At 37.3% G+C, this 60948-nt stretch overlaps 7 protein-coding genes across 12 annotated transcripts; 3 read left to right on the top strand and 4 right to left on the bottom strand.

Moving 5' to 3' along the window:
- The first annotated feature begins 4508 nt into the window (after positions 1 to 4508).
- On the top strand, positions 4509 to 7956 carry LOC129248602 (myogenesis-regulating glycosidase). The gene is made up of 4 exons (XM_054888225.1): positions 4509 to 4837; positions 5249 to 6119; positions 6868 to 7586; positions 7674 to 7956. Exons 1-4 carry the CDS (start codon positions 4672 to 4674, stop codon positions 7862 to 7864), a joined length of 1947 nt encoding a protein of 648 aa, XP_054744200.1. The 5' UTR covers positions 4509 to 4671; the 3' UTR covers positions 7865 to 7956.
- Positions 7957 to 7977: 21 nt separating this feature from the next.
- Positions 7978 to 13881, bottom strand: LOC129248588 (uncharacterized). Of its 2 annotated transcripts, none has more exons than XM_054888213.1 (8): positions 13692 to 13881; positions 13442 to 13619; positions 13237 to 13378; positions 13043 to 13177; positions 12564 to 12984; positions 10985 to 12219; positions 8421 to 8569; positions 7978 to 8295 (listed from the first exon to the last, which is right to left on the bottom strand). In XM_054888213.1, exons 1-8 carry the CDS (start codon positions 13777 to 13779, stop codon positions 8163 to 8165), a joined length of 2481 nt encoding a protein of 826 aa, XP_054744188.1. In that variant the 5' UTR covers positions 13780 to 13881; the 3' UTR covers positions 7978 to 8162. The 2 variants fall into 2 exon arrangements, with proteins under 2 accessions (XP_054744188.1, XP_054744180.1); XM_054888205.1 differs by having other exon boundaries at positions 7979 to 8295; positions 8421 to 8575.
- A 2258-nt stretch (positions 13882 to 16139) lies between these two features.
- LOC129248575 (zinc finger protein Xfin-like) lies at positions 16140 to 28234 on the bottom strand. Of its 2 annotated transcripts, none has more exons than XM_054888185.1 (9): positions 27990 to 28234; positions 27494 to 27905; positions 27322 to 27430; positions 26988 to 27253; positions 20666 to 20759; positions 18648 to 20596; positions 17919 to 18586; positions 17283 to 17867; positions 16140 to 17223 (listed from the first exon to the last, which is right to left on the bottom strand). In XM_054888185.1, exons 1-9 carry the CDS (start codon positions 28122 to 28124, stop codon positions 16330 to 16332), a joined length of 5112 nt encoding a protein of 1703 aa, XP_054744160.1. In that variant the 5' UTR covers positions 28125 to 28234; the 3' UTR covers positions 16140 to 16329. The 2 variants fall into 2 exon arrangements, with proteins under 2 accessions (XP_054744160.1, XP_054744168.1); XM_054888193.1 differs by having other exon boundaries at positions 27322 to 27427.
- A 1948-nt stretch (positions 28235 to 30182) lies between these two features.
- LOC129248611 (uncharacterized) lies at positions 30183 to 33753 on the bottom strand. 2 transcript variants are annotated; one of them, XM_054888240.1, is made up of 15 exons: positions 33513 to 33753; positions 33132 to 33435; positions 32973 to 33030; positions 32864 to 32907; positions 32740 to 32793; positions 32581 to 32669; positions 32379 to 32522; positions 32151 to 32310; positions 31930 to 32081; positions 31793 to 31845; positions 31429 to 31586; positions 31308 to 31375; positions 31076 to 31249; positions 30857 to 31013; positions 30183 to 30365 (listed from the first exon to the last, which is right to left on the bottom strand). In XM_054888240.1, the coding sequence occupies exons 1-15, from the start codon at positions 33660 to 33662 to the stop codon at positions 30256 to 30258; spliced, it is 1875 nt and encodes a 624-aa protein (XP_054744215.1). In that variant the 5' UTR covers positions 33663 to 33753; the 3' UTR covers positions 30183 to 30255. The 2 variants fall into 2 exon arrangements, with proteins under 2 accessions (XP_054744215.1, XP_054744208.1); XM_054888233.1 differs by having other exon boundaries at positions 30183 to 30368; positions 33513 to 33752.
- A 2379-nt stretch (positions 33754 to 36132) lies between these two features.
- On the top strand, positions 36133 to 37375 carry LOC129248626 (heme oxygenase 1). The gene is made up of 2 exons (XM_054888252.1): positions 36133 to 36514; positions 36570 to 37375. Exons 1-2 carry the CDS (start codon positions 36340 to 36342, stop codon positions 37265 to 37267), a joined length of 873 nt encoding a protein of 290 aa, XP_054744227.1. The 5' UTR covers positions 36133 to 36339; the 3' UTR covers positions 37268 to 37375.
- Positions 37376 to 40062: 2687 nt separating this feature from the next.
- Positions 40063 to 41442, top strand: LOC129248637 (transcription initiation factor TFIID subunit 12). 3 transcript variants are annotated; one of them, XM_054888280.1, is made up of 3 exons: positions 40063 to 40181; positions 40678 to 40909; positions 41001 to 41442. In XM_054888280.1, the coding sequence occupies exons 2-3, from the start codon at positions 40712 to 40714 to the stop codon at positions 41319 to 41321; spliced, it is 519 nt and encodes a 172-aa protein (XP_054744255.1). In that variant the 5' UTR covers positions 40063 to 40181; positions 40678 to 40711; the 3' UTR covers positions 41322 to 41442. The 3 variants fall into 3 exon arrangements, with proteins under 3 accessions (XP_054744255.1, XP_054744238.1, XP_054744247.1); XM_054888263.1 differs by having other exon boundaries at positions 40065 to 40181; positions 40341 to 40909; XM_054888272.1 differs by having other exon boundaries at positions 40096 to 40239; positions 40341 to 40909.
- Positions 41326 to 42162, bottom strand: LOC129248656 (peptidyl-prolyl cis-trans isomerase FKBP2). The gene is made up of 2 exons (XM_054888291.1): positions 41856 to 42162; positions 41326 to 41788 (listed from the first exon to the last, which is right to left on the bottom strand). Exons 1-2 carry the CDS (start codon positions 42009 to 42011, stop codon positions 41528 to 41530), a joined length of 417 nt encoding a protein of 138 aa, XP_054744266.1. The 5' UTR covers positions 42012 to 42162; the 3' UTR covers positions 41326 to 41527.
- Between the last annotated feature and the right edge of the window lie 18786 nt (positions 42163 to 60948).

Genomic DNA, 60948 nt, shown 5'->3' with positions numbered 1-60948 from the left:
TTCTTGCTGGACGTGGTCTATTCGGTCGAGAATTATCCACCAATGAATATTCGGATTCAAATTTGTTGATGGTATGTCGAATAGTGTTTAAGGCAGGCCGATTATGTTGACCATAATGCGGTCTAAGCGCACAAAAAACATTTGTCACAGAACGCTGATTTTCATAATACAGTTGAACAATTTGTAGACGTTGTTGCGGTGTGAGTCTTTCCATGATGAAATGCCAAACGCTGTTCAACAAATCCACGATGACAGTTTGCCACAACTCGCGCGCGATCTGTTAAAAGAACGCAAATGAAAAAAAACTCCTCTTAATTGATCACCCGTTATATAAGTCTCAGCCAGATCAATGCTACTCTGGTATCGCAATGAATCGGCAACGGAGTAAATGAGTTAGATTAAAAACCGACTGCCACTTCCCCCTAACCACTGAAAGGTTACGCAATCAATTTCAATCCTAGCACTTTCTTATTTTACTACTTGATTGGCAACTGGCTTTTAATAAATAATTTAACAGAAAATTTTAACAAATAATTTCACAAAACATTTTAATAACTTTATTTTAAAAAACAAATATATTTGTTTTTTTTTTAGAAGAAATTACAATTGCTTCACAAATTGAATGCTGCCTAGGCTGTAAATTTTGATTATTTTTGACAAGAAATATGTGTGCGAAAATTTACTGTGTGTCATCAACGTAACTTAGCTCATTGTTCGACCGGTTTCGCTAGTTAAACTTCTGCCTGACAAAAAATAGACCTCGACATACCAAACATAAATATTAACTCGTACGATGTGCAATATTGAAAATCACCGCCCACTTAAGCCAACCCATTTAATGCTATATTCCCACGGCAAGTAATTTGCTTTCTAAGTAATTCGCGAATTACCCTGTTTCCACGGCGGACACGTAACTCGCTATTTCTTAAGCATATCAGCGATGGAAAAAAAAGGAATTTAAAGCTTAGATTTTACATAATTTATTTCTTCCATTTTCAGCAATAAGAAAAAGTGCCAACAAATGGCAGCAGGCCGGCGAAAACGCTCTAAAAAAAATATGTGTCGAGAAGTGGCTGTCGGAAAAGCAGTAATATAAGTATCATAGTATGAAATAAATAGTTGAGGAGTAGAAGAAATTGAAATAATATATTATAAAGCGTTTTTCAATAGGTGCGCTTCAACTTTTTTCCGATAGGGAGGGCGAACGACGCAATATTTTTTATTTTTCGCTTGTCATTTGTAAACTTCATTAGTATACATTTCATCATGAAACGCTACACACTTGAGCAACGATTGCAAATCGTGCAAATTTTTTATGAAAATTTATAAATTTTCCAAAAAATCATCTTCAGTGATGAAGATCACTTTTGGCTCAATGGCTTTGTCAGCAAGCAAAACATGCGTTACTGGGCAGAAAGCAATCCACACGTGATTCATGAGGCACCGTTGCATCCCGAAAAAATCACTGTTTGGTGCGGTTTACATGCCGGCGGCGTAATTGGCCCATATTTTTTCGTTGACGAGAACGATCGCCACGTTACTGTGAATGGAAATCGATACCGCGACATGATAAAAGATTATTTTTGGCCGCGATTGAATGGTATGGACTTAGACGACATGTGGTTTCAACAGGACGGGGCAACAAGCCACACAGCACACGCTAGAATTGATTTGTTGAAGAGTAAGTTCGATGAGCGCATTATTTCCAGAAATGGACCGGTCGAATGGCCGCCGCGCTCGTGTGATTTGACGTCTCTAGACTATTTTCTTTGGGGTTATGTGAAGTCATTGGTCTACAGTAACAAGCCGGCGACGATTTGTGAGCTCAGAGCCAATGTTGAACGCGAAATTGCTGGAATTTCGGCCGATTTATGCAAAAGAGTGGTCGAAAATTGGGTTCAACGATTGGACTTCGTAAAACGTGCACGCGGTGGTCATGCAAAAGAAATCGAATTTCATACTTAAATGTATATGTTCAAACTCGATAATAAAAAAAAATTAGTTAAAAAAGTCAAACCGTTTGTGTTTTATTCAAAAAAAAGTTGAAGCGCTCTTACTGAAAAACGCTTTATAATTTGATCTCCTCCATAATTTTTGAGGCGCTCGCAAACCTCCTCGCCATAATTTTTTCACACATGTTTTTTACATTTTTTTTTTTTGTTTTGCTTTTATTGTTAAAATTTAACTTTTTCTGGTTACTATCCAACGTTTGTTAATTTGATTTTATTTACTCTTTCGCTTTGGTTTGACAGCTAATATCGACAAATGATTGAAAAAAAAATAGGAACGACAATTTGTACGTAATTAGCAAGGTAATTGAGCTAAATTGCTTACAAATGAGGTAATTCGCACTCAAAAATTTTGTACGCCGAATTACGTAATCGGAAGGGTAATTGGGAAGTGAATTACGAATGGTAGACCGAATTACGTGCGATGAGAGCACAGCAGATCTCATCAAAACGGCGCGTTTCCGGAGCATATCGCTAGATCGCAACACCTCCTCCTAGAACAACACCAATAACCGGTGCCGATTTCCTTTTCATCATAAAGCATCGCCTAAATTAAAGTCTTCTTTAAGTGAAGCTTCATACAAATATTGCCTATGTAAAAGCAACTTAACAATCAATCGATCGTTGGTGTAAATTAAAAAATCAGCGACCAGTTGTGAAATGGCAGCATACGTTACAAAACCATAAGAGTTCGGTCCCACAAGGAATGTTCGACCTTGCGTAGTGCCGACGTTTGAATGTATAGAATTGATGCTTCAAGACTCAACTATATGACGGATTTACTGTACAAGCGCCGATCTTCTTATAAACGATCAACGATCACTTGAATTGCCCATATATCGAAAAAAAAGACGTATAGCCGCAGTCTTTAAATATATAATTGCCAGGGGCAAATGCATAAAAAGTTGATCTGACTGGAAGATTCAGGAAATGTGAGTTGTGGTAGATTGTAAATAACGTCCCTGACTGTGATCGTCATAAAATATTCAAGAGAATATTAACAGAGTCTGAAAAATCGGCAATCCACATGAAAGCTTTGGCCCACTTCCACAGTTAATATAATATTTACGAAGGTCGAGAATTTAAAGGGTTTTCCAATAAGAGGTGTTATTCCCTTAAATGATCAATGGTTTCATTGCTTGTGTGGCACGTAGCGCCGTTTTGTCGAAAATAAGCGTTGTCCAGATCAATACCATCCAATTCAGGCCATAAAAAATCGTTAATAGTCTCTCGAAAGCGCAATCCATTCACCGTAACTGTTGCTCCAGCTTCATTTTCGAAAAAGTAAGGTCCCTTGACTCCGCCGGACCATAAACCACACCAAACAGTCACACGTTGAGGATAGATTGGATTTTCTGAGCCCCAGATCCGACAATTTTGCTTGTTGACGAAGCCACCGAGGGGGGAAATGGGCCTAATCATTCAAGATGATTATTTTTCGATGAAATTCCGGATCATTTTCATGCATTTCAACGACCCAATCAGCAAAGACACGACGTTGTTGATGATCGGCCAGCTTGAGTTCTTGCGTGAACTGGACTTTATACGCCTTAAGACCCAAATCTTTATGCAAAATACGGTGTAATGACGTTTGTGGAATGCCTAATTCCAAATAACGACGAGGAATGGACAAACCTGGGTTTTCTTCAACACTTTTGGCTGTATTTCGGTTGTTCTTGAGGGACGCGCACGGGTTTTATGCGCCACATTACTAACTGGTCCCAACAGCTCGAATTTTTTCACGAATTTCTGTATTGCGGTCCGTCAAGGTGCTTCACGATGGCCCAAAAATGTTCGAGTTTTACGAACCATCTCTGCCAAATTTTGACCATTTTTATAGTGAATTTTATGGAGAGCTTTTTCGTGGCAGAAATAAACTCGGAGGTTTTCAATTGCCTGCCGAGGGGCGACCGCTATCAGAAACAACTTTTTCTTAATTCTTGGTGTTTCACCGAGATTCGAACCAACGTTCTCTCTGAGTTCCGAATGGTAGTCACGCACCAACCGATTCGGCTACGGCGGCCGCCTTACCTTATCGAAGGTATTTTTTTATTTTAGTTATGTTGACGCTATTAAAGCCAGTAACACTCGAAGAAAAGTTGGGATTTTAATGCAGGAAAAGACCGTATAGCCTCATGCAGCCGACCGAAATTTGTTTTGTAGTCAAGAACTGCGGAAGCATGCCGAGCAACACTTTTTGCTAGAGTTTTAAAGTACTTTAAGGTTCGTTCCTCTGGAGTCTACTTATTTCATATATTATTTCTAGTTTAGAATAAAACTATTATATTTTGTAATCAACTTTTGGAGTATGTAAAGCGATAAAAAATATAGGGAAAGGAGCACTCAAGAAAATACTCAAGACTGTTGTTTATATTTGCCGCAAAACAGGCTTCAGAACTTGAACGAAATCACTTAGAAAAATATCTTATCAAATATTTTATTTACAACAATAAACGACGGAGATGATTGTGGGAACTAAAACGAACATTTCGTGTATAAATAGGGTTTGATCTGTAAAAATTGAACACAGTGCACAATTAGACTTCCAACAAGTCGGTATCAACACAACAAAAGACAATTAAACTATTCTCATCATTTCTAAAAATAGGAAATAAGTGAAATAATAATTAAAATTGCTATTTATTGCAATCGAACAGCCAAAATGGGCTACAAAAGTGTTTTCTTTGCATGGGCTATTCTCGCTCTTTGCCCACAACCACTTCATGTGACATCCTGCCAAAATGTGGAGCAACGTTTTAAGTTTCCAAATAGTGATGTCTATTTACGTTTGGTCCACGCAACAAAGCTTCAGTACCAGATCATGAAAGGTACATACATTTTACTAATAAAGGGTTTTTCAATAAGGGCGGGTAGATGTTGAAATGGAATAAAATGGCGTTTGCTGTGTGGCACGTAGCGCCGTCCTGCTGGAACCACGTGTCGTCTAGGTCCATATGGTTCAATATGGGCCATAAGAAATTGGAAGGGCCACCACGTCTACCGAAAAATGGGCGCAATGCGCGCAACGTTTGCATTAATGAACACTCATTTTGATAATAAAGTTTTATCATTTCAACGTGCTGTTCTGAACTGCATAATAAACAAAAGATTTGGCAGATGTCACCAAAACAAAATGGCCGCAGGACGCCAAAATCGACCCGCGCAAATTGAAAAACCCTTTAGTTGAATGCTCGTTTCTTATTCCACTTCGAATTATGCGAAACCCTCAATTGTTTTAGGTTCAAAAATACTTCAGACAATCACCTTGGAAAACACCGCCACTAACAATAATCTGGAACAAACGGCTAGCGGTTCATTTTCACTTAATACCGGAGATACAACCATTGTATTCGACTTGATTTCCAGCAGCGACGTGGTACATGTGCGCGTCTCACGTACGGTTCCCACTGGAGCGCAGCCTATTGATTGCTTTGATTTGGATTTGGACAATACGCACTGGTACGGCGGTCCCGAATACAAAGATCACTACTGGCCAGTTGAGAAGCAAACATTGACTAATTTCTCTTATGTGACCAAAGAACTGGAAAATATGGGCGTAGCTGAACGCTATTGGGTTAATACCAAGGGCGACTTCTATTATGTCGATGATAATACGCCACTCTTTGTTGAACTGAATTCACTTGGATACGAAAACAAATTGTGCTTCAGCGCATTAAGTGCTCTACCATTCAATCCGCGCGTGGAGAAGGTAACTTTCGTGTATCATGTTGGTGTGGCACGTGATGCAAAGGCGGCGCATATGTATGCCGTAAAGAAGTTCCTAAATCATCCTACTGAATATCCGGACGAACGCATGGTTACGCATCCGATCTGGTCCACCTGGGCACTTTATAAGCGCGATATAAATGAGTCTGTTGTGCGCGAATTTGGCGATGCCATTTTGACGAATGGCTTCAACAATAGTCAACTGGAAATCGATGATGACTGGGAAGATTGCTATGGTGCGCTGACATATCGTAAAACCAAGTTCCCCGACATGAAGCAATTAACTGATGATTTGAAAGCAAAAGGCTTCCGCGTCACATTGTGGATACATCCCTTCATCAACAAGGACTGCGAGCCAATCTATAGCGAATCATTGAAAAACGGGTGAGTCGTATTGTTCAAAGTGTTTTGCAGCAAAGTATCGAACTTCTATAGGGTGATCAATCATGAGGTGCTTTTTTCAATAGTTAAAAAAAAACAAAAATGTAAATTATGTGCAAAGCCTTTATTTATCATTTGAAAGGACATTCTTTGACATTTACTTTTTGAATATGACTTCATTCAAATGTTGGCCGCAACTACGCTTAAGGTGGTCCATTCTGAAGGTCCAATTTTCAATCACTCGTTCGAGCATTTCGACTGGTATGTCGTGAATAACACGCGTAATGTTGGCTTCCAGAGCTTCAATCGTAGCTGGTTTATCAGCATAGACCTTGGACTTCACGAATCCCCAAAGAAAAAAGTCCACAGGTGTGATATCACAAGATCTTGGTGGCCAACTCACAGGTCCTAAACGTGAAATCAGCTGCTCTCCGAAATGACTTCTCAATAAAGTCATTGTTTCACGAGCTGTATGGCAAGTGGCTTGTCACAGAACGCTGATTTTCATAATACAGTTGAACAATTTGTAGACGTTGTTGCGGTGTGAGTCTTTCCATGATGAAATGCCAAACGCTGTTCAACAAATCCACGATGACAGTTTGCCACAACTCGCGCGCGATCTGTAAAAAAAAACGCAAATGAAAAAAACTCCTCTTAATTGATCACCCTATATTAGCATACAATGCATGGATATGTATAAAAAATAAGTTTCCAATATAAAAATAGTAACATGCGCTTCGTTTCCTTACAGCTACTTGATACTTGACCATAATAACAATCCAGACACCCAATGGTGGAACAGCGGCCCGAAAGAATCGGCTTACGTTGACTTCACCAAGTCGGAGGTGCGCACTTGGTTCAGCGATCGTTTGAAGAAGTTGCAGGAGGAAGGTGGCATTGACAGTTTCAAATTTGACGCAGGCGAAACAAGTTGGATGCCCGACGATCCAGTGCTCCAAGGTGACTTGAGCCTCTCACCCACACAAATGACACGCGACTATTTGCGTACCGTTGGTGCTTTTGGCCCTATGGTGGAAGTGCGTTCCGCACAAAATACACAGGATTTGCCTATTTTTGTGCGCATTGTCGATAAGGACTCAGAGTGGGGTTGGAACAATGGCTTATTGACACTCATAACGACGATGTTGCAAATGAATTTGAATGGATATCCATTCGTGCTGCCCGATATGATTGGCGGCAATGGCTATGATGACAAACCACCAAGCAAAGAATTATTTTTGCGCTGGTTGCAAGCGAATGTGTTCATGCCCAGTTTGCAATTTTCCTACGTGCCATGGAACTTCGATGATGAAACTATTGAAATTAGCAAAAAATTCGTGCAAATGCATGCCGATTTTGCACCTGAAATTATCAAGCGCTTTAAATTAGCAACGGAAACGGGTGAACCTGTGAATTTGCCACTTTGGTGGATTGATCCCAAGGATAAAACTGCGCAAAGCATTTACGATCGTAAGTTGATTTATAGTTCTTTACAACTTTCATATGCAAAATGTATAAACAAATAAAAATAAAATATGTAACTATTATTTCTTAAAGAATTCACGCTCGGTGATGACATCATTGCGGCACCCGTCGTTGAACAAGGCGCTGTTGCGCGTGACATCTATTTGCCTAAGGGAGAGTGGAAGGATGGCAATACAAACGAGGTTCACCAGGGTCCTAAATGGGTGATGGCATACAAAGCACCGCTAGATACGCTGCCTTACTTTGTACGCGTGCAGAATTAGAGGACGATATATTTAATCTATTGTATATAAATTGTGTAAATCTTTGAAAACTGTTAAATATAAAATATTGTATTATATTATATAAGCACAAATTTTGTTTTTTTATTTATAAAACTTTAATAAAAATTGGCATCATACAAAATTATATCAATAATTGTGACAATTAATATTGTCCTTTAAAAAAATACTATCTTTTACATATACATTTTACAAAATAGTACCTTCAAATATCACAGTTAAATTTTGTGCAATTGACACAACAAAGCGCAATTGATGACGTAAAATGGTTGAGTGTTGCTTATTCGACATTCACGCCGTCAAGTGACGCTGACTCTGATGAATCATAAAGTAAATTCTTGATATATTTCAATTCGTTACGGTCACTGTTCAATGCTTCTTGTTCCTCTTCGAGAATTTCCTCCAAGCAAATGCTACAAGATAAGAAAAGAAGAAGAGAGTTAAGGCCCAAATAGACTTCCATCGCAAAACGAGTACTGCTTCGGTGTTTATTTTCAAATACTCGAAAAAAAAAAATAGATAATACGTAAATACTCACTTGACATTTTCATCTTTGTTTTCTTCCAATGCCTTTTCTCGTTGTTTCAACAAATCTAGTTGCAGCTTATGCAATTCCTTCGTCGATTTCGACCACTGCTTCTTGTAAAAGTCCTTAGTTTTCTCTATATCTGCAAAACGCTCCGTTTGCTTGTGCTGGAAGAAAAGAATTTACTCTACTGAATTTTTCATTTCAATCTGTATAAAGGTTTTCCAATAACAGGATTACAGGTGAATGGATTGCGCTATAGAGAGATAATCAACAATTTTTTATGGCCAGAATTGATCTGGACAACGTTTATTTTCAACAAGATGACGCTACGTGCCACACAAGCAACGAAACCATTGATCTTTTACGGGAAAAGATTCAGGACCGGGTTATCTCTCAATTGTGATTCAACACCTTGTGACTTTTTTCTTTGGGACTACGTCAAAGAGAAGGTCTACGCCAACAGCCCAGGGTCGATTCAAGACCTCAAAGATGGAATTCGTGAGGCTATCGCGGACATAGGGCAGCCAATTTGCAATTCGGTTATGGAAAATTTCATGAAAGGGATATTGTCCTGTAAGCGTGGTCGTGATGGTCATTTGCCTGATGTTATTTTCCACTATTAACGGCATACCTTCTTCTTTATAATAAAATAAACATCCGATAATTTATATTAAAAATAGCATTTTTCTTTGGATATCAAAATAACACCTCTTATTGGAAAACCCTTTATATTTAAAATTAATACATATTTTAAATTAGAACTATCAGCGTTCGAACACTTAGGGAAATTTACCCTTCTCCCCCTTTTTGGGTGTTTGGCCGAGCTCCTCCTCCTATTTGTGGTGTGCGTCTTATTGTTGTTTCACAAATGGAGGGGCGTACAATTTTATGCCACCTCCGAACGGCAGATAGTATTTTATGAGGAGCTTTTTCATGGCAGAAATACACTCGAAGGTTGGTCATTGTCTGTTGAAGAGCGGATGATATTAGAAAAAACTTTTTTCATCATTTGGTATTTGGGCACAACCGAATGATAGTCGCGCACAAACTATTCGATTAGTGCGGCCGCCCTTATAATTGCGTTCATAAATTTCATTATTACTAATTTGTAATTGCATAGTAGTTGGAAGTCCCTAACATTTTTGATACTCTGTTATGTCGACAGCAGGCCTTTAGGTTAGGTTCGGTTTTTGTGGCAGTCGGGTTGGAATAGCCAACTCACTTAGACCACGTAGGTACTAAGGAACCTCAGTGTGCTTATTCAACATGGAACCATTTAGACGCTCTTATGAAACGTAGGATTTTATCCCAACACTCGGATAGTTCCGTAAGAGAATCAAAAGAGTGTTTTCCTAACAACCTTGCTCCACTCCTAGCTAATGCTGGACAATTACAGAGGAAGTGTTCTACTGTTTCTTCCTCTTCCTCGTCTCTACAACATCTGCAGTATTTATAAAAAAATACTCCTAAGCTAGAAGAGAGAGCCACGGCCTTCGAGATGTTCTCTCTTGAGAGGTTGAGCAATTCTCCTGACCTTTTCCTATTTATTTGCAGCCAAATTAGCCTGCTTGTAACACAAGCATTTTCTTCCCTCCACGACCTATTGGCCTCCTGGAGAATACAATTTTTTATTCTTAATTTGCAAGTTGCCATAGAAACTCCAGATTAGTACCCTTTCTGGCTACCTCATCTGCCTTACGATTTCCTTCAATATCTCTATGTCCTGCAACCCATATAAGGCTGGCCTTGAAGACGGTGCTAGTATCAATTAGAGCTGCCAGGTATTCCTGAGCAATTTTTGATCTTAGTATAGCTGACTCTTTTGGTTTGATGGCCGCCTGGTTATTCGAGCAGATATTTATCGTAGTTTTTATTATGGTGCGTGTGTTAAGGCACACAGTTACCTCCTTTACGCCTGCTACACGCTACAATAGTCCGGAAGTCGGACAGATGGGGCTAATCCTAATTTTTTTGAAAAAACTTCATTGGGTACTTTATTTTCTAGTTTGGACCCATCCGTGTAAAAATGTATTTCCCTCTTCTCAACGGTCTTTGAGTTTTCCAGTCTCTTCTTGACGGGATGTTAGTTTTGAAGAGCCTGTCGAAGCTGGATTTAGGAAAAGAGTAGTCGATTTCTACTCATAGTATGTAGTATAGAAGTGTGGCCGAAACGCCGGGTCTTCCATAGTGCCATATTATTAAGTCTACGCGCTAAAGCGGCGGTCACGTGTTTTCCCACCACATTTAGAGCGAACAAGTTGGCCAGCACCTTGAGCGCTTTATTTGGGGTAGTCCGTAGAGCGCCGGTGATGCATAAAAACGCAGTTCTTAGGACCTTGCTCAGCAGTTTCATATAACTTGCCTTTGGAGAGGATAGCCACCACGCAATTATTCCATATAGCAATAGGCCGAACTACCGAAGTGTAAAGCCAATATGTAATACGAAGTATTAATCCCCCATTTGATTCCGACCGCTTTTTTCATGCTATTTTCAATATCAGCAGCCCTTTACATCATACTTATTCGAGCCATATCTCTCAAAAACTAATAACACATAACTCAAAACTGCTTACCAAGTCCGCCAACATCCCATGAAGTTGCTCTGCTGAGAAATGCGTGTTCTCCATAGTCGCCAATTGCTTCTCCAATTGCTCAATCCGCATCTTCATTTCTAATTTTTCCTCCGACTCTAAGTCATTGGCATTCGCCGCTTGGGTATGTTGCCGTGCTTGTTCTATATCGCGTACTACACTTTCTGCTGCACGCTGTTGAATTTCATTCTTGAGACGTTGCATCTCGTCGTCCAATTTTTGAAATTTTTCCGCATAAATTCGTTCGATGTCCTGCTTCACCGTTTGCACAATGCTAATAGTCTCTTGATGTCTTAATGCATTTGCATTGAGTTCCGCGTGTGCCAGTTCCAATTTCGCATTCAATTTTTCACACTCGGAAAGCTTCGCTTCTAGTCTAGCTTGCAAAATAGAGCGTTGTTGCTCCCACTGTTTATCCAATTCGGCCAGATACTCAATCTCTTTTTGCTCCAAGCCTCTAATGAAGTGATCCATTTGTTGTGTCTTCCACTCTTCTAATTCCTGTACTATTTTCACTGTCATTTCCTCGGGATCTGTCTCTAAAGGTTCGGTATTAACGCCAACTGAACGAGTTGAAGACTTTTTGAACATGTTTTGAGCATTTAAGTTCGTTGCTGTGTCATGTTCCTCATTCGATATGCCATTTTGTGATTGAGTCAGCTGCTTATCGGAACAGCCACTCACTAACGACTTACTTTGGCAAGTTGTTAAGGAATTCTTGCTACCATCCGTGCACGTGCTTGGGCACTTTGAAAAATCTTCGGATGATTTAGCAAATAATTCACTATTTTCTCCCAAAACACGTCCAATTATAGCAGCATCAGCCTGCATTTTCATATAATTGCGTTCATAAATTTCATAATTATTAAAATTGCGACTACTTATATGGCTAGAATCGTAAGGAGCGTGCCTTTGATGCATTGCATTGGGATAATCCAAATTTCGATAGCACTCGGTTAGGTCGACCACACCTTTATCGTCGATCTTATAAGACGCATAAGCCTCAGTCAGCGGCATAAAGTCATTTTTGGACTTTCTAGAGTAGCTTGTTACCAACTGCATAGAAAAAATATAATCCACTGAGGGTTTTACAGCTCGAGGACTTAACGGCTTATTTAGACGATCAAAACAAAAAGTGCCATTTTTGCTAAAGGTATTACTCGTGATGAAAAACGAATCTTCTGGTAAGAGTTTTGAGAAATCTAGGCGATAAATTGCTGTGAAATGAAAGGAATGTATTAATAGTTATATTACAGGATTAATAGAATTATAAGAATATTTTAGATGGTAACAAGTAAATAAATCTGATACCTAAGATTTAAAAATGTTATTGAATAAATATTATCACTTAAAAGCAGAAATATGCCCTAACAAATTGGCTTACTAAAAAGCGATGAACAATTGGTATTTGAAAAAAAAAAATACTCAAAATTGTCCGAGCTTCTGCAATACAACTTTTAAAGCCTTAAAGCCAGCATATCCATTGTTACAAATTTTTTTAGTATTTTTTGTTAGCATTAGTTATCTGTGCAACCGATTATTGTTTTCGAGTCATACTCACCTACCACACCACCATTTATATATATACTTATCGGTATATAGAAAATTCGTTGAAAATAAGTACGTAAACTCTTCAGTGACGTCTTAAAAGTGAGCGATATTTTTTCATTGATGGGGTAGCAATCAGACTGGTTCACAACCATTTCCAGTTGTGAAACGCTTCCCAAGAAATCATAGTGAAATACAAACGCACCAGTTTGGCGGTTATAACTACTCTCCACTTCAAGCACTTTCGTTAGATTCTTAACTTGTTTAAATGTCAACGTAACGTTGAATATATCACAATCGATATCGGGATTGTTGCCCACTTGTATGAGGCCTACCTGTTCTAGAAGCTGTACGTATACGTTACTTTGTGACTGCAGCATCTGTGATGTCTCATACACCTTTGGGGAAAGTCCGTCATTTAGCATGCCTTTTTTCTGCAAATATATATATGCCACAAATCAATTCACTTGAATAGTTGATTTACTGTTATACCTTTCCCAAGAAAACTTCAAATTGCCCACTATCAATTAGATTCTTTTTGACGATAACCAAAAGTAAATAAATTTCAGGTTTATTTTGCCGCCATTCTGAGCTCAGCACATTAAGTTTATGCCAATGCAGCTTTAACTAAGTAAATATAAAAATATAACATTAAATTGCGGGGATGTAATAGTTATATGGCTTACTTGCACATTTTTTAAGTTTGCGATAACTGGAACACCTCTAATGGGAAGTAAGAAAGAGCCAATCGCGCGACGAGGGGAAGTATCCGTTCTCCCACTCTTGATAAATATCTCCAGCTTCACTGGCCGATTGTCAGTTTTCATACTATAATAGACAGCCAGCCAACATCTTTATTTAATAATAATAGTATTCCTTACAATTACTAACCGCTTGATATCGCTTATTTCACATTCCCAGATGCAATTGCTATTAAAGATGGTTACAGTCTCTGTGGAGTGACCTTCGACTTCGAATTTCACGCCATTTAGCGTTGCAGTTAAAATAACCTTGTCCTTGTGGCGTTCAGTGAAATCTCCAATGCCATCACGACGATGTAAACCAATTCCTTAAGCGTAAACAATGGAAAAGGTAGCACGAATATCTGCCAACTTTCACTTATTCTCTTATTTGAACTCACCTTCTACCAAATGCAAAAATATACAAAACGTATTGTCCGCGCTTTCGGAAGCATCACTCTCGGAAGCCGAATATGCGGCGTTGTTCATGGCATAAATGCTCTATATTTATATTTCTCAATTAAGACGGTATAATTAATAAAAATATAATGAAATATTTATCAATATACGAGTGATAATATGTAACGAAGTTTTCGAATTTTCTCAATGAGTAGTAGAATGAGTTAGTTCTTCTTCTTATAGAGCATGCATTCACAATAATATGTGCACAAACATAAATTCTGTGTTTCCGAACCCAAATAATTTGTAAGAACAGCCGAGAGCCTCTGCTGCTAGCGCTGCGTTTGCTTGCGTTTACTAATAATTTTATTATAATTTTAGCTCTTAAAAAACAAATAAAAATAAATAAATTTGTAAGAAAAGGAATTGTGAGCACACTAAGTAGATAATATTTGCAAACAAGTAACTTCTCTCCTTTTTCTTTGTTTAATTGAAGTAGTGGTTGTTGTCAAATTCTGAAAATCGCGAAAAATAAAGTAATGGTTTGCGGGAAGCGCCACCTTTAGTATTATGTACACCATGAATTGTTATTTTTACCCCACTGCTACTACCTGTTCAATGTTTCTCGGATGATGTGTTCTGCACATTATGCAGGTTATTTAATGGCTTGGAATAGCTCGTTTCCTAGACCTGTCGTTAGATAAACAGGCAATAAAATAAAATAATAAAAAAAAATAATGGAGACATTTCGGTTTCAATCGATTTGTAGTTCAGCAGATAGAAGCCCGCAGTAGCCAAATGAGTTGTGCACGCCTATCGTTCGGTCATGGTGGAAATATTTTTAGAGGTGTACTACCTAGCAGACCGTTACTCGGCTCTGAGCGAATTTGACGTAGAATCCAAAGTTCCCCTCCAAAAATTTTTTTTCACCATACCTAACGAGCAAACCTCGTATCTATTATCCTTGTCGTTCGGTAGTATTGGAGTTGCAAAACTCACTATGGACCCGAAACACCAAAGTGATAGAAAAGGTTTTCACTAATAGCGGTCGTACTACGGCAGGCAATAGCAAATCTCTGATAGTATTTCTGCCAACAAAAAGCTCCTTATAAAAAACCATCTGCTGTTCGTATAGAGCGCAAAAGTGTAGGCCCCTTCATTTGCGGAAAAAATCAAGATATCAGGGCGACTTTATTAAACTAAAATTGAATCGGCTGTAACACGCACTAAATTTGGAAATTTCGATGAATTTCGTATAAAGTTTGGAACTTTAAGTTAAAATTAAATTTAACAAAATTAATAATAAATAAAAAAAAATCAATAATAAATAAAAAAAATCAATAATAAATAAAAAAAATCAATAATAAATAAAAAAAAAATCAATAACAAATTAAAAAAAAAAAACAAATTAATGATGAATAAAAAAAAAAAACAAATTAATAATAAATTTAAAAAAATTAAAAAAATAATAATAAATCTAAAAAAATTAATAAGAAATTAAGAAAAAATTAATAATAATTAAAACAAAAATAAATAATAAATTAAAATCAAATTAATAAGTTTAAAAAAAATTTATAATCAATTAAAAAAAATTATAATAATAAATTTAAAAAAAAATTAATAATAAATTAAAAAGAAATTAATAATAAATTTAAAAAAAAATTAATAATAAATTAAAAAAAAAAATAATAATAACAAATTTAAGAAATTAATAACTACTTTATTAAGCTAAAATTGAATCGGCTGTAAAACGCACTAAGTTTGGAAATTTCGATGAATTTCGTATAAAGTTTGGAACTTTGAGTTAAAATTAAATTTAACAAAATTAATAATAAATAAAAAAAAAAATCAATAATAAATAAAAAAAAAATCAATAACAAATTAAAAAAAAAAAACAAATTAATGATGAATTACAAAAAAAAAAAACAAATTAATAATAAATTAAAAAAAATAATAATAAATCTAAAAAAATTAATAAGAAATTAAGAAAAAATTAATAATAATTAAAACAAAAATAAATAATAAATTAAAATCAAATTAATAATAAGTTTAAAAAAAATTTATAATCAATTAAAAAAAATTATAATAATAAATTTAAAAAAAATTAATAATAAATTTAAAAAAAATTAATAATAAATTAAAAAAAAAATATATATTAATAACAAATTTAAGAAATTAATAATAAGTTTAAGAATTAAATTTAATTTATTTAATAATAAATTTAAAAAATTAATAATAAATAAAAAAATTAATGATAAATTAAAAAAAAAAATTATAATTAAAAAAAAATTAATAAATTTAAAACATTAAATGTCAAAATTTATAACCACAAGGGTTGCGTGGTTTTTTTTTCGACGGATGTATGTATGTAAGCGTATATGCAAAATGCATCGACCCCAATTGCCAAAGGCTGCGAAGTTTAGTGCTCTTCTACTATTTATAGTATAATATTAAGATTAACCATTTATTCATACACCAATACACTAAACTTTTATTTAATTCAATAGCAGAATAAGAAAGCTTAACATTGATTACTATTGAAATTAACATTAATACGATTTATTCGTATTTTATCATATAGGTATGTAAATACATACTCGAATGTATGTAAGATACACCACCCCACTTAATTAACTTTGCTTACAACTGTATTAGACTGTTACCCTGCTCGTCCAATTGCAACATGCTACTTGCTTGTTCTCCTTCCATCGAAATGTCCTGCATTTCTTCGGTTTCGAAATGTCCCCGAATAGTACGATGATTCTTCAACGCCGTTCCTTGAATGAAGCCCTCACCGCAAACATTACACACATACGGCCGTTCGCCAGTGTGCCGGCGAACATGCAGTGCAAGATCATTAGACTGAGTAAAGCTCTTCTCACAATAGGAGCACTTGTACGGCCTTTCACCAGAATGTATGCGCATGTGTGTGTGCAACTTGTATGAGCGTGAAAAGGATTTGTCACAAACAGTGCAACGATGCGGTTTTTCGCCTGTGTGGGTACGGCGGTGACAAGCTAAATCTGAGGAACGGGGAAACGCTTTATCGCAGAATTCACATTGAAAAGGCTTTTCACCAGTGTGGCGTCGCATATGAACAATCAAGTTAGATGATGAACTCACAGCGCGACCGCAAAATGCGCAGAGAAATTTTTTCTCTTTCGGTCCGGTTTTTTTGGCATTCGCTGACATACTTGAAGCCAGATTAGCTGCATTAATGCTACAACTAGGCGCATCACTGTCTGGGCCATGCATTTTTCTAATGTGTGCGAATAGGCGGTCTTTGCGATTATATCGACGATCGCATTTATCGCAATTGAATACCTGAGGCGGCACGGGCTCTATACGGCCCGAGGAAACGGCCTCATTTAAAGCGGCTGAACTTGTCAGCGTCTCGTCTGGCAATGGTGGATGCACCAATTTCATATGCATATCCAAATTTTCAGGCCACATGAATTTATATGAGCACTGCGTGCATTGGTGCAGTTTTTCGGTGTTATTGCATTGTGTACGCATATGATGTTCCATGATGTCCTGGAAGTTGAAAACGTATTGTTAAATATGTTATACATCTTAAGGTGTCTCTTACTTACACTCGAAACCGTTCTAAACACGCACTTGTCACATTTCAGCGTTATATGTTCATGCTTGTGCACCGATAACTGATGCTGGCTCATCTCATACCGCCGCTTGCAAACCAACCCACACATTTGGCACTTGTATGCCTTCGCTGGAATTTTTTCGTTGTCATCCTCATCTGTCTCCGAATCATCAATATCCAATTCGTATCCAAACTCATTCAAAATTGAATAATTCTGCTGAGAATTGTAATTGTGATGGGTCGAAAGCATCGTGGATGTCTCTTGGCGCAAATGAGTGCGTAGAGCAGACATACTATTGAAATCTACATTGCATACTCGACACTTGATTTCCTTCTTTCCATTTGGCCCCTTGGTGGCAGTTATATGAGATGCAGCTGCACTCAACTGATGTGATGTTATGCCATGTCGCTTAATGTGCAAATACAAATTGCTTCTGCGGTAAAATTTGCGTGGACACCAGAGGCATGGAAAAACGGTGGCATCAGCGCGATGTGTCATCATATGGCGAGTTAGATCCTTCTGCATCTGGAAGCTTCTTGAGCATTCCTCACAATCAAATGAACTGGGTGCGAAAACCTATAAAAAAAAACCCATTTAAAAAAATTCACAGAACTCAAGCAATCTCACCTTTTTCACTTCCTCACTATCAGGATGCATTGTGCGCAAATGCAATTTAAGATTCTCCTTCCACATAAAGCGTTGTGGGCATTTGCGGCATACGTAACGCTTTAGCAAATTCTTGCACTGGTGGCGGTAATGCGACTGCAACAGCTTGTCGCACAAGAAGTGCGCTTGGCAATGCTGGCATACATGCGGCGCTTCATCCCAACTGTGCTCACTCGCTTGATGCGCAAAAAGTTTATACTTCCGCGTAAATGTGACGCTGCACAAATCGCAATTGTACGTTGAGCGTCTTGGGTGGCGTATAATATTGCCTGTCACATTATGCAATGCTTCGTCAGGTTCCGAATCCGAATCGGTATCATCAGTATCAGAGCCGCTAATACTTAACTCATGCCCCAATTCATTTGTGATCGAGTAAAATCGGTCTAGCTGGCCGGCATTTATATCTGCTTTCATGCGTGACATCAGCATCTCCTTGGTCATCGGCGCCTCGTCGGGATAGAAAAGTATAGATATTTCCCAATCAGTTGTGACGTGTTGTGACAAAGAGACGTCTGTACGATGCTCTAGCAGATGAGCACGCAGATCGGCTATTTTTGTATGCTTGGAGAGACAGATTTTGCATTGCACACATTTGCAGCCGTTCGGTTTGCAAAGGTGCGGATCCACAGCTAAGATACATAGTAATATTAAAATGTTTTTCAAGGCAAATATTTAACTTTTACTGCTTACCATTCACCTTACGATTTAACTCGCGTTTACTAGCCGCTGCTGTTGTAGTCGCTGCTGCCATGTTGCCGCTAGCACCGTGCACTTTCAGATGCGTATGTAAATGGTCTTTCCGATAGAATTTGCGCTCGCAGTATGGACATTCGAACTTCTCGTCATCTGGCATGTGTATGCGCTTGTGCCGCGTTAGATCCTTTGGCCAAACAAACACTTTATTGCATTGGTCACATTGCAGTTTATTGGCAAGCTGACGACTTATTTGCTGTTCCGGGTCAATGTGCTGGCGTTGCATATGCTGGTGCAGATTTTCCTCCCACACAAAACGCGCTGAACAGCGTTGGCAATCGAAACGCTTATAAATGTTACCACAATCGCGTTTGTAGTGTTGTTCCAATAAGCCCGAGCAAACATATCGTTTTTCACAACGATTACAAGCATGAGGAAATGGTTGCTTCTCTTCCGCATGTGCACTGTGTTGATGATGTAGAATGCGTTTTCTCCTGAAAAATACTTCGGCGCACAAGTCGCAAGTGTAGGAAGTAGTTGAAAGTTGTTCACTGGGCGCGTTACCACTTTCCAGCTCCAGATCCGTCTCCGAGTCATTTAAATCCAGCTCGTTGCCACTCTCATCCATAGCTGAGTAATAATTCGTCAAATTCTGTCCGGCAAAATCGATCACAATACTCTGTTCCAATTCCGCCTCTTTTCCCCGGCAACCTTGCGGCCAATGTACCTTAAAATACTTCCCCTCTGTGTACCTGATATCCGTCCAACCATCCGAATGATGGGACAAATGAGTACGCAGCTGAGCTAGGGTTTTCAGTTTTTCGCTACATAGGCAGCATTCAATACGACGTTTTATCTGGTCGTGAGCCTGCCGCAAATGTTGACGCAAATTCTCGGCCTTCAAAAAAGGTTGACTGCATATAGCGCACACATGGGAACGGCTGTTCAAGCTGTGCGTCTCTTGATGGCGCTTCAAGTCGGTTGCATAACGGAATGTTTTATCGCAAAAATTGCACTGCAGTAGATGGAGTTTGCGTTTATCTGGCCATTTGGGCACATACACATTCAAGCGATTGGAGCACTTGTGCCCTTGAAGATTATGTAACCACACGAACTTGCCCGGACATTTGAGGCATTGATATTTTCTGTCCCGATTTCTACATTGGGTGCGTGAATGTAACTCAAACATTTTTCCGCTAACGAATTCCAACTTGCAAACGTTGCACTTATGTGGCAGTTTCTCTTCTGCATGTTCTGTCTTGGAATGTTGAAATAATTGATACTTGCGCGCAAACTTTGCATGACACAACTCACATTCGTACTTAGTCTCACTCGTATTGGACTCTGAATCAGAATCGCTAAGCGCCATTTCATAACCGTACGCATTAACAATGGCATAATATTTCGCATAGCGCTGATCTTTAATGTCTTTGCATATCTGCGTCTTAATTTTGCCTATATCGCAATTAGAATTAGGAAACAGCTCTTTAACTACTTCACCTTCAACATCTAAACACAAAGTTTCGGGTTTATAATGAGTTTGCAAGTGCTGTCGTAATGCGCCTATATTCGGAATAGCTTCGGTGCAGAGTTTGCATTCGATCGAGCGGAAGTGCAGATCTGTATAAAGACGTTCCGCGAAGTTCCACTCTGCGCGCAGTGTTGAACGTGGCCGTTTAGTTCCTGCCTCACGACTTGTATGGCTCTTCAAGTGTTCTGCGAACTTGTCCTTTCGCTGGAAACGTTGATTGCACTTGATGCACTCATATGGAAAAATGCCAAAATGGCTTTTTACATGGCGTTCAATATCTTTCTTCCAAGCAAAGTCTTTATCACACCTATTACAGTGATAACGTCCGTCATCGTTGCAAAATGTGAATTCCAATTTTTTTGTAGACACTGTTCTACCACGTCGCCGTTTCGATGGGAGTACAGATGACGAAGCGCTGTTAATTTAAAAAAAAAGTTATTATTTAAATAAAGGTCGCCATTGTGTTTGTGAATTATTTTATTACGGCTCAGCACTGTCTTCCTCGCTTTGGTCGTCACTCGTTTCAATCTCTTCTATTTCCAGTTGCAAACTTGATTCTACGTTTAGCAGGCCATCTCCTGTATAAAAAGTATTGTTCTTAGGTTTGTAAAACTAGTTGAAAAAATATTGGGTTGTCTAAAAAGTGCGGTAGCAAATTACCGATAGATGGTTTTTAAGTTTAACCCCCCGTTGAACACCCGGGGCCAGACTTTGGACGTATGACCAGACTTTGGACGTGAATTTTGCATATTTCTATAATAGCTAACGACTTGAGCTTCTAGGTAGCTTTCTAAAATTTTATTTTTTATCGATTTATGGATATAAAATTTTAAAAAGGATCCTCGAACAGGACAAAAAAAGGCTACACCCGTGTGCCCAATCGAAGGTGTCCCCCGGAGGGTTAAACTTAGGATTTAAAATTTAGGAAATCTTAAAAATTTGAACACTTCATATTGAGATTATAAACTAACTTCGACGTCATGAACTCAGAACTTGGCTTTCTTGATTAGAAACGTTTCGAGTAACAAAATGCAAGTACAACAAACTGTTTGCTACAAATTTACTTCTATTAGCTGATGATTTGTGGCTCAAAATAAAGCAAGCCATCAGATTGAGTATCAAATAATATCACTTGGGGCATAACAAACAAAATACTTGCAAAATAAGAAAATCTTATATATATATAATTGCGGCGTACATCATTTTTGGGTGTTTGGCCGAGCCCCTCCTCCTATTTGTGGCGTGCTTCTTGATGTTGTTCCACAAATGGAGGGACCTACAGTTTTAAGCCGACTCCGAACGGCAGATATTTTTATGAGGAGCTTTTTCATGGCAGAAATACTCTCGGAGGTTTGCCATTGCCGGCCGGGGGCGACCGCTATTAGAAAAAAAATGTTTCTTAATTTTGGTGTTTCACCGAGATTCGAACCTACGTTCTCTCTGTGAATTCTGAATGGTAGTCACGCACCAACCCATTCGGCTACGGCGGCCGCCGTTGATACCAAATCATAAAAAAGTCTAATAATTTCGTAAAGTTCTTAAAAATATACACAAATTACTTAAAAAGGGTACTATAATATATGTTGTTGTTGTTATTATAACAGCATACACATTCTTCCCTAAGATAATAGATTACCAGGAAATTTTATAAGTTCAAAAAACGGTATTATAATGTGTTGTTGTTTTTGTTCTTGTTTTTGTTGTAATAGCATAAACATTTTCCACAAGGATGATGGATTACCATGTTTGCTATTTAGCTATGGTGAAAAACAAACTGTGAGGGGAACTTTCGCTGCCACGTCACTTGAGGATTCGGCTGCCGAAATCTACATGATCATTTCACATGTATTCACACACTCGTCCACTCAGATAACAACGAATTGTCATTGGGTAACTTTTTTCGTATAACACCAACACAATCTCAGTTTGTTTGTAAATTCACCTCAAGTGACGTCAACCAATCAGCGATAAGCAACATACCGGAATGTTGTAACAACCAGGTTTATCGCTCAGATAACCTAAACACTCTACACTGATAGAATAATATATATATATTAGGGCGGGTCGATTTAAAAATCACTCATTGCTTTGTGAAAATCGTATTCTAGGGATCAAAATAAGAAACTTTGCCGAAGGAACCATACCTCTAAAACGAATTCTGATGTCCCCCAAATATCACCATTTTTGGCCTTTACATGAAAAAATTAGCTAAATGGCTATGTTTTTTCTTTATTTTTATTTATTTATAATAATATTTATTATTTATTTATAATAATATCTATTTTTTCTCTTAAGAAATTTATTTAGTCAGAACATATGTAAATGAAAAAATTAATTTAAGTGAGTTATAGAAAAGAAACTAAAAAGTTCGACCCTAATTGGGGGACATCAGAATTCGTTTTAGAGGTATGGTTCCTTCGGCAAAGTTTCTTATTTTGATCCCTAGAATATGATTTTCACAGAGCAATGGGCGATTTTTTTGCCTCCCCACAAATCGACCAGGCCTAATGTAGGGGAGGGGGCCCAGTTATGACGCGGGTTTTGAAAAAAATTAAAATTTTTTCCTCAGTTCCGCAAATTGAAAAATGAAGAAGTTTAACATTTAACTATTAACCAAACGCAACTTTTCTCCAAAGAAAGTATGTTTATTTGAGTTACTCAAAAAATTTTGGAACAAATTTTTTCAGGATAACTTTTTTTAGGACAAAAAAAAAGTGGCCCAGTTGTGACGCACCTCAAGAAATTTACTGGAAATGAGAAAATATGAAAGGAATGTCACACCAATTGTTGTGATTTAATGATTTATTTATTTTAAAGGCTTTCAATGGCAAAAATAATGAAAAATACAAAAGAAAATGTCCTTCAATGGCCATAAATGACAACGATTTTTATTCATCATCGTCATCTAAATATTCCTAGTCGTGGTCCACGTCACTTTCGCAGTGTTTGCAAGTGAAATAACTTGCCTGCATGTTGGCGCACTTCAAATGAACTGGACGCTTGCATACGTTGCAATTGATCGAGTTGGCAGCGGTCAATTTCAGCGGCAACAGCTTTAAGCAAATGATGCAAAAATCTGTTTCTTCATCAGATGGTGGTGATGTTGGTTTGACGCGCTTGGCCGCTCGTGATGGTGTTGCTCGCTTGGTGTTGTCCGGTGTTGCTCGCTTCGTTGTTGCCTTCTTCGGTGTTGGCTTTTGCGCTGTTGGCTTCTTCGCCCCTTTGGCTGCTTTTGCTGCTGCCTTTTCCTTCAAAACAACACGATTTTCAGGAGAGGTCAGTTCAGCACTTTGCATTGGCTTTCGTCCACGATTCGAAGGCTTTTTTGGAGCAGCAGCCTGAAGAGGACCAATCTCATCCAAAATCGATGAACTGCTGGTCACCAATAACATTAGAGATCGGGATCGTGAGGTAGAGTGTTCGGATGTTAGCACCTCTTCTCCGCGTCCTATATCCATAGTATTGTCCAAAACGATGCGTCGCTGGTCATCTTCGGTGATTCCAGCATCAAAAGCAACTTGTTCCTCATTTTGTGCAACAGCTTGAACAAAATCGGCGTCTGTGAAGATGTCGGGATTGAATGGAGCAATGCCCGTTGCAGCAAAGCCCGCCTTAATTATTTTTGGCGTTAAAGCCAAATCCAATGTAGCGCACACAAGCCCAGCAATGTGTCGAATTTCCAAAACCTGTTGAAAAAAAAACACTAAAACTAGAACAACAATCATAACACAAATCATATTTTGTTTTCTTACCTTATTTGCATTGTTCTTTTGCCAAGCGGAACATTGTGACTTAAAGTAAGTCTTCACTGGGCCAAATACGGACACATCCAGTGGCTGTAGACGGTGGCTGCAGTGAGACGGGAAAGACAAGATATGGACACCGTTTGCAGCTGCAATGTCGAGAGCTTCCACCGACATGTGCGAAACGTGGTTGTCCATCAACAGCAGCACCGGATGATCCTTTGATGGTTTCACGAACATGATGAAATGACGAATGTATCGGACAAACTCTGGCTGGCACATCCAGCCAGAATCATTCGCAAATCCAGCAGTACCAGGAGAAACATTGTCCAAAAGAGTTGATTGCATGTTCTTTCTTGGAAATAAAAAGAACGGCGGGACTGAATCGCCATTCGCACCAACAGTGAGAGCCATTGTCACCATGGTTCCTCGCTCGGCAGATTCTAGTTTTCCCACACGCCGCACACCTTTCATAGCGATGACTTTTCCAATTTTTGTTGGCACAGTGGAAAACCCACTTTCATCCATATTATAGATGGAACAATTGTCAAAGTTGTGTACATCGATTAACCGAGACAAATTTGCGAAAAACTTGTCTACATTAGGTTTGCAGAAAGCTTTGACTCGGTTCATGGATGTTTGCTCCGGTGTTCTGAGCGTCAGTTCGCTATGCCGTTGCATGAAGAGTCTGTACCACTTACGATTCGCTTTACAATCGTTATCCCATTCAGGTGGGTACCTAAGAGACAGCTTCCTTGCAAACTGGTACGCCAGCTCTTTCAATTCATTGATGCTCAAACCATAGTAGTGAGTGACACACTTCAGGATGTATCCAACGAGATCTTTTTCTTGAGCTGGAGAGAAAACCATGTTTGATGGAGTTCTTGTACCAACAACACGAATGAATTCCAACAAATCCTCATCTTTCACTTTCGAAATATCTTCAAAATTATCTTTCGTTTTCTGTACGTATCGCGATAAGGTCCTGTCGTTTATACCATGCTCTCTCGCACTTTTACGGATTGCATTTTCATCGATAATGCAAGATTTGATGGCTTGCAGTACCACATTATTATCGGTTTTCTTAGCCGCGGGAGATTTCTTTGGAGGAGACATGGCTAAAAACGCAAAAAAAAGCAAAACACGAATTAAATTGCAATTAAAATGCGTTTCGACAACTGTATCATGAAGAAACGCCGGGCAAGGAGCAACGCAATCAAAAACAAAACAGTCTGGAATGAAAAACTTTTCAGGACGCGAGGGATCGAGATTTTGCTCACGACCTTAGAAGTTTCTAGAACGCGGGGAATCGAGATCTTGTTCACGATAAAAGAATTTTTTAGAACGCGGGGAATCGAGATCTTGCCCAGAAACTCACACACATAAAAACACTTACCAAAAAATGGACAGATACAATGTTCCAGCGCTTTTCGAAACACTTCGGTATACGGCACGAATCGGATATTTACTCAACCGCGGACAATTCTCAACTGAACTGAGTTCTCCCCGGCGCCTCAATTTATACCTGAGCGCGAGGTCCGAGCGCGAAGATTCCAGAAAGTTCCATTTCTCAAAAAGTTCTTCTCGATCGTTAATAATCGTGTTTTAAAAATTAGATCCATTGAAATCAAGAGTTAGGTATAATTAATAATGACATTATTGAATTTTTATTCCTAATAACATAAATATTGTTGCTTAATCAGTGTTTTTACCAAATGGAACATTCCCGAACCTTCCCGATCGAGATCTTCCAGAATATTCTCGGACAAACTGGTCTCAATATGTAAATTTCCTTTCCTCTTTTTTTTAAACAACAACAAAAATGTAGGAATTCGGCAGTTCTATATGATCGTAGTGCAAAAAAAAGGTGCGTCATAACTGGGCCACCCGCTGAGTCACAACCGGGTCACGATGCTATTTTGTGTATGACAAGCAAGTTTTTTATAGACACCACATAATCACATAAATCCATATAGAATCACAAAATATACGGCAAATACAATATTTTGATGCATTACACTCGCCTTTTCACTGTTAATTTCACAAAATTTTGGTACTTTGAAAAAAATCAAAATAACTTTTTCGCACGATTTTCAACACGATGTTTGGTGCGTGTATACACAATGCGACTACTAACGTTGGTGTCTGCACAAAAACTGCTGAACGTCAAACGAACATAATTGGCAGGGCTCAAACTGTCATTTTCATACCGCATGTCAAAAATATTTAGCTGCGTCACAACTGGGCCCCCTCCCCTACTATAATATATGTTGTTGTTGTTATTATAACAGCATACACATTCTTCCCAAAGATAATAGATTACCAGGAAATTGTATAAGTTCAAAAAACGGTATTATAATGTGTTGTTGTTGTTCTTGTTTTTGTTGTAATAGCATAAACATTTTCCACAAGGATGATGGATTACCATGTTTGCTATTTAGCTATGGTGAAAAACAAACTGTGAGGGGAACTTTCGCTGCTACGTCACTTGAGAATTCGGCTGCCGAAATCTACATGATCATTTCACATGTATTCACACACTCGTCCACTCTGATAACAACGAATTGTCATTGGGTAATTTTTTTCGTATAAGACCAACACAATCTCAGTTTTTTTGTAAATTCACCTCAAGTGACATCAACCAATCAGCGATAAGCAACATACCGGAATGTTTTAATGTTTTAATAACTTTGTATATTTTGATATATATATCTCATAGCAATCAGGAATGTGCAGTGCAACGAGACATTTCTTACATTCCCACACAGTTTCACTGCGGGTATTCAGGAATATTAACATATTGAAGAATTTCTTCTTCGGCTGTCCAGCCGAAATTTCGAAATTGAATATTTCTTAGAATTTGGAGTTGGTTTTGCTTTTTGAGTTAAACAACATGCTTTTTTACAGTTAATTCAGCAACCGTGCATTGAACGTCATTGCCGGTCTGAAGCAAATAACAAGTCGACGTGCATTGCACATCATCCCAGCGCAAGAGGTTAATAAAGTTCATTCAAATACCTATGTGTTATAAATTTACTCTTTAGACAACCATATATTCCTTACCTGTACTAATCGCGATTTCTTGTTTGGAATGCAACTTCATGTGTTTGTTAAATTTATCCTTTCGCTGAAAACGTTTATTGCATTGTGCGCATTCATATGGAAAAATTCCTAAATGTATTTTCATATGGCGTTCTGCATCTTTTTTCCAGGCAAAATTCTTCTCGCATTTATTGCAATAATATCTACCATCTCCTTCACAGAAGGTATATTCAAATGTAATCGCAGATTGTGGTCTTCCACGACGTCGTTTTAAAGGAGGAGTTTCACTAAAACGCAAACGGATTTATAAATACAAATACAAAAGTATGACTATAGATACAAATTTAGGAACTACCTCTTGCTAGTGTCTAGGTCACTCCGATTTTCAAACAGATCATTTCCTGTCTTCTCACTGTGCCAGGTAGTTTCCACGGTGGTTATAGGATCGAGTCCTATGCTTTCTTCTATTGTATTTGGAAACAAGTTCCTAAATTTTATTACTTAAAACGAAAAAAATATATATGTACCTGTGCTAACACTCTCAGCATCCGGTTCATCCGGATTCAAATCAATTTGCATTTCTTCCTTTACGAATTGAACAACTTCATTGCTACTTTTTCCTTCCCTATCACATTCGTTTGTATTTATGTCAGTTAAGTCTTCACTGCATTCAGTAACTTCCTCGCCTACGAAATCAGCTTCTTTTTTAATTTCCGTTTGCCGCATTGGTATATCAATAGGAGCCTCCAAAAGACAATCATTGTTTTTGCCTGCCAGGTCTTTACCAGCGTTAGAGGTAAGGCTTTCGACATATAAACTAGCAAATAACTTTTTATTTGCCACCTGTGCTTGTAACACAAAAGAATAGGTATTTTTAAGTTTCCTTGAGCAACCTCCGCAAATTTGCTGGGGCAGACGCCGAGCATCCTCGCTCTTATTCTGTTTACATATAAGATAAAAGGTTTGAATAAAAAAATATTCAGTATCAAATGTAAGTACAAGTATTTTTAAGTATTTAGCTACATTAATTTTTGCGATGTCCCATAGAAAGTCTCCTAGTGTTTTCTTTGGGTAGCGCTCCTCATCCAAAAGTTCTGCTAATGAGTAGAAGTTGCCAACATTTGTCTCACGACATGTACGACATTGGTATGAAACCATTATTTGTAGTATTTATATAAAATACAACTGGAAATTTATGGAATTTTCCGACACATTGAAACAATAGAATAGCAGCTTTTGCTAAATGAAAAATTTATACGTATGATAAACCCGATTATTCGAATGTCATTGCAAATAATTTCATTTAGGAAGGCTCGATGACCGGCGATGCACTAAATATCGATGTTACTAAAATATCGATATAAGACACAAGTTAATGCTATATTCCCACGATACGTAATTCTTAGTAATTTGCGAATCACCCTCCTTCCACTGCGGATTCGTCATTAACTATGTTGTTATGGTTGTTTCAGCAGTTGTTGAAGTAACAGTCCTCGGACGAATGGCTCATTTCTTGTTCTTTGCTTTTTTATTACTATTTTCTGTGCCATGACAATGGATTGGCCAAACGTTAAGGAAAAATGACGACTAAGTAGCTAAACAAGCGCAGCGCTGGAATCCATTTCAACAAACTGGTAGAGGAATTGACATGACCGCGTACCACCTGGCGGCTCTTAACAGAAGTTGAAATGAAGTCTCTCGGATTATCGTGGAACGAGCTAAGATGCCTGGCACAAAACCATGCCCGTTGGCGAAGAGGAGTGGTTGACACCCTATGCGCCAAATAGTAGTTAAAGGATTACATACATACATATATATTTGCTATGAATGTCGGTGATTGAATAAAAATAACTTAAAACTAAGACTTCCCTTTGCTTCACAATTCTCATAATGTATAAAAGTTTTCTGCTCATCCGAAAACTATTTTTAAATGAAAATTCATCAGCGCGCTGGCAGTTTGTCTCCCGGAAGGAATGAATTCGATTCTAAAATATCTCTAATAAGATATTCCACAAAAATATTCACAACTTCATATAAGCTTTTCAAAGGGCCAACTTTCTTCCAGATCAAAATTTCAAAGGTTAATTAGAGTTCTTAGAAGATGCAGCTACTTCAATACCTGCAACTGTTCTTTATGGCGGTGGAAAATTTCCTGAAAAGAAAATTTGGTCTCCTCCGCAAGTGTTGAGATGTTCAGCAACCTCCTCGACATATTAATTTTTCCACAATATCTTGGTTTGTTTCCATTATTAAAATTTAATATTGTATTTTCTGGTCATTATTAAGTGTTTCATACATATGGTATATATTTTCATATTTCAATGTTTGCTAATTTTGTTTCAGTTTACTCTTGCAGAGTTGACAGTTGATTTCGATAAATTTTCAATAAAAATTACGGAAGACAACAATTTTTTCACAAATAACTAAATGTTTCATAACAATGTCTCATCACAAATAACTTTTGTTTATCTGCAGGGATGACGTCACAGCGAACTCGTAAGGCGTAATCTTATATTCCAAATTATCACCGTCAATCATTGCTTATAGATTTAGATATTCTCGAGGGTTGCTCTACTACTGCCTGTTCAATACGTTTTACACAAGGTGGATTTATTAAGGTGACAGCATTCACCCAGCTGAATTTTTCGCCGTAGGTATGGCTTATGTCAAAATGATATGCTTTGTTTGTATGTATTGGTATGTTTACATTCGTATGTTTACATTTGATTACTGATTTTGACGTGATGCTTGGACCAAACGCAACAACAAATACATGTAGGGTTCTACTTATATGTGTTTGCTGTCACCTGTAATAAATTCGCCTTGGTTTCACATAATTCTTATTCTTTCCATCATGTGTTTTACACATTGCCAACACAAGAACAAATCGTGTGACCGATGAAGCGAACATTCGCTTTGAGATAGATGATTTCATTTTTATTCATAATTATTGCAAGTAGGCGTTTGTTTACGCCATACAATTATTCATCACTCGAACCTATGTCTTCCGAATGGTAGTCACGCACCATCATTCCACTACTGCGGCCGCCGAATTGCACTGTGCATCAACATTACAAAAATCGTCGCTTGTAAACACTCGTTTAGCCTTCTAACTCATCGCAAGCGAAACAGTTATGGCAAAGATATATTTACCTCGGGCTTTTCATCACTAAAGAGTTCAATCAAAACAAGTTTGTGGAATACAACATTCTTCGCTATCTTTTCAAAAAACTTTCGTTTTATTTTATGTTAATAAATACTTTTCCGAAATTCAATGTTAAATATACCCTTAGATCTTAGACGCCTTGGATTTTGATTTCAAACTAATCCTTCTGTGACTCATGAAAATATATTGACGTACTTTTTTTGTAAACTCCAACCTGTTAATACCTGGGAATACTTCTGAAAGCACATACATTAATTTAGAGTAATTAAAGAAAATAGAAGCTTAAAAGGTATATAGTTTATGTGTAGGGATGGACGCAACCGATATTTTTATACCCAATGATTACATTTGCTGGTTAATATTTTAGTAGTAGCCGATTTCTTTTTCTAAATACGTAAGACCCGAAGAGAATTAATTTGTTTCCAACTGAAAGCATGTGGTTTGATTTCTGAAAATCGAAGATCATGGAAAGCAAGAAACATTTAAAAAAATATCTCTTAAACAATACATGAAACAGAGTATTAGATAAATTTTATTATATTAGCAGTTCCGTACCGATTTTCTTATGATTTCGGGCGATATGTATTACTATTTGAGTACTCTCTAGCGCTTGAAAATCTTGAATTTAGAAATAATTACGCCAACAACATTATAATCTCCTCATAAGAGTTAGCATTGGGTATAAAAAGAGGCACATATTTTATAAAAGATAATGTGCACTTACTATAAAGGCAATTTGAAACAAGACGCAAATTATTCAGAGCGTGTCTTCCTTTGAGCCCATCAAAATTAAAGTTTTCAATTAATTCGTCTTTGAAAATGCAACGTAGAACCGTTCCAACCTCGCCTTTAATTTTCTTTATTATACTCAAGTGCCCACTCTGCGAATTAAATAAATAATCATTAAAAACAGCTAAATGTACTTATAAACGATAATTCTTACAACTCGCTCAGCGTAGTCAGTGTCTTTAAGATTTTCCTCAACTTCTTGCACTTTTTCGAGCGTTGCTATAGGAAACAAAGAGGATATTTCATAATGCTTTTGTAGTTTGGTTTCCACGTTGTTGGTGCCCTGTAACTCGAACTCATTTTTTGATCGGTTTGAACTTCTGGAAAACTAAAGCATATATTTATTTAAAAACAAGACAATTAAAAAGTGTTTAGTGTGACTTCACCTTGTCGACGACATGGCTCTTTACATTTTCAGGACTGTCAACAAGTGTCACGGGTATACATTTCTTTTCTAGAAAAAATAGCTATATATTCTCAATAAATGTACATAATCTAGTTTCTTACGTTTGTGTGGAGAAGCTGCTTTCGTGCTCCTCCTACTTCGTTTAGTATACTGTGCAGGCTCGATTGGGGACTTTGATACTCTTAATTGCTCATCATCATTCAATTCGGCGTCTGATGCAAATGTGTCTTCATTAATAATTTCATTGCAGAATTCCTCACTTGAATATAATTACATAGATTAGAATTTCTAAAGCATTTCTTTAATAGACATATTCAACATTTTTGCCCCGACATGAGCGGAATATTTTTTTTTACAGATTATTTTAGTTAAAAATTACGCGGAAACAAAATGCTTGCTTCGCAATAAATTGCAACTATATTCATAATTGATTTTTCGAGTTTTATAAAAAAAAAATATAACTACCTTTTAATATTGGTTTCAAATGTATGATCCAGCGTGACATCCTCGTCAAATATCTGTAAGACAATATGTAATCGTATATATATATTTTTGAAAATTGATAACTTTTGCGCTGTCCGTATTGAAATATTTAAACTTACTGTAATTTCATCGTGAGATTCACTGCCTTTTTCTTTTGATTTGTGTTTTTTCTTTAACTTTTGTTTTTTCTGCTTATTTCTATTATCGCACATTGTAACATATTTGCGTACTAATTTGAAAAATTCGCACGATGGTATATCAGGGAAAACTTCTGTAAAACAATACAAACATTTTTATAATTTTAGTTTTTCAGAAACGAGTTACTTTAAAACTATCTTACCATGAATACATTTCAAAATTGATTCGAATTTTATAAGCGACATCTTGTCCTGCCGCTCCTCTGGGTTAAGCTGTACTATTAGATCATGTTTAAAGACAAAGCGTAAAACATCGTCGACACTGTAGCCCTCTAAAGTTTTTATATTTTTCACATAAGAAATCTGCTTTCGATAAAGAATAATCCAAATTTGAACAAATATATATTATAATTGGCTCTTATAATCCTTACAACATCCTCGGCATAGCCATGACTTTTTATTTTTCGCTCAACTTCAAGGGCTTCGTCGATAGACGATATTGGGAACCACCTGCGGACAGATTCTTTGAGTTCACACAATTCGTCTTCCTGTATATTTTTTTCGTTGTTGGGTAACTATAAGATAAACTAATTATATAGATAAATTTCGATTATAATTAATATAAAGTCTCACATCAATGTCGCTATCGGGCAAACCACCTTCAACTCTTATATTAATTTGTTTCTGTAGAGTCATCAACTGTTGGAGCATGGATTTCATTTCTATTAATTAATAAAAAGTGCATATATTTATATACATAGAAAAGTGGCGACATTAAACATGTATAAATACCTTTGTGACATTCATTATCGCAAGTTCTTGGGTTGCTTCTCTTTTCTGCATTATCTATTGGGAAAAAATGTTTATTTTAATAAAACACAGCATCGCTTCATGAACTTTTAAAAGCATGTGTTACCTTTTTTTACTGATGTGGTAAATTCATCCGGATCTTCTGTATAACTTGAATGAAGTGCATATATAAATAAAAGTATATAAGTAATATTTGTAGTAAATAAAAAGCTTACCTTTCATCTTTTCTGTTTTCCCTCTTCCGTTTATTCGATTGCGAAATTAATAAAGGATCTAAAAATAAGATATATTTAATAGAATATCATTTATTTTAATATGTATATAATTCCCAACTTGCTTTCATTCCCATGTATGTACATATGTCTGCGACCTACCTTCGTGATAGTTCTCAAATGGAGTATTGCAATCAATAAAACATTCTTTAGTATGACAAAGAATATTAGAGTCAATTTCCATTTCTTTATTTTCCACAATCTCAATTTCACATTCAACTGCATTCTCTGGTGTGTCTTCATCACTATTCTCAATTATATCTGTGACGTTGTTTGGACCCAAAGCAGTCAACATGTCCTTGTTCACTTGCTGTACTTGTATTACAAATGAAAACGCTACTTTCAATTTACGCAAACAGCTGTCGCAAATCTGTTGTGGTAACTTTTTCGCAGTTTCCGAAACAGTCTGTGGATTGTTAGAATTATAGTATATATTTTATGCTTAGAAACTAGAAGTATGGAAGCTGCAAAAACAATACGCACATCTAATTTTGATATCTCCCATAGAAAATCCGCCATAGATTTTCGCAAGTTGTCCTTCACAAGTTTGCCGTTCAATGAGTGGAAGTTATTTTCAGTGGTATCTAAACAAGTACGGCATTTTAGCTGCACGTTTTCATTAATATAAAACATTTTCTAAATTATATGTATCTTTCTCTTTTTTTTTGTAAACACTACTGATTCTTCAATTCCTCCGTTGTTAGGGGTGGACAAAGCATCGATGACACTATCGATGTATCGATGTTTTTTCACTTTTGCTTTCTTTGTACATATCTACGATACCGACAAATCACTCGAACAGCCAACATCACTCGAACTTTACAGAAATCAAATATTTCTTTTCTGCAAAAAAACAAAATAATTAAATTGATAATTAAATCTGCGCGAGTGGATGTTATTGTAATATTGAGGAAGTATCTGAAAAATATAAATAAATCCTCTCTAATGCCGCTCGCGATCGACAAATGTATGCTTTTAAACAAAAATTATAAAATTTTTGAATACTTGTAATGAAAAACATTTGATTTTAATTTAAAAATTTTACGATTTTTATTAACATTAATTTAATTTTTTTTCATTATGCTCAAAAAAAAAAACAAGTATTTATTTATATATATATATATTTTATATTATGATATTTATTATAATATTTTTATATTAAATTATATAATAATATACATAAATAATTATATATTAAATTTAATATATGATTTGTGGAAGTGTTCTTGCTCCATGCTTATATAAACTACCCAACATTTTTACAGGGCGCACAACAATAATTTCGTAATAGCTGCATATATTGAGATGATATTATTTCCGAGAAAAGAGAACACTATTATAAAAACAATTTTTTCAGAATACAGTAGGTTCTGTTTTTATGCGGCTTTTTTTTATGCGGTTTTGAAATAGTGCGGTTTTTTTTAAATTACAAAATGCATGTCGACCTATCGGGAATTGTACATATAAAGAAGATTCTAAACCAGTTAAGCAAAAACTCATCACAGATTACATCAGAAATGCTAACCCTACAAGTATGGAACCGCCTGCATAACTATCTAGATCAGACGTGTACATTTCCTAAAGTGACGAAAGTGATTTTACGCCAAATCCTAAACGAACGCGCAACATGTGGGTATTGTCTGATTCTATTTCTGACTTAAATTTATTTTTCGATTCTGACGTTTCTTAAATAAAGATATAATTTTCAAAAATACAATATTTTGTTTATGCGATTTTATTTAATTATTTCAGATTTATGCGGTTTTAGCATTTGAAACGTATCTATAGTTTTACTATAGAACTAGTAGCTTTTTTTATGCTGTTTTTTTTTATGCTGTTTCTTGCGGAACGTATCTACCGCATAAAAACAGAACCTACTGTATTTGGTGTTTTGCTTAATAAAAGACATCTATATTTCTTCACCTCTAGTAAATATTCGATACGGCTCCACCGTGTTGTTACTTGGTAGTACATATTTGTTATATGACAGCGCCGGTTCAAATATCAAATTGACAATCAGCTGTCATTTCCGTTGTGAAAGGATTTTCCTCATAGAAATTATTTTGGTGGAATATTTCGGTGTTTTTGGTTTGTTTAATTTTTATTAACGATATGAATAAAAGACAAGTAGAAGGAATAGCTACTTAATTACGCAATTAGCTGCTAATAATAAACAGTTGGAGGAAATCCGTATGCGACGTTTACTGATGTTTCAAAAAATTATGGCAGCAAAAAGCATTCGAAATTCGATGGTACCTTTTATAACAAGTAATAAGAGGACAAAACGTTTATGGACATATGCTTTTTTCTGTAAAATGAATCCCTAATTAACAATATTTAACAAACATTTTATTAGAATTATGTCTGTACTCTGACGTTTTCTTTCCACACGTAAAAATAATGACACAGAAAACACAGGGTTGTATATCAAAAATTATGGTTATTATCTAGAATTATTTTATAATCCCAGATTTTGGGAGAAAAATTTTGTACAGGAAATCTCGTTTTTTAATTACGGATTGGGAGTTAAGCACAAAAAAGTAAATCATCTACTTATATAGGAAAGTATTATTACTACCTTTATACATATATGGCTGTTAGTTTTTAGTTATAAGTTCACATTCCATTGCACTAGAAATAAGTTTTAAATTTTCTAGTAGTTCTGTAGTTATCAATAAAAGACTACAGCACATACACCCACATATCTTAGATAAATAAATAAATATTCTCGCAGAAGCTATCTCAGTTACAAGTTTTCCATATAGACGAACCCTAAACCATCAATAAATATCGCGATGTTTGTAGAAATCTAGCTTATGAGGCGTGAATTACTTACTTTACCAGTATACGTCTTTTTTTTATCTATTTGAAGTCATTTAATTGAACATTACAAGTTTTTTTATTTTACAAAACACAAAAATTATATAAATACGTGCGTAATAAACCTTGAACTTTTAAGGCACATCGCGAGCGGAGAGTCATCCATCAATATCGAATTTTTCTCAGCTATCCGCTATATTTATTTAATGTGAATTTGTACGCCATAGAGACGCCTTACTGTGCCTTAAGACATGTAACATACTTTTACCCTCGTTGATTAGTGTTTACATCACTGGTAAGAGGAGCAAATCTTCTCAAAACTCAAATTTTCTTATTTCCTCATCAAGCTGTCAAAAATTTAACTTACAAAACACCAATAAGTGAACAATACTTTATCACATCGACCGCTGGTGTTAAATATTCGTTTGGCTACGTGAAAGAAGTCTACAATACAAAAGAAGTACGCATATAGAGAACAAAGAAATCAGCAATGGAAACTGCGTCGCAACCATTGCCTGTGGAGGAAAAGACATCACCAGGAAAAACAAATACTGAAGATGCAAAGGAGCCTGTTGTTGATATGACTTTTACGAGAGAACTACGCCAGGCAACCAAAGATGTACATAAACTTAGTGACGTTCTAGTTAATGCCAAGTTTGCTTTGGGTAAGAAGAATTGTGCAGGAGCAGTCTGTAGCTATTTTTGTTGTTGTTGTTTCAGCCCTATCTGACGATGCTGTTTGGTACGATGGTTTATTGGCTTTCTATGAAGTTTACAAATACCTTGAAGAAAATTTACCTGAAAACTTGCTTCCAAAAGAGCTTCATCGAAAAGAAGCTTTTGAGCAGGATTTGGCTTATTTCCTAGGTAAGGATTGGAAAGAAACTTACGAACCACGAGAGAGTGTTAAAAAGTATCTCACTCATTTGGAAGAGGTTAATTCAAGAAATAAATTGCTTTTATTCGCGTATGCTTATCAAATGTATATGGCCCTAATGTCCGGTGGTCAATTGTTGCAAAGAAAGAGAATGATTAAGAGGAAACTATGGATTGGTAGACAAGAAGAAGAAGAGGAGAAGCTAGAACCAGCCAATTCGAATGCAGCAGATGATGACTTGGAGCACCGCCCAATGCCAAGGCAAGTAACCATTTGTCCAGAAGGATGTGCTGCAACATTTTTTCCGGAGAAAATTAGTTTGTTGAAGAATAAATTGCGACAAGTGCTGAACGATAACTTCGGAGCTTTTGACGATGAACTGCGCGCGGAATTTATCGAGGAAAGCCGCAATGTTTTTATATACAATGGTGATGTTGTTCGCTCCATAAAGGGTGTGAACCGTGCGAACCTCAGAAAATTAGCAATTGTGTTAGTGTTTGTAATGGGTGTTTATTTTGCTTTAAAGCTCGCTAAGCGTTGAAGTGGAACATATTCACAGGCACACAATTAACAATAAAACATAGATACAAATGTAGCTCGATGTTGATTTATCTTACATAATAAATACATATTAAATCTTACAATTAAAGTTGTGTATGAGTACGCTCAGAGCCATAAGCGTGAATACTGGAAACACCTTCAATGTGGTAGAAAATCGAAATGGGTCCTCTATTTCTTTCCGACATGTTGTAAAGTAAAAAGTTTAACGCCTAAAGTAATTCATGAAATTTTATGGGCAAAAAAAGTGAATTTTCAATACCTGGTTACTGAACATACATATGTCTGCTTCTTCTGATGAAGCTTACCGGAAGATGAGCTATCGGTAAGCTGTTAACCATCAGGAAATCTCCAATTTGTGGTAGATGGAGTAGTTTTTTCAAGGCAGAAATACACTCGAAGGGTTTGCCTTTTTCTTCACAGTGGATTTCGGATTCAAAACGTACCGAATAGTGGTTTCGCCCAAACCATTCACCTACAGCAGCAGATGCTACAGGAAAAAATTAAAGCAGCCTTGTCGAATATACATATGTACATAAGTCGGCTTTTTAACCATTACTTGTATAAAATTTTTGTGAGATAAGTGAGTAAGATATTACATATTTACAAGTTTTACAGGCGGTTTAATGAATGTGAAAAAGTGCCTTTCCTTTTTACATGAGGCGATTTTTAGTGAAAAGGAGTTGAGTATTTAGTAAGTAATATGAAGTTAAAATGAAAGATATATTGATAAAAATTGTAAACAAAGTTATTGCTACATTTTTGCTTTCAAATTGGGTCACATATGTATAGTACAAAATCCAAACAATCCCAGAGTTGCTAAAAAAAAAAAATTAAACGGCTCATAATCCACTGCTTGGATTTAAAAATTGTTTCAATTGGAGATTTATAAAAAGTGGAATATTTTTGTTAAACTGCTTTAATTCATTTATTTAGTGAAAAAATCAGAATTTTACAAACAGATCCTAAATTCTAATGTCGTATGTAACTTTGTGTAAATACTAAATGTGAAAATAAATCATCATATCATGAGTGTATTATATTTTTAAAGCATACTAGAAGAAAATTTATAACTGAAGAATATAATAAAATACATAAGGTGGCACTTTCCGAAAACCTTTACAAAATTTTTCACGATTTTAGTGATTAAATTGTGAAGACACGAATTATAAAAATAACTCCAAAATCAGTTCTTTTTTGTGTTTTTACTCCGATGACGCAGTGGCAAGAAAGTGTTTGTGAGTGTGTGTATAATTTATTGTGTTTGGTAGTTTCTATTGTTTTGGCCTACTCTTTCTCTTCACAAACAAATAATTTCCCTTCCGTTTGCTTGTGTATTCTCTGGGCATGACGTCGCAATAAATTTGTAAGGCGCAGTCTTGTATTCTATGATTCTTGTTGCTGTAACCATAGATGACGCTTTAACGTGTTTGACTGACGTGACATGTGAAATGTGCCATTGTGCTAGAACAACAGATGTTCTTGTCATGAAAGCAAATTTTAAATTTCCTTGTGTATGAAAAGATTTTTGTTTGTGTTATTGGAATCATGGTAGATGGGATTAATTCGAGCCTCCTTTTATACTCTTTCGAAACCTTGGCGAACATACAAAGCAGAATATGAATTGGCTCAATTCATTTAAGGGAGGGGTCTAGGGTTTGACTTTCAAAAAATCGATTTTTTGGAAATAGCTTTTTCTTATAGTAAATCATCTCAAAAATATTGTCCCAAAATTTCAGCTCAATCGGAGTAAACCTTTTGGAGTTATAGACGTTTTTGTCCCCACTCCTCTGCGACAGCTGCGAGCGGAGCGTGTTTTTCAAACGCGTTTTTCTCGAAACCACTTTTTCAAAGTCCGTGACTATTAGAACTTCAACAATATTTAACCGATCCTTTTCAAATTTGGTATACAGCTTCTATATATAAAATACCTCCCCCCCACGGAGAGATTTTTCACTTTTTTGTTTTACATTAAGGGCGGTTTCCACTTATACAGCGAAAAAATCAGTGAAAATCCCACTTTTTGCTTCAAAAACGCGCTGGCAACGTAAAAATGAAAAAAAAAAAATCGGAGCCCGTGGGGGGGAGGTTTTGGTGATAATTTAACCAAATAATTCTGTTTTTTTTATTTCAGGTGATTCTACAACTAGATACGATAGTCACCGCAAATCCCCTTTTGGAAAAGGCGTTTTCGGAAAAGTTACCTCACCGGCTTATTTCCCGATATTTTCTTAAAAAAATTTAGTACAATATTGTTGAAATGATGCTTTATAATGTACAAAAAGTTTAAATACATTTTCACTATTCATATCTCTAAAGCAAAGTCTCAAAAATTTATTAAAAAAAATGCTCAAACCCTAGACCCCTCCCTTAAAAGTCCATTAACGCTTTGTGTTTCATTTTATATAGTAAAAGGCACCATCAATATTAATTTTGTTTAAACAAATTTCATTTCCGCTGGAGTCGCGATACGGCAAATGTACAAAATTGCACGCTTTTGTACAGACCCGCATGACGTATAGAACTCAAGTGGCACTTCCTACTTAAAAACACTTCCGCAATTAAGCGGTCCGTCAAATTCGTTTCCGCAGCGTATACAGCGGATCCATTGTGCCAGATTTAGTACACAATTCAACCATTGCATTCAACTAAACTAGAATCAAAAATCGCCCCATATCAACAGAGTTCGTTAGAACACATTTGAGGAAGCATTCACAATAAATGAAGTTTTTAAGTCACAATAAACAGTAATGTTTGAAATCTGGCAACGAATGGTTTATATTTTTTGACAGCAGAAAACAAAACAAATTATTGGTCGGCCGCAAATGGAAAGTAAAGTTTTGTTGTTCATTATTTCAATAATAATACGGGAATTTACTTCGTAAAATATTAGCGGGGTAAGTCACTATAAAATGTGCAGAGATTTTTCTGCTACTTAATTATTATACACAAAAAGTAAGTCCTTATCCATAGGAAACTCCTTTAACATCCCATGATAATACTTTCTTTTCATTTCATTGTTCGAATTTGATATTAATCTTAATTTCATAATTTAGCGTGCTTTCCATGACCACATTTTTTAAGACAAAACCAACAAACGAAGTTTATAATCTTTCAACTGATTTCTCCTATAAACTCGGACAAAAATTTAAAAACCTACCACAATTCTGGAACGTAGGCCTGTGTTGTTTTTACTTTTTACTATATGCACTCCCGTAAAAGAAATACTCCCGCACACCGCCTATCCAAAAACTAAGCGATCAAAATTATACCAGCTTTCCCTCAAACTGGCTTGGTTTTTGGTCAATCCATATTATTTTACTGCAAATCCGCTACATTGGTAACAAGAAAGCAAAAACATACAATGTCGGATATTTTTACAAATTTCGATAGCAACGGCGCTTGCGACGATTCTCAGGACATCATAATGGCATCGCCCTCGCAAAGCAGCCCTTTGACCAACTCAAACTCCAACTCTGTGGGGCTTGGTTCGGCTAACAATACACCAGGTGGTAGTAGTGGTAGCGCGCAAAATGCGAGCTCTGGAAATGCAGGCACCAATGGCACATCTAGTGGCAGTGGCGGTGGTGGAGGAAAAACAAATACAGGCGCAGAAAATCAACCCGTAAGCATATGAAATCATTTTACGATATAATTTGTTTTGTCATAAGAAATCATGATAAGAAATAATTGGTTTTTTTTTAAATTATTTTTAGATTTTAACAAAGCCACGGTTGCTGGAACTGGTGCGCGAGGTCGACGTAACCGCGCAATTGGATGAAGACGTCGAAGAGCTTTTACTACAAATCGCAGACGATTTCGTGGAGGATGCAGTAAAAGCGACTTGCGCATTTGCAAAACATCGAAAAGTGTCCAAAGTGGAGGTGCGTGATGTGCAACTTCATTTAGAACGCAAGTGGAATATGTGGATACCTGGCTTTGGAACTGATGAGTTGCGGCCATATAAACGTGCAGCTATTACGGAGGCACATAAGCAACGATTAGCACTAATACGGAAAACAATTAAAAAGTATTGAAAAATCTCACTTAAGTGCGTGGTGTTCATCTTTTTATTCTCTACTAAATATACAGATACGTAACTTAAGGGTTTTTATAAATATACATATGGTATTAAGTTCGACTGTGTGTTCACCAAAATGTGTAAACATTTTTATTAATTCTAGATATTCTGCAAAAAGTAAAGTTTTCGAATTACATGTTGAAGTGTAAAAATTATATTTATTTATAAATCTGTTTTTGGTCTGTCGATCTTTTCTAATTCTACCTCAAAAATAAGTGTTGAATCTGGTGGTATTTTATCGCCAGCGCCTGCTTTGCCGTAGCCCAGTTCTGGGGGTATAATTAAACGACGTTTTTCACCCTCGCACATGCCTAATAGCCCTTGCTCCCATCCCTTAATCACTTGACCCAAACCAAGCTTCAGCGTAAACGCTTTCTGGCGTTCATAACTGCTGTCGAATTCGGAGCCGTCTAGCAGGGTACCCTACGGGTAAGTGGAGGTTATTGACAGTCTCATTAGCGTAAATAATTTTTGCAACAAAGGGTCTTACTCTGTAATGAACATGAATCGTGTCACCTTTGCGCGCCTTTACTTCACAATTTTCGACCCTCTTTTTAATGCCAATCTTCACCGTAGGCTTAGCATCCTCTTTGGTAGAGCCCAAGCTCAGTGCAGTTAACAGAAGTAGTAAGAAGAAAATATTCATTACTTTTTCTAAATAATACTGCAAGTACTTTTGCAATATGACCGTATAAACAAAGAATCGTAACTTTAACTGGATCGCAGTAAAAATGTATAGTTAATTGTTGCTCATTTACGATTGCAGATAAGAATTCTAGCATACGATAAACAAATATGCAGTGCTGACAGATTATGAAACTAGACAACTTTAAGGGGAGCACTGTTTGCACTTGGATAAATTACAGCCGGTCTACATGCCTGAGATGCTCGCTTGCTATCGGCTGCTTTTGTTCGCAAGCGAGATTCAGTTGCGATGGCTGTTAATTTTAACCCTCCGATGTTCGGTGCCTTATGATGCGGTAAGTGCATCATAAGGGTCTGACCAGACCCATACAAATAATGTAAGAAATACGGTTTTAAAAATAATTTTATTTATTTATTTGAACGGATTAGTATTAATTACGAAGAGCAATTGGGTTTACAACTATATAGTTGCATGGAATGTTCATTAAGTCATATGGGACGATTACATTTGCTGCAGTTATAACGAGTTTTACGTCGCTTTTTCGAAGAGGAAGCAGCACAATGATAGCACGATGACCGTGTTGAAGCAACTTGAGCATATGATTGTTGCTGTGCTGCATCTGATGTCGATGGACAAGATTCCGGTACCTAAAAGTAGCGAAATAATTTATTTTAAATTAGTAAATATGAATACATGCATACACATATCTTAATACGCGGAGATATATGTAGGTGTGTATATAATTCATACACACCTTGATATTGAAAAGATTCATTGCTTGTCTTATATGAGCAAACCTCCTACTAATGGGTTAGTCGCCCGTTTCGTCATATGTGGGATAACTAGCTGCCGTGCCAATTCTATGATAAATGAGCGCCTCTTATCACTCTGCTTTGCCGGATTCAGCTCGTCATAGATGATGAAAGAGGCCAAACCGGCAATATCAAGCATATTATAAAACATTGCCAGTGGCCAACGGTTTGTCGAGCGTTTGCATGAATAGCCAGTCAACATTTGATCCATTGTATCTACCCCCGCTTTAAATTTATTGTAGTCCAAAATTTGATCTGGCTTGAATCCTTTCAATGGATCGGTGCTTTGACGGTAATGGGCAGTGGATAACATAATTACTGGCTTTTTCGGCTTTGCCATATACGAGCACAGAGCGATATTATTATTGTGATAACAAAATAAAGTGCTTTTAACATCACGCTTCGGGTTAAGCAATTCATGCGGAATGAAGGTCTAATTTTTTCTTACGATACCGACGAAAGCCACTCTACGATCCATCAACATTTCTGCCAAGTTGTATGTTGAAAAAAAATTGTCAGCATAAACAGTCCTACCGCTTTCCATATAATTTTCCATCAATTTCATGACGACCCGTTCACCTTGATTCGTTTCTCGCTGGCCACCTGGTGGTTTTCCGGTATAAATTATACCTTTCAAAGGGTAGTTTGAAACAGAGTCACAGGAGACAGCAATAGCTTGAAAAGAGCTTTATGACGCGGTGACGCTCCTCGGAGTGGCCCTTTACGAGTAAAAGTTGTAACATTGTGACAACGAGGCCTTCCAGGTGGTAGAGGATTTGAATTCCACATCTTACCATCTTTCGACCTGTATATAAGGCCCTGGGTAATAGATGTGCTGCATGATTCCATTGTGGTTGAAGCCTGAAGGGCGATAGCTTCTCTATACAAATTCTCAATATCATCATGGTTTTCATCCAGAACAGCCTCTAACTCGATTTCCTGTTCTATATCTAATGCTTCACCGAAGTCGTCTTCATCTGGAAAATATTCATCATCTTCCACGTCGCCACTTGTTTCAAATGGATCGGACTCCTGTCCCATAATTTCTTCAATTTGTGCCTGAAGTCGCTGACGTTCTTCCGGACTCACATTTGCTGCACTTAGATTACGAAGCAAATGCGTCATCACATCAACTTCATCCATATTTACTTGTTCCATTTTATTAAAAAAAAACACTTCCCACTAATTAAAAAACACGTATTCACTTTAATTTTCAAATGTCAACTAAAAAATTATCTCTGTCGCTGCCTCCGCTAACAGTTTAGTTGTTTACACCTAACGGTTAACCAATTTACATGAGAAGCTTATACGGGTCTGCACAGACCCATGTGAGCTTAATTAACGGAATTAGTTTAAAGTTATTATTTTTACAACAAATATAGCAAAAATCTTAATTTTGCTACTTCATTGTGTTTAGCACACTACATTTTAGGAAGTCATGGACTAAGAAGCCTCAGATATTAAAAATAAAAGATCTACATACATTTAAAGATCGAATGGGTCTGGCCAGACCCATATGAACATCGGAGGGTTAAGCATGCATAGTTTATTTGAAATATGTCAAGCAGTTGTTCGAGCCTGTGCGTTATTCAACTCTAAACCCCTGTCGAAGAATGATAGAATCGAAGATTGCGCCTTCCGAATTCGCTTTGACGTCATTTCTTCAAATATAATGAAATGATGAGTGAGTAGACAACCAACGCTTCGCATGTAAATTCAAACTTGCTTCAATAACCGATTTAGGAATGCCCGCATGTCCAGGACGTTTCACGGGATACTTTTAATAATTTTTATAGTTCGGGACTATAACGGCTATTAAGGGACGATCCCGCACAAACCGGTAAGGTTAGTCGCCTTATTCGCGTAAAAGTCAGTTATTATTCAGCAGCGAAATTCCTGAGAATTTTGAAGCTTTCTCCTCCAAAGAGAGATATTTGCAATTATTACGCAAACGCATAATTCGCAAGAACCTGCAAACTGGGTTGCACGGTTAACACGGTTGCATGCATGTAAAATTTCTCCCGCAATTGTATCCCAGTAGAATTAACATTTTATTTTATGCTTGAGAATATTTGAGTAAGTTTTGCATTGTCAATGCGAATATAGTCTTTTCTTTTAAATCGTGGTCTCTCTCGGAGTCATCTGTGCTCTCGGATGAAGCGAAGTCTAAGGTTATACTCAAAGAGCTTAATTAGCTGAGGCAATTAAGTTTTAAGGGGGTGGTAGGGTTTAGCGCTAAAAAAAACACTTTTTTTTGAATTTTTTACAGAAATATGGCTCAAGATACTTTAATAAAATCAGTTGCATGTTATTGTACATCTTTTCAATAAGTTTTTAAAAAATATTAATAATAAAATATTGACAAATAAGCCCATGACAGAGTTTTTTTGGAGACATGTTTTTCGAGAGGTGCTCTGCGGTGCCAATCGGCATTCGTCGTAGAATCATCTGAAACTAAAAAAGTCGAATTTTTCAGTTAAAGTATGACGTAATGCTCCCCCCCCCACATTAATAAAATTTTTTTTTTTCATTTTTGTAGTTTTGGTGGCAAAAAAACGTAAAACGAGCATTTTTGGCGAAAAATTTCGCCATATTTGTAAGTGAAAAACAACCTTAAAAAAAAAAAAATAAAAAAAGACAGTGTGGGGGGGAGGTATTTTTGATTTAGAAAACGTGTGCCAAATTTGAAAAGAATCGGTTGAATAGTTTCGGAGTTGTGATTGGCACCGACTTTTAAAAAGTCGTTTCGGGAAAAACGCGTTTGAAAAAATGACTCTGAAAAATTATCGATGCTCTGCATTCGAGGTAGAGTGCCTACAAAGGCTATAACTTTGAGAGTTCTGCTCCGATCCACTTAAAATTTTGACACAACATTCTTGAAATGATTTACTATAAGATGAGTGAAGAAAAAAAATTTCGATTTTGTGTCACGTCTTCGAGTATTCGGCAGCAGAATTCTTTGCGCTCATTCCACACCTATTTACACACTCGTCCAATCAGTCGTTCAGACGGCGACAAGTAACATGAGCTTGAACTGTATTGATTTTTGTCGTAAACAAATCGCTGTCATGAACCCGGTTACGTTAGCCAATCAGCTGATTCCTTCAAAATCGCTGAGAGCCTATTAACGGTTTGATGTTGGTCACAACTCTGAATTCGTTTCACCATAGTTGTTTAGACGGCAACGAAGTAACACGAGCAATGGCTGCATTAATTTTTTCGTATATCACCGACAAAAGTAAAATTTTTAAGCAATAAAAGCTATTATGTAAAAAAGTACTATTTTCTAAAAAAAAATTACCAAAAATTAAGGAAAATGTTTTTCTTTGAATTTTCTTTTTTTTTTATCTATACTTTTTGCCATTTAAAGAGTGAGCATATACAAAAAAATTAACTCAAAAAACGATAAAAAATTTATAATAAAAATATATATAATAAAAGAGAAAATTAAAAAAAAAGAGGTTGTCTGTAAATTCGGTTTACTGACGATAGTTTAACGTGACAACGTCATAAGAAAATATTGATGTAAGGGTTGCAATTTTCAAAACAAAATTTTAATTTTATTTGTTTGATAGATATTTTGTATGGATATAGAGGAGGAGGTAAATGGAATTGCAATGGAATAGGTCAAGTTACATTTACACAAACGTGAAATTGACGAAACATTTATCAAATTCATGAAAGATATGTTCAATTTCGATTGTGCATCAGACGTTAATAAGTCAACAATACTAAGAGGCAACATCATCGATTTGCCTTTTTCAAGACACTTTACACTCGAAACACTCCCTTTCATTTCCTACTTTTCCTATCATCGTCCTATTCTCAACAGAGAAATGCTTCATTACCATGCACACAGGAAGAAGGCATATGCAAATACAAATATGTGAATTTATATACAAATGCGCATATACATACATACCTATATATGCTCACTCAAGTAGGAGAGAGCCAGATGTCGAACGCGGGGGCCGATTGTGCTCTTTGTCGTTCGTTCCGCGCTCTCGCTTGCAGTTCAAGCAATGTACATTAGCTTACATTTGCTTGCGTACGGAATAGATTCGTATATTTGATATGTCTATATGACTTGTATGCATCTTTACATATAGATTTGTTCTTTTTGAAAACTGCGCGAAATTGTCTATGTATATTATATGTATGTGGTATGTGGTAAATATTACCATACATTTTTTCCTTCATATATAATAAAAAAATTAATAATAATAACATTAAAATAACAGGTATTATTAACAAACTTGGTTTTATTTTAAATTCTTCAAGTAAATCAAATTAATAATAATCAATAAGAAGGCATATGCAAATACAAATACGTGAATTTATATATGTACATATGCGCATATACATACATATATACGCTCACTTAAGTAGGAGAGAGCAAGATGTCGAACGTTGCCGTTCGTTTGCTTTGTTTGCTTTGTAGTTCGTTCCGCGCTTTCGCTTGCAGTTCATTCAAGGTAACGACAATGAGCAAGGTAACGACAAATGAGCAAGGTAACGACACATTTTTTCGTGCGTGCAGCCGGCTAAATCGAATTATAAGACGTTATCACGTCAAAAAACTCAGTAAATAAGTTTGCCGATTCAATTAGGTGCCTCTTTGAACATAGTTTAATATCGCCTGGTATCGTTAAACAAAATTAGGTTGATTTTTTTTTTCGATACTGCTACCTAACCGCATATAAATCCCATTTAGTTTTTCTTAAAAATTGTTGAAAGTGATTACGCGTGATAGATTACCAGGTTTGCTATTTATCTATGGGGAAAAAGAAAATTGTGAAGGGAACTTTGGCTGCCAAGTCACGGGGCACAGTGCGGCCGATTCACAAAAAGCTGGCCAAAAGTCGAAAAAAAAGTTTCTAGATAGAGTTTTTTTTGTCTTTGGGTTGGCTACAGTAATGCCTTGAGTAGTGAAAACCGTTCATAGCAACGTCCTGTACCCTAAGTATCCTCTGTATTTTCAGTCGCAACGTGGCCTTCGTTTGAGGATCGTATTACTGTCGATGAATAGTGAAAGTTGTACACATTTGAAAGATTTTGTAATGGAGTAAATTGAACAAAACCAAATGGAATCATCTTCGGAAGGTTAGTAAAATACGAGAAATCTTTAGTACATATCAATACCTCGACACAAAATTTTTAGCTGCAGCAATACGTAGATACATTTTTTGCAATTTTTTTTATAAAATTTGAGTTTTCAAACTGTATAGTAATACAACGCCGTCATATGCTGCTTTGAAACCTATTAAAGGTTACTCAAAAAAGTAATGGTTACTGAATAAAACAAGATTCAGCTGCTACCACTTGCTACCTTGCGACCCCGAAAACATATAAATTTACATGCATCTTGATTATGTTCTTGAATATACGCTATTTCACGTGAGGGGGTGGCCAATAGGGGTGGAAGGGGGTGGATTTTCAAAATTTTAAGATCAAATTCGTAATCAGCGACGCCGACAACCCCCGAGTAAGAAATTTTGAATCAATTACTTAATTTTTTGAGTTTTGGCCAGCTTTTCGGGAATCGGCCGCACTGTGCGGGGCCAGCCGAATTCCGTACGATCATTTCATTTACTCGCCCAATCAGTTGATGCTCAGATAGCAACGAAGTGTCATCGGTTAGTTTTTTTTCGTATATCCCTAACACAATCTTAGTTTTTTCGTAAACAAACCCATTCGTGACAACAAGCGACGTCAGCTCATCAGTCGATTCTGTCAAATTCGGCCAGTTAAAGAGCTCACATTTGAAGTTTTGTCACTATGGATTCTCAGATGTGTGTAAATCATTTTGATAACTTTTGTTAAATAACTAACTTTTAAGAGTCAACATCGTCGTTTTATGCCATCAGTTAAGCAGTGGTATTTGAATTATTTTGACTTTCCCGTACGAAATTTGGACAAAACTTGGATTCCTAGGGTTTGTTGTGCACAGTGCGCCACTTTATTAACATCAAAGGCTAAAGGATCTCGTCATATGACCTTGGCAGTTCCAATGATATGGAGTGAATCGAAAAACCTTACATCAGATTGTTACTTCTGCCTAATGTCCATAAAAGGTGTTCAAAATAAAAACTCTAGTCATACTGTGATATACCTAAATTTGCAATCTGCTGAAAGACCCTTCCCATACAGTGATGATGAGTTGGCTGTGCCTGAGCCTCTAGTAAGCATGGACAATGTGATTGAAGAAAATGTATCCGAGGATTTTGATTCAAATGATCGTGTTTTAAACCGAGTACTTCAAATGCGGAACCTTATTTTGTCAGTCAAAATGATCTCACTGACTTGATATCGGATTTAAATCTAAGTATAAGACAGGCAGCCGCCGTAGGCGAATGGGTTGGTGCGTGACTAACATTCGGAATTCAGAGAGAACGTAGGATCGAATCTCTGTTAAAGACAAAAAAAAAAAATGTTTTTTAATAGTCATCGCTCCCGGATGGCAATGGCAAACCGCCGAGTGAATTTCTGCTCATAAAAAATATCGGTTTGAAACTTTAGGTCTCTCCATTTCTCGAACAACATCAAGGCGCATGCCACAAATAGGAGAAGGAGCTCGGCTAAACACTCAAAAAGGGTGTACGCGCCAATTATATACATGTATATAAATAAAACAGACAGGACTGTTGGCTTCCCGACTTCTTGATTGGAATTTATTGGAAAAAATACCAAATATCCTCATACAGAGAACGACATACCCCACGATCAAAAAGTACCAGGATTGTTTAATTTAAACGAACCGCGCACGTGGAAACCGGTCCATATTTTTTTCTTACGTTGTTAGGACTGTACGACAATAAAGAATATTATTTATCCGTTTTGAAGCGTTCGACAAATGCTGTACGTCACAAATGACCGGGAATGTGGGCAAAGAATTCCTGGATTTTGCTTGATGATAACGCGCCATCGTACCGAGCCCAAATTGTGCTGGATTATTTGACCAAACACCAAGTACATATCATCGTCCAAACACCGTATTCACCTGATATGGCCCCATGCGACTTCTTTTTGTTTCCCAAGTCAAAGTTACCACTTCGTGGAAGGAGATTTCAGTGGATAGAGGAGATCAAAGAGAATGCGACGAAGGAGCAGAAGGCCATCCCTTCGTCGGCCTACCCGGAGTGCAGGGAGGACTAGGTTAAACTTTGGCACATGTGTGATGCTTCAGACGGATCACATTTTGAAGGAGATAAAATAAATTTGATGAAAAATTTAACTCTGTTTTGTTTTATTTAAACATTCCCGGTACTTTCTGATCATAGTGTATGTATGTATACAATTTTAAAGTTTTTTCTTTTTTTGGTCAAGATGGTAATAAATCATACATAGTAATTTGCAATGACATTCCTTCAGCGATGAAGGAGCTGATGATCGAATATAAAACATCCGACTGGCGATTGTTCATAGATTCGTCGAAAGTTTTTTTAAAAGCTGTACTACTACATAAAACCAACAAAAACCTGGAATGAAAGAATCTTGTGAAAATATGAAGATACTGCCTATAAAGGGAGATCAATTTAGAGGCATCGGATTTTTTATTTTAATTTAAATAAAACAGCGAAAATACAATTTGATTGGGCAATCTTTATTATTTTTGTGTAGAACCATTCATGACATTTATTTTTTCAAGATAATCCCTTTCAGATGTTGGTCGCTACGGCGCACAGTGCGGCCGATTCCCGAAAAGCTGGCCAAAACTCAAAAAATTAAGTAATTGATTCAAAATTTCTTACTCGGGGGTTGTCGGGGTCGCTGATTACGAATTTGATCTTAAAATTTTGAAAATCCACCCCCTTCCACCCCTATTGGCCATCCCCTCACGTGAAATAGCGTATATTCAAGAACATAATCAAGATACATGTAAATTTATATGTTTTCGGGGTCGCAAGGTAGCAAGTGGTAGCAGCTGAATCTTGTTTTATTCAGTAACCATTACTTTTTTGAGTAACCTTTAATAGGTTTCAAAGCAGCATATGACCAGAGAATGTTAATGCAATGAGAAGGAACAAATGTTAAATGAGCTTTTTTCGAGTTCTAATTTATAGATTCATAATAAGGTCATTTCAAATTCAACTTTCCTGAAGAGGTCGGAATTGCAGATATTTACCACGCGAGTGACGCGAGTGGAGGGTTTCTATATTTACTTACCACGCTAGGCCAAGAATTCAGATATTTTCTGCGTTTACCATACTATTGAGGACGTTCATAAGATTTTTCGGCACACTACTAAGGAAATCGAAGCGAATAAAATTGCGATTAAGAAGACCGCGCGGTAGTTAGTTTGTGGTGCAGAAGCTAAAGTCGGCGGAATTATTCGTTTTGTTTTTTGGCACGTATATAATTCAGGTTCAAATCCTGAAGTCATATTTTTTTTCTTGCACATTTTTTTTTTTTACAATTCAAACCAGGAAAGTTTGGTAAAATTTTTGAGTTTATTTTAATTAAAATTTCTTTAAAATGCTGTTTTTTGTATTTTATAAATGGAAATTTCTTTTCGGTATAAAATAGTTCATACTGGATATGACCTGATTTTTATATAAATCAATCAAAACAGAAAATATGTACATATGTCTATAATCTATTTCATCAAATCCAAATTATATTGATGAGAAAATATCATTCTAATATCCGTCCAGAAAGCCAAACGCGCATACACAGATGCATATGCATATAATTACGCATACAAACTTTCAACTAACGCAGAATATGTACATATAAAACTGCGAATCGAATAAATGAGTAATTTAGAAAAGATCATTAATAATTGTAGATTAGCGCAATCGTGAAAGACGTGTCGTATATGCAGTACATCGTCTCATATTTGACTCAGGTTCAAATCCTGTGCACAGTTTTTTATTCGATATTTTTATTTCATTTTTTATATTTGGTTTAATTGAAATTGATTTAAAATAGTGTATTCAGGTTTTTCTAATACCAGTTATTTAGAAATTTATTTTCTATATAACATTATTCATTTGAAGTGATTTAAATGTAAAACAGCCATAAAGTCAATCATATGAATATGCATTCCTATATTTAATTTCTTCAGTCAAATCTGAACTACTTACATACACATATTGATGAGAAAATATTCTAATATCCATCCAGGAAGCCTAACGCGCATACTCACATATGTGTTTAAATATATGCACAAACCACCACCATTCTAACAAAACCCAGAACACAAGCTTCTGCGCACACTTGACACATGGGATATGTATACCCTATGAGCAAAAAGAACCGGGAAGGTGATGTTGACTGCTTCCTTCGATTGCCAAGGCATAGTCCACCATGAGTACCTTCCATCGGGCCAGACAGTCAATAGAGAATATTATTTATCCGTTTTGAAACCTTAGAGAGATGCTGTGTGTTGCAAACCGCCGGAAATGTGAGCAAACAATTCTCAGATTTTGCATGATGATAACGCGCCATCGCACTGATCAAAGAGAATACAAATCGGCCTGCCGGGGGTGTTTGGAGGACTGGGTTAAACGTTGGCACATGTGTGTTGCTTCAGACGGGTCATATTTTGAAGAAGATAATATAAATTTGCCTTAAATTTAACTCTGTTTTGTTTAATTTAAACATTCCCGGTACTTTCTGATCATAAGGTACATACTTGCGGCTTTGCGGACAGCAATGTGTGATTCGCTGGAAGTCGCATTAACTCGCGACTGTCGCACAGTTAGAAGACATATTTACATACATATAAGGGTGCATACATACATACGGAGCCGCGGCCACTCGACATGACAAAAATTTAAGATTTATCAAATATTGGCAAATAATTCCACGCGAAATATTCCAATATTGACTATTTTCGAATGGTCGCGAAAATTGGCATATGGGCGGCTCGTTTTATGAATGAAATTGAAATATGAGCTCTAACTTATGAATGAACTTTTTGTTTTTCTTCTAAATTGTTCAGCGCAGTCGCTGATAGAATTATGGCCGCTGCGACTGCGTCTACGAATGTATTTTATTTTTGTAGTCGCCAGGCTTAGATTTTAGCTTTGGGCGACATGCGCATGTGAGGTATGTGTTTTTGTTGTGTTCTAGAACATTTTAGAATGTGCGGTGGCAAAGCGGCCATGGCGTTGCGCTTGCTGTTGCTTTTGCGTCTATCAAAGTACATATCGTGTTTTTGTAAGTACAATATTAGGAATATCGACTGGTGAAAGACAAAAGTACACGGAAGCAAGAAGGGAGAGCTGTGCTCGCGCATATACATATGCATGAATGTATGAACGTGCATGGATGTAGTAACATATGAATACAATTATTTTGTAGGAAGTTTAGAAGGCAAGTAGGTATATATGTATGTATATATGCTAGGACATAATACATACATAGAGCAGAATTGTTTTTGCACTTGTTAGGAAGAAACTCGCTAGTGCGTATGTGTATTTGTCTTGTAAGAATATGATGTGCTGTGACTTGTGTACATACATAAGTCAAGGTTATTTGGGCATACATGCATATGTACATATGTATGAAAGGAAGATGATGTTCTTGCGCTTGTGCATTATTGTTTTTCATATACAAATGTACATACCTACATATGTATGTAAATGCTGTCGAATACATAAACTATAAATTGACATACAATATAAAATAAGTGTTGATTTATCTTAAACCGTTTTTTTTTCTTAATGCAAATACCTCCTATTGACATGTACATACATATTATGTATGTATATTGTCATATACCATCATTTATGTACATATAGAGTATACGTTCATTTATGAATGTATGTAATGAAAAACTTCATGAATTACTTTCAGAACTTTATTAAAATTAATTCGCGTCGCGCGCATGCACAAAACCTTGGTTCACAACGCAGGCACAGAAATAAACGCACTGCGTATTTATCCTCCCCATGTGACTCGCCATCAATTCTCGGCGCCAATTTTTTTTTTTTTTAATGTGTTTTTTTTAATGTAATCGTAAAAAATTTTTAATAAATTTTATGTATCCGCTTATCATTTCAAAAGTAACAAAATGGTCAAAAAATAAGCAGTCGAAGAAATAAACGCACCGCCTATTTTTCCTCGCCACATGTTAGACTCGAGTTCAATTCCCGGTGCAAACTTTTTTTTATAAATTTTATTTTTTAAAATCGTTTTTTTTTTTAATGTAATTGAAAAAAAAATTATGTAATAAATTTTACGTATTCGCTTATTATTTCAAAAATATATTACGAAAATAGTACAAATTTAATTGGTTTAATGTCGAGGTGAGAAATGTGTTGTGTGTTGAGGTGAAAGATGTGTGGTGTTTCTAATTTTTGTGTGTTGAGGTGAAAGATGTGTGGTGTTTCTAATTTTTGTGTGGGCAAAAGTCAGTGAGGTGTCTATAAACTCGGTGTGCTAAATGACCTTATTACAAATCTTTCAGATCTCAATTGTACTAAAAAAAGCTTACAGTAACATTTGCACCTTCTCATTGCATTAACATTCTCTGGTAATACGATGCTCAAACGAAGGCCACGTTGCGACTGAAAATACAGAGGATACTTAGGGTACAGGACGTTGCTATGAACGGTTTTCACTACTCAAGGCATTACTGTAGCCAACCCAAAGACAAAAAAACTCTATCTAGAAACTTTTTTTTTCGACTTTTGGCCAGCTTTTTGGGAATCGGCCGCACTGTGCGGCGCCGTAATTCGGCCATCCGTAAACACTAAAACACCAATTTTGAAAGACTCAGTGGAGGACTTCGGCCGGTATTTCGTGAATAACTTAAGTAATATTGGCTTCCAATGTCTCAATCGAAGCTGGTCCCACAAAGCATTTAGACTTTACATACCCCCACAAATAAAAGTTCAAAGGTGTGATACCACACGATCTTGGTGGCCAATCCACTGGTCCGAGACGAGAGATAAATTACTCACCGAAACGACGAAGCAGTGAATCCATTGTTTCACGGGCTGTATAGCAAGTAGCGCCATCCACCGTCTTGTTGGAATCAAATGTTGTAGAGCACACGGGCTTCAATTTCTGACATCAAAAAGTCATTTGTCATGACGCGATTTGCTGTTACATTGGCGTCATCCTTGTCTTTGAAGAAATATACTTATGTAGGCCGATGATTCCTCCAGCCCTTGGCTACACCAAACAATACACTCTAAAAACCATTAAACTGGCTGAAAAATAATGGTATGGGGGTGTTTCGCATATTATGACGCAGGCTCAATACACAAAATGTATGGCATAATGGATGAAATGCCAAAGAAATGGGTCTATCAGCTGATTTTAGACGCACGAGTCGGAAGGTTAAGGATTGGATTCGGCGCAAATACAATTTAGGTTATGGAATGGTCAGTTTAGTCACCTGAGCTCAATGCCATAGAAAATATTCACGAGAACTCCGAACTGACAGTGCTGCATAACGGTAACATCAGCGACCCATTCACTACCAAAGCAGGTGTAAGGCAATCGTCCTAGACGACGTTATGAACCAATTAACCCTGCACAAAAGAGGCATAGTATGGAGTATCACCAGACATCTTGAGGACCTGGACTTCGCCGATGACATATGCCTCCTCTCGCACAAACTCACTGACATGCAAGCGAAGGCGGGCAGACTAGTCGCGCTGGCATGCACGGGCGGACTGGAGATTAATATCGCCAAAACGAAGGCTTTGAGAGTCAACCGCAATGAAGCAAGACATATAATGGTTGACGGGTGCGCCGTGGAATTTGTTGAAGGCTCTGCTACCTCGGCTGAACTATCACGCCAGCTGGCGGTGCAGATGAAGATGTCAACTGCAGGCTAAACAAAACCGGGGCACTGTTCCAGCAAATGCATGCAGTATGGGCGAGTTCATCTCCAGGCACTCTAAACTGCGAATACTCAGCTCATGTGAGAAGCCCGTATTGTTGTACGAAAGTAAAACATGCCTGTCCTATAACACCATCGCACAGAGGCTACAACAGTCTTTCGTCAACAAATGCCTCCTCATCATCTGTAGAATATTTTGGCCGAACACCATCAGCAACGCCGCGCTGTGGAGATCAACGAAGGAGGAACCCATCCTGTGGCAAATCAAACGCAAAAAGTGGCGATGGTTAGGTCCCATGCTTAGACAACCACCAGATAGCATCACAAGAATGGCACTGGACTGGAACCCGCAAGGGAGCAAAGATCGCGGTCGGCCAAAGAATATTTGGAGAAGGACGATGTTGCGCGAGCTAGCAGATGCCGACAGCACATGGGACGGCGCAAAAACAACAGCTCAGAACCGTGTACGATGGAAGAGTCTTGTCGAGTCCCTATGCTCCCGAGCGGAGTGAATAAGGATACGAAAAAAAATCACATAATAGATTAAAATTGTTTTGAAAAAATGGAATAAATTTTTGGTACTGCTATTTTCGTGTTCATACATCTCGCGCAGGGCTAGGGATAAACGCCGAAAAAATGGACATGGTACTTTTTACCAGGAAATGCAAGGTCCCGAAGCTTGGCAACAACGAACTACTTCTCAAAGATCATGCAAGGTACCTCGGAGTAATACTGGACAGCAAATTGCTGTGGAAGCACAACGTTGAGGAGAGGGTGAAAAAGGCCAGTAATGCGTTGTACGCATGTAAAAGAATGCTGGGCGTTACTTGGGGTCTATCATCCTCTCTGATGCACTGGTGCTACACGGCAGTAGTCAGACCGGTATTGCTGTATGGGGTCCTAGTATGGTGCACTGCGACAAGAAAACTGGCATACTTAATGCCACTGGAAAGGATTCAACGACACGCTGCTCTGTGCATACCAGGAGAAATGAAAACCACTCCAACGTCGGCGCTGGAAATAATACTCAGCAAGCCACCTATTGACCTTATGGCGGAAAACCTGGCAGCGAAATCCGCGAGAAGGTTAGTGGCTGCTGGGGTATTCACCTGCAGAACCTTCGGACAAAGCTCAATAGGAATGTGGAGCTCAGGTTGCACAGTCTACATTACTCCGTATTTTAATTGGGAGAGAAGGTTTCGCACCACAATTGAAGAGGAGGGCTGGCACAAAGGCATGAAGCCTGGTCATAGAACTTTTCACGTCTATACAGACGGCTCTAAAACTTTAGACAGTAGTGGGAGCAGGTAAAAAAAAATGGGGCCTCAAGCCACGTGTCGTACTTTGGATGTACAACTTAGTGGTTCTGCCAATTTTGACATACGGTTGCCTAGTTTGGTGGTTAGCTCTTCAAAAGGGCTACAACTTCACTAAATTAGAGAGAGTGCAGAGAACTGCATGTGTAGGCATCATTGGTGCCTGTAGGACATGTCCCACCGCTGCGCTCAACGTTATTCTCCACTTAATTCCTGTGGATCTGCAGGTTAAATCCATTGCTGCTCAGAGTGCTATTAGAGTGAAGGAGTTTGGCCTTTGGAGACAACTCCCTGTAGGGCATAGCAGCATCTTGAAGCAGATCTCCCCTTACTTCTCTGATATTCGCACCGACCTCTCCATCCGCAAACTGTGCTTTGAGGGTTGTGCTAGGGCTATCTTTCCGAGCAGGCAAGATTGGAAAGAGGGGAGAGTTGTTGCGGATATAGATGCCTCTGTTTTCACTGACGGATCCAAAATGGAGTCTGGAGTGGGAGCGGGGGTCTACTCCAAATCAGCCAGCATTTCGGTCTCCTATAAACTGCCGGAGACAAGCAGCGTCTTTCAAGCAGAGGTCTTCGCGATCCTGCAGGCATGCAAAATGCTTCGGGATCGCTGTTGGGAGGGAGACATTAATATTTTTTCCGATAGCCAAGCTGCAATCAAGGCACGGTCGTCGCCGTATTGCAGCTCTCTTCTCGTGAACTCCTGTAAGGAGGAACTTAAACGCCTCGAACGTGCAAGAAACATTTCCCTCATCTGGGTTACTGGGCACAGGAATATAGAGGGAAATGAAATTGCCGATGAGCTTGCCAGGAAGGGGGCGGCAGAACCAAATCCAGATGCCCTCTTCTCAGACATCGGTATCCCCTTGGCCGTCGTTAAAGGGAAACTACACAACTTCTTTCTAAGAAAAGCGCAAGACAGATGGAGGTCTGTCTCATCGTGTGCCATTTCAAAAGCACTATGGCCTCAATACGATATTAACAGAATGCTTAAGGTGATGGGAACCCCCCGCCATTCAATTTCCAAACTCATTGCGGTGATCACTGGCCACTGGGTGATCGGCACTCACGCGGAGAAGCTTGGGATTCCGTACAATCCCTATTGCAGAAGCTGTGGGGATTCTGCAGAGAAAGAGACTGTGGAACACTTTCTCTGCAGATGTCCGGCTTTGGCGGCTAGGCGCTTGAGATTCCTCAGCGTCCCCTTTGGGGATGACTTGAGGAAATTCTCCAGCCTAGATCCCTTTTCTCTCCTCCGCTACATTAACAGCACTGGATGGCTGTAGACGATCTTATCTCCTCCCTTAATCCTGTCACAGGTAGTGGTCCACTTTATGGTATCAAAACGGCACGTAAGTGCTACTTGTAGTGTACCTGGGGTACTCTTGCCATCTTACCTACCTACCTACCTACCTACCGGGAGCAGGTATTTACTGCTCAAAACTAGGGACAAGGCAGCCAGACCACAGCAGTATTTTCCAAGCGGAAGTTTTTGCTGTGGGGAAAGCCGCAGAGCTAGCCTACACTAGAACAAGAAAGAACTCAACAATTAATATATACGTGAACAGTCAAGCAGAAAGGCTAACCGCAAACAATAGACTGCATATCTACTGGGTACCTGGTCACAAAGGTATTATGGGGAACGAAATAGTAGATGAGATAGCAAAAAGTGCTGTGAGGCTACCATTTGAACAAGAGAACGGCATACCAAAACCGCTAAACACAATATACAACGAAATGGACGACTACATGAAAAGGCGAGTGGAAGCTAGGTGGACTAATCTGACCACATGCAAAACAGCAAAAGTCATGTGTAGAACTTACGACAAAAAACTGACTCAATTCGTACCTTCGCTCTCATGAAAGGACTGCAGAACCATCATAGGTATGCTAACAGGTCATAATCTATTGGCTGCACATGAGTACAAGATAGGAATTGCCAACACGGACAAATGCAGGAAATGCAGAGAGGATGTTGAGAAAACTTTAGAACACCTTCTGAGCGTTTGTCCGGCATTATTAAAAACGCGTCTAAAATGCTTGGGAGCCCCACTGTTTGAGGGCCTGGAGGACGTCTCAAAAGCGGATCTCCCAGCTCTGCTTAAATTCGCCAAAAGCGCTGACATCCTACATGATGTCTACTTTCGGTGTTCATAGAGCTCGGTCTCCATCTGGTATCGCTAGGGACCAAAAGGTCTATGCGTGGCTTATTGCCAGCTAGGCTAACCTAACCTAACCTATTTTCGTGTTCGCAACTGTATGCCTGTACATACAGCTGTTGATACCTAATTAGAAACGACACTTATTTCAAAATAAATTTTCCATTTTCCTTTTAAACACGTATTTTCATAACTTTTTGCCAATTTTATTTAAACATATGATAAACTTAAAAACTAGTGGAAAACAATTTAATCGCAATTCTTTATTAAATATATATATTTTTTTTAAAGCATATGAAATGCACGATTTGGATAGGGCAACTAATTAGAAACAGTAATGTATTATCAGATCAACATAAAGATTATGTTAGTATTTGGTTCCATAACCCTTTTGCTTCAACACTGCCTCACATCGATTGCGCATTGATGTAATGAGATTCTGACAGCGCGCCACAGGTATTGCTTGCCACGCCGTTTTTACTTCGGCTAAAAGGACATCCATTTTTGGGATATTTTTGGCACTCACGGCTTTTTTAACGTCACCCCAGAGATGCTCTATTGGGTTTAAGTCCGGACTGGATGATGGCCATTCCAAAACATTGATGGAATTTTCGTCGTAAAACTGTTTCGTCAACTTTGCCGTGTGCTTTGGATCATTATCCTGTTGAAACTTCCATATAACAGGCAAATTTTCCTCAGCCCACGGCAACATTACATTTTTTAGTATATCGACGTATTTCTCCTTATTTAAAATTCCATCAATCCTATGGATTGGGCCAACACCATTCCACCAGAAACATCCCCACACCATGATTGATCCTCCACAATGCTTCACTACCCGTGAAACGTAGCGAGGATTGAATTCTTGGTTGATTGGCCGTCGAACATATCTTCTACCATCTGGGCCTATGTGATTTATCTTGGTTTCATCACTCCAAACGATATATTTCCATTGATTTGGAGTCCATGACCAATGGGATGTCGTAAAGAGTACTCGCCGTCTCCTTTGTATCTTGGTTAGAAGTGGCTTCTTGCGTGCTGCTCTGTCATGCAGTCCAGATTCGACCAGACGCCGAGCAATTGTCCTCTTGGATATTTCGAAATTATATTGATCCTGAATTTCCAGTTGGATGTCAGTGAAAGTCTTTTTTGGGTCTCTTTTGGAGATGATTGCTATCTTGCGGTCAATTTCTGCTGAAGTTTTCCGGGGCCTTTTCTTACGTGGAACATTGTCAACAGACTTAAAAAGTTGGATATGCTTTAAGGCGTTAAAAACCATTTTTTTGAGCATTTGACTTGTTTAGAAATTTCACTGTACGACTTTCCAGCTTTACGAAGGTCAAAAATGGAGCTACGCAGGGCAGGTGTACAGCTGTTGCCTTTTCCCATTACACATCTTGAAGACGAATATTTTAGTTGCTTTTAAACAACCAATTTAAAATATATATACACCAAAAAGTCGATTATATTACTATTAAAATAACACAACTTGCCGAATATGCTTCCACTGAACAACTGTTTCTAATTAGTCGTCTCAGTTTATTTACCTTGAACTAAGTAACCCATGCACTGCGTTGGATAATATTAACGGTACTTCTATTTCACAACTACAAAACTAGGCGCATTGGGTAGTAAATAGAGTAACAAAAGCAATGCAAATGATTTTAAGAGAAAAAATAACGGTAAATTGAAACAGTTTAATATTATGCTCATCAAGCGTTTATCAAAAGGGAGCGTTTCTAATTAGCTGACAACAGCTGTATATACTTACGAATGCCTGTTATGTTTTGCCATAAACTTTGATTATTTTAAATAAGGATTTGAATTCTATTAAATGTTTAAATG

The sequence above is a fragment of the Anastrepha obliqua genome, chromosome 1 (assembly GCF_027943255.1).
Source record: "Anastrepha obliqua isolate idAnaObli1 chromosome 1, idAnaObli1_1.0, whole genome shotgun sequence".
Lineage (NCBI taxonomy): Eukaryota > Metazoa > Arthropoda > Insecta > Diptera > Tephritidae > Anastrepha > Anastrepha obliqua.
This window is presented reverse-complemented; position numbering and strand designations above follow the sequence as displayed.

Coding starts and splice junctions, on each gene's coding strand:
- LOC129248602 (XM_054888225.1), top strand. CDS start 4,672: ATGGGCTACAAAAGTGTTTTCTTTGCATGGGCTATTCTCGCTCTTTGC. Junction 6,120..6,867: donor AGCGAATCATTGAAAAACGG/GTGAGTCGTATT, acceptor GTTTCCTTACAG/CTACTTGATACTTGACCATA. Junction 7,587..7,673: donor TGCGCAAAGCATTTACGATC/GTAAGTTGATTT, acceptor TATTTCTTAAAG/AATTCACGCTCGGTGATGAC.
- LOC129248588 (XM_054888205.1), bottom strand. CDS start 13,779: ATGAACAACGCCGCATATTCGGCTTCCGAGAGTGATGCTTCCGAAAGC. Junction 13,379..13,441: donor GAAATAAGCGATATCAAGCG/GTTAGTAATTGT, acceptor TGTCTATTATAG/TATGAAAACTGACAATCGGC. Junction 8,296..8,420: donor AACAAAGATGAAAATGTCAA/GTGAGTATTTAC, acceptor CTTATCTTGTAG/CATTTGCTTGGAGGAAATTC.
- LOC129248575 (XM_054888185.1), bottom strand. CDS start 28,124: ATGGTTTCATACCAATGTCGTACATGTCGTGAGACAAATGTTGGCAAC. Junction 27,431..27,493: donor TGCTGAGAGTGTTAGCACAG/GTACATATATAT, acceptor CAAATACAATAG/AAGAAAGCATAGGACTCGAT. Junction 18,587..18,647: donor GTTAAATCGTAAGGTGAATG/GTAAGCAGTAAA, acceptor TATGTATCTTAG/CTGTGGATCCGCACCTTTGC.
- LOC129248611 (XM_054888233.1), bottom strand. CDS start 33,662: ATGTTTTATATTAATGAAAACGTGCAGCTAAAATGCCGTACTTGTTTA. Junction 32,908..32,972: donor GAAAACAGAAAAGATGAAAG/GTAAGCTTTTTA, acceptor ACTTCATTCAAG/TTATACAGAAGATCCGGATG. Junction 32,311..32,378: donor ATGGCTATGCCGAGGATGTT/GTAAGGATTATA, acceptor TATCGAAAGCAG/ATTTCTTATGTGAAAAATAT.
- LOC129248626 (XM_054888252.1), top strand. CDS start 36,340: ATGGAAACTGCGTCGCAACCATTGCCTGTGGAGGAAAAGACATCACCA. Junction 36,515..36,569: donor TAATGCCAAGTTTGCTTTGG/GTAAGAAGAATT, acceptor TTGTTGTTTCAG/CCCTATCTGACGATGCTGTT.
- LOC129248637 (XM_054888263.1), top strand. CDS start 40,649: ATGTCGGATATTTTTACAAATTTCGATAGCAACGGCGCTTGCGACGAT. Junction 40,910..41,000: donor CAGGCGCAGAAAATCAACCC/GTAAGCATATGA, acceptor AATTATTTTTAG/ATTTTAACAAAGCCACGGTT.
- LOC129248656 (XM_054888291.1), bottom strand. CDS start 42,011: ATGAATATTTTCTTCTTACTACTTCTGTTAACTGCACTGAGCTTGGGC. Junction 41,789..41,855: donor CGATTCATGTTCATTACAGA/GTAAGACCCTTT, acceptor ACTTACCCGTAG/GGTACCCTGCTAGACGGCTC.